Source organism: Oncorhynchus tshawytscha, linkage group LG09 (assembly GCF_018296145.1).
Source record: "Oncorhynchus tshawytscha isolate Ot180627B linkage group LG09, Otsh_v2.0, whole genome shotgun sequence".
NCBI classification, from domain to species: domain Eukaryota; kingdom Metazoa; phylum Chordata; class Actinopteri; order Salmoniformes; family Salmonidae; genus Oncorhynchus; species Oncorhynchus tshawytscha.
The window spans coordinates 30,207,464-30,279,552 of NC_056437.1; the positions used below are offsets into that span (position 1 = coordinate 30,207,464).

The 72,089-nt window shown below is 43.7% G+C and overlaps 2 protein-coding genes across 3 annotated transcripts; both read left to right on the plus strand.

The window, feature by feature from the left end:
- Positions 1-10,169: 10,169 nt before the first annotated feature.
- Positions 10,170-40,052, plus strand: LOC112257769 (neuronal tyrosine-phosphorylated phosphoinositide-3-kinase adapter 1-like). The gene is made up of 7 exons (XM_024431595.2): positions 10,170-10,919; positions 30,745-30,992; positions 34,137-34,516; positions 34,643-36,361; positions 36,559-36,804; positions 37,190-37,296; positions 38,813-40,052. Exons 2-7 carry the CDS (start codon positions 30,805-30,807, stop codon positions 39,236-39,238), a joined length of 3,066 nt encoding a protein of 1,021 aa, XP_024287363.2. The 5' UTR covers positions 10,170-10,919; positions 30,745-30,804; the 3' UTR covers positions 39,239-40,052.
- Positions 40,053-44,146: 4,094 nt separating this feature from the next.
- Positions 44,147-55,165, plus strand: atp1b2b (ATPase Na+/K+ transporting subunit beta 2b). 2 transcript variants are annotated; one of them, XM_024431596.2, is made up of 8 exons: positions 44,147-44,624; positions 48,906-49,034; positions 49,244-49,348; positions 49,461-49,666; positions 49,952-50,011; positions 50,361-50,387; positions 50,717-50,812; positions 51,032-55,165. In XM_024431596.2, exons 1-8 carry the CDS (start codon positions 44,534-44,536, stop codon positions 51,197-51,199), a joined length of 882 nt encoding a protein of 293 aa, XP_024287364.1. In that variant the 5' UTR covers positions 44,147-44,533; the 3' UTR covers positions 51,200-55,165. The 2 variants fall into 2 exon arrangements, with proteins under 2 accessions (XP_024287364.1, XP_024287365.1); XM_024431597.2 differs by lacking the exon at positions 50,361-50,387.
- The last annotated feature ends 16,924 nt before the right edge of the window (positions 55,166-72,089 follow it).

The window sequence follows — 72,089 nt, forward strand, 5'->3', positions numbered from 1 at the left end:
TGGATTTTATTAACAAGGCACTTTTGACGCCTCAGTGCAATTTTTTGATTTATCAACAACAACAAAAAATACCTTGTATGAGTGATATTTGTCTAAAAGCAAAAAAAGGACACTAATTATTAAAACCTTAAACCAGCACTTGGGCCATGAATATTTTTTAATAGAAAGACGATATATTTACAAACACTTTAGACGGGCTACTTTTAAGCAGTAGCCAAAAAAATAATTTCTGATCTCGTGGCAATATCCTGTGGTCTAAGTGGACCCTGACCACAAACCATATTTATTGAAATGGATATCAGCAGTAAGTCATACTTTCAATATATTACTCTATTACAGATAGTCAGTACTCGGCAGCTCTACTGCGGAAGTTGTTTTTTTTAAAAAGGTAGAGTTATTATATTTGAAAGAATGTTATGATCACAGATAAACTGCTCAGATGCTGCAGGTAACTACAAAGTCTGATTGATTGTACTCAACATGTATGCACAATATTTATTTTATTTTATAAATCCTTAGTCACACAATCAATCTCTGTTTGTTAGATAATGGAGAGTGCATCTTAGAGTTATTCAGATTCATGGCTAAGTTATTGCTGCATATTAAGCACATGCACTGTTAACTTGTAGTCATTCTTACAGTAAATTCAGTCAAAAACAAATTGCCTGGCAGCTTTGTATATTCAGGAATCGATGATTGGGACATCACTGGATCAGATCTTGAGTTGGAATGCGTTCCTTTCATTCAAGTAGTCTCACTGTGGAGATTAGTAGGCTACAGTATCTGACTGATAGGGACAGAAGGGCATCATGACAAAGTACGTAATTCACATAGTCCTTGTGGGAGCAGTCTTAATGATTGGCCTTCATGCTCTGCAGCTCGTGGCTGTCTGAGAGTCCACAGCTGGCCTTGTGTCCATCCAAGAGCTTGGCTAGGGCCTCCATGTAGAGGTCATGATAGAGGTCCACTTCCTCCTGAGTGGGGGAAGGCCATTTTGGCACTGGGATAGGACCACCCACTGAAGAGGAATACACAATGAAAAAATGGGTGAAGCAGAGTGAGATACTTAACCCAATGTTGCTGTACATACTGTATACCATAGAGAATGAGAGCATTTGTTCAAATGTACACAATCTACTGCGTTCTACAATCAGATTACTCAGAGCGTTTTTCTGTGAATATGTGAATTGCAAAGGTTTCTATCAACTTACTAAATTACTTCTGAAGCCACTACTTCTGCACACTACTGTGTAACAGAAAAAAACAAACCTCAGTTACCGAAGGCGACTCTGTGGAAGAGATTGTGCATCATAAGATATTTTCAACATTACAAACAGTGGTGACAGGGCAGTGGTAAGAAATCCAGAACCAGTGTTCACCCATGAACAGACACTGGGCAAAGCCCATTATCTTCTTAAAGAGTTGCTGTCACCTCCAGCCCACATTGCCATCTGAGAAGATCACCTTGTGGAAGATATTGTTCTCCCCATACGAGTAGACGAGCATCAGATCAGCACTGATGAACAACGAGAGAGATTAGAACTGACCCGCTGAGTTATTATGGGTCTCTATCTAATAAATGTACAAATAAGTCATTCATAAACCCAGCCTAAAGCAGTAAGCCAGGCAGCTTGGTGGACCAAGGGATCAATGATGTAGCTATGTGATGTATGGTTGTATTATTTTATAACTACAACACTGTGCTTTCTTGTGAATTTGTGGCCTTTCACTACAGGTCCATTCATAAAATAGATAACTCACCCAAACTCCAGAGCCACCCGGACAAAGCCTTTCCTCTGCTTCATAACCACAGTGTTGACCCCAAGCAGACTCAGAAGAGACTCAGCAGCGCCCCCTATCACAATCACTACCACATTGCCTTTCTCACTTTTAGCACCAACTGAGCAGAGGCAAAGAGAGATACAGATTGAGGAATATAAACTGGGACATTAATGTGTAGAAACAGTGTTCAATGCTGTAAAATTAATAGAGGGGTGTTTAAAATGATTAAGACCAAAAATAATCCTGTCAGTTTAGAAAGTTTGGCATATTCACCATACATACACTATACATACAAAAGTATGTGGACACCCCTTCAAATTCGAGGATTCGGCTATTTCAGCCACACCCGTTGCTGACAGGTGTATAAAATCGAGCACACAGCCATGCAATCTCCATAGACAAACATTGGCAGTTGAATTGCCCTGCTGAAGAGCTCAGTGACTTTCTGTCATAGGATGCCACCTTTCCAACAATTCAGTTCGTCAAATTTCTGCCCTGCTAGAGCTGTCCCGGTCAACTGTAAGTGCTATTTTTGTGAAGTGGAAACTTCTAGGAGCAACAACGGCTCAGTCGTTGGTCGACCACACAAGGTAATCTATAGGTGAAAGAAACGCAGGTGAGGTGCTGGCTAGCGGAGTGGACACTTTTACAAAATAAAGGAGAGCTGCACACTCTAGGAGCTCAGATGCAAAAAAATATATATATATTTTTATGTCCAACGTTTCGACAGACAAGCTATTTTCATCATACCCTGATAAAGACAGCTTGTCTGTCGAAACGTTGGAACATTATTTTATTTTTTTGCATCTGAGCACCTAGTGTGTGCGGCTCTCCTTTATTTTTTTAAGTAGACCATACAAGGTCACAGACTGACGAGTAAATATCATCTGTCCTCAGTTGCAACACACTACAGAGATCCAAACTGCCTCTGGAAACAACAAGCACAAGAACTGTTCGTCAGGAGCTTCATGAAAGGGGTTTCCATGGCCATGCAGCCGCACACAAGCCTAAATTCACCATCTGCAATGCCAAGCGTCGGCTGGAGTGGTGTAAAGCTCGATGCCACTGGACTTCGGAGCAATGGAAACGCGTTCTCTGCAGTGACGTATCACGTTTCACCATCTAGCAGTCCGACGGACACATCTGGGTTTGGCGTCTGCCAGGAGAACGCTACCTGTCTGAATGCATAGTGCCAACTGTACAGTTTAGTGGAGGAGAAATAATGGTCTGGGGCTGTTTTTCATAGTTTGTGCTAGGCCCCTTAGTTCTAGTGAAGGGAAATCTTAATGCTACAGCATACAATGGCATTGTAGACGATTCTGTGCTTCCAACTTTGTGGCAACAGTTTGGGGAAGGCCCTTTGCTGTTTCAGCATGGCAATGCCCCAGTGCACAAAGCAAGGTCCATACAGAAATGATTTGTCGAGATCGGCGTGGAAGAACTTGATTGGCCTGCACAGAGCCCTGACCTCAACCACATCAAACACCTTTGGAATGCCGACTGGGAGCCTAATCGCCCAACATCAGTGCCCGACCTCACTAAAGCTCTTGTGGCTGAAGAGAAGCAAGTCCCTGCAGCAATGTTCCAAAATCTAGTGGAAAGCCTTCCCAGATGAGTAGAGGCTATTATAGCAGCAAAGGGGGTACAAACTCCATATTAATGCCAATGTTTTTAGAATGAAATGTTCGACGAGGATGTTTCCACATACTTTTGGTCATGTAGTGTACCTTCATTGGGAAGTAGTCCCTAACTTGCTTTGCTCTTTCCAGTTTCTCACAAATGCAGTTCTCCTCCCCCTGGTGGTGACAGTGCAGTACTGTCACAGAATCAAATAAAGTTACACACAATCAGGTATGAGATTTTTGTTTACTGTTTACTTGAGAGTTAAAGATGCACAGCAAATTCGTAACATATTGTACGATTGGATTTATAACATACAAATTGCCATACGAAATGGCCGACGTAGTACATAATTGGATTACGTGGTACACAATTGGATGATGTGGTACACAAAAAATGGGGACCCGTTTTGGCTTTTGTGCCATATGAAGTAGAGAGTAGACAGCGGGCACAGAGAGGTTAACATAAGGCACACCGTCAACCCAATACAATCCAGACCTGAGGAATAGGGGACAGGAAGGGATGCAAAATATGAGTCACTTAGAAATGTCATTTTTTGAAAGAAAAGCAAATTTTTTGTTCATTAAAATAACATCAAATTGATCAGAAATACATTGTACACATTTTTAATGTTGTAAATTACTATTGTAGCTGGAAATGGCTGGTTTTTAATGGAATATTTACATAGGCGTATCTAAGCCCATTATTAGCAACCATCAATGGCATGTTGTGTTAGCTAATCCAAGTTTATAATTTTAAAAGGCTAATTGATTATTAGAAAACCATTTTGCAAGTATATTAGCACAGCTGAAAACTGTTGTTCTGTTTAAAGAAGCAATAAAACTGGCCTTCATTAGACTAGTTGAGTATCTGAAGCATCAGCATTTGTGGGTTCGATTACAGGCTCAAAATGGCTAGAAACGAAGACCTTTCTTCTGAAACCTGTCAGTCTATTCTTGTTCTGAGAAATTAAGGCTATTCCATGCGAGAAATTGCCAAGAAACTGAAGATCTCGTACAACGCTGTGTACGGTAGTGTATGTAAGTGTTCAGAAACATATTCTATAGAGTTGGACTTCGGAAAACAGACTGTAGATCATAAACTGCACGTGTTTGAAATTAATATCAGCCACCTTCATAGGTTCCGTCGCTGGTCCTGTGTTAGTGATCTGCTGTTCAAACAATAAAGCCGGCTGTGTACTACTCCCTTCACAGAACAGCGCAAACTGGCCCTAACCAGAATAGAAAGAGGAGTGGGAGGCCCCGGTGCACAACTAAGCAAGAGGATAAGTACATTAGAGTGTCTAGTTTGAGAAACAGACGCCTCACAAATTCTCAACTGGCAGCTTCATTAAATAGTACCCAGTCTCAATGTCAACAGTGAAGAGGTGACTCTGGGATGCTGGCCTTCTAGCCAGAGTTGCAAAGAAAAATACATATCTCAGACGAGCCAATAAAAACAAAAGATCAGAAAGAACACAGATACTGGACAGAGGAAATCTGCCTAGAAGGCCAGCATCCCGGAGTCGCTCTTCACTGTTGACGTTGAGACTGGCGTTTTGCTGGTACTATTTAATGAAGCTGCCAGTTGAGGACTTGTGAGGCGTCTTTTTCTCAAACTAGACACTCGGAATTGTAGTTCACATGGAGCCAACCATGGTTAAATGTAACCGCTGAAAACCCCTATTTACCGAGAATGGTTTTTGAGAGCTAGGTATGTGTTTGCACCATTGAAGTCGAAAAACAGTATGAGAATGATAAGTTGTAGTTATATAGATGAAAGGAAAAGTGTGAGCATTCTTCATATTTACTTAATAGGACTAGGACTGTATATAGGCCTTCCTAAATGATCTAACTTTTATCATATCAGCACCACCATATAATTAGTTCTAGCCTACGGAATATCAATAAAAAGATCAGGGAAATGTTTTAGGTCTATCTGTCATAACACAATGTCAAATTGATATTCTACCAAAAATTCTACTTGACAAACTAGAATGCACTTGGCCAAGCTGGTTAAATGACATTTAATTGGAGTTGGTTTTTGTTCATGGCCGGACTAACATATTTGGGGCCGCAGGGCACCGACCTTCAGCTGGAGTGCTTGGCAAGTGTCATGTCAGTCACAATGTTTAAAGTATGTTCCAGTGTCAACGTGCATTGAAATCTGACATGAATGGGTGCATTCCAGATACACATATCATTATATTATATTGATGTGGTTCATGAGACGTCAAATGCTTATCCTGACACTGAAATGATCTGATGCATGTCAGCTACACAAATTCCATACATGCCCTATATGTCTTCTGACTTTCTAGACCATGGGAGGATCCCTGTAGACCAGGGGTATTCAACCAGGGGTCCATGGAACCCGAGTACTGCAGGGGGTCTGCGAAAATCTCTATATACAGTGGGGAGAACAAGTATTTGATACACTGACGATTTTGCAGGTTTTCCTACTTACAACGCATGTAGAGGTCTGTAATTTTTATCATAGGTACACTTCAACTGTGAGAGACGGAATCAAAAACAAAAATCCAGAAAATCACATTGTATGATTTTTAAGTAATTAATTTGCATTTTATTGCAAATTAAAATTTAGAAAATGACACTTGTTGGAGCCAATTACGCTCACTGGACGGTCTGACATAGGCTTTGAAAAAGCACCCACGAATAAGCTACCAGTGCAGCAGGTGCCGCTGGCAAGCTTTCTTAACTAGGATATGCATTTTTGCCAACATGTGGCTAACCTTTGTTTAACCTGCTAAACAACTGCTCTTAGTGTACCATAGAAAGCCCTTGTTTCTCTATGGTGTAGTAGGTCAGGGCATAACGAGGGGGTGTTCTAGTTTTACATTTCTATGTTGGTGTTTTGGTTTGGTTCCCAATTAGAGGCAGCTGGTAATCGTTACCTCTAATTGGGGATCATATTTAGGCAGCATTTGTCACACATGTGTTTGTGGGATATTGATTGTTTGTTAGTGTGTTTGGGCACTACGTCCTCACGGTCTTTGTAAGTTTGTTATTTTGTTTTGTTAGTTTCACTTAAATAAATATGTGGAACTATACTCACACTGCGCCTTGGTCCGCTTATTTCCAAGATCGTGACAGAATATCCCACCAACAAAGGACCAAGCAGCGTGAAAGTGAGAAGGAAGTTTTGGACTTGGGAGGACATGAGAGAACATGAGACCCTTCCATGGCGGGAGTTGCCAAGGAGCATGGAAGGACAGCGTCGACACCGGGGACCACGGCCACAGAAACCCCATGGAGCTGGTGGTCGAGCAGCAGAGAGTGCCAGAACCTGTTTGGGAGTTGGAGGAGGAATTTGATGAAAGATTCCGGAGGGAGGTGGTAGCGATGAGAATGCTGCCGTACAGGTGTGCTGAAGAGCGTGACACCAGTCCGGTGCCATCTACACCGGTTTTACGCATCAGGCCTCCAGTGCGTCCTGTGCCTGCTCCTCGCACCCTCTCTGAAGTGCGTGTCACCAGTCCGGTGCCACCTGTACTGGCTCCACGCACTAGACCTCCATTGCGCAGTCCCAGTCCAGAGCTTCCGGCGACGGTCCCCAGTCCAGAGCTTCCGGCGACGGTCCCCGGTCCTGAACCTCCTGGCGACGGTCCCCGGTCCTGAACCTCCTGGCGACAGTCCACGGTCCGAAGAGTCCAGGCACGGCTTCCAGTCCCGCTCCAAGGCCGGAGCCTTCCTCTGCGCCGGTGTCCAGTCCAAACACGGCGTCCAGTCCAACTCCATGGTAGGAGCCCTCTGCGCCGGTGTCCAGTCCCGCTCCTAGGCCGGAACCTTCCTCAGCGCCGGTGCCCAGTCCAGGCACGGCGACCAGCCCAGCTCCAAGGCCGGAGCCTTCCGCTGCGCCGGTGCCCAGTCCAGGCACGGCGACCAGCCCAGCTCCAAGGCCGGAGCCTTCCGCTGCGCCGATGTCCAGGCACGTCGTACAGCCCGGTGCCATGGTCGGATCCGGGGTCTGGGGGGGGCTTCGACCCGCACCAGAGCCGCGACCAACACTAGTCACCCCCTAACCCTCCCATTTGGTTTCAGGTTTTGCGGCCAGAGTCCGCACCTCTGGGCCGGGGCATGACGAGGGGGTGTTCTAGTTTTAAATTTCTATGTTGGTGTTTTGGTTTGGTTCCCAATTAGAGGTAGCTGGTAATCGTTGCCTCTAATTGGGGATCATATTTAGGTAGCATTTGTCGCAGCTGTGGGATATTGATTGATTGTTTGTGTTAGTGTGTTTGGGCACTACGTCCTCACGGTCTTTGTAAGTTTGTTATTTTGTTTTGTTTGTTTCACTTAAATAAATATGTGGAACTATACTCACGTTGCGCCTTGGTCCGCTCATTTCCAAGATCGTGACATAGTGAAAATGTGTTTGGAGTTCCCTTTCTAGCTAATAGGCGATGTTAGAGTTTCTACTTTCTCTTCCAAATATAATTTGGAGGTCAAAATAATTAACTGTCTACCAAATCTATTCATTTTAAAATGTTTATTACTTCTCCTTGCCATTATTATTCACCTGATGATAAAGACAAGATGTGAAGCACTTTTTTTATTTATTTTTTGCTAGGGTCTGGGTTGCCGGTTTGCCTGGGAGGGGGTCCCTGGGCAAGAAAAGGTTGAAGACCCCTGCTGTAGGCCTACACCCTGTAGAGACAGAAGGGCGCTTCCACATCTGGCTTTCAGGGGTTGTGAAATATGAAAAACAAGGTGTAGACTTATCACCAAATATGAAAACATTTTAAAAGGGACTCACTATATGCTACATTATCTTGGACAGGATTCTCATTAATTTGACTGCCTTGTTAAGAAGGTAGAAACCAGGGCCCGTAGGACCTGTGTTGTTAAGAAGGTAGAAACCAGGGCCCGTAGGACCTGCCTTGTTGATACTGTTAAGAAGGCAGAGCAGCACTTTATTATGCACAGACTTCTCCCCATCTTAGCTAATGTTGTTTCAATATGTGTTGACCATGACAGTTTACAGTCCAGCGTTACTCCAAAGCAGTTTAGTCACCTCAACTTGCTTCATTTCCAAATGATTCAGTATGATATGTAGTTGAGGTATAGGGTTTTTATTTTATTTTTATTTTTATTTTATTTTTATTTTACCTTTATTTTACTAGGCAAGTCAGTTAAGAACAAATTCTTATTTTCAATGACGGCCTAGGAACAGTAGGTTAACTGCCTGTTCAGGGGCAGAACGACAGATTTGTACCTTGTCGGCTCGGGGATTCGAACTTGCAACCTTCCGGTTACTAGTCCAACGTGAATGATTTGTCCCAAATACAATGCTTTTATTTTTGGAAATATTTAGGACTAACCTATTCCTTGCTGACCATTCCGAAACCAACTGCAGCTCTTTGTTAAGTGTTGCAGTCATTTCAGTCACTGTAGTAGCTGACGTGTATAGTAAGCCTTACTAGTAAGGCTTGAAAAAGGGCAATACCCTGGGGGAATTCCTGCTTCTACCTGGATTATGTTTGAGAGTCTTCCATTAAAGAACATCCTCTGTGTTCTGTTAGCCTAGTAGCTCTTTATCCACATTATAAGTGTGGGTGCAAAGCCATGACACAAGTTTTTCCAGCAGCAGACTATGATCGATAGTCAGCGCCTAGGCCCACAAACATTCAGCAATATGGACAGTACCGCGACCAGCGTGAAATAAGATAGCCTAAACAGGAGACTGCCAGTTTATTCAGCACCACGGTCACTGAACAGCGCCTTGCCCTGACAGCTCATATAGCCAGAGAGGAAGAGTCGAAACAAGAGTGTTTACTCTGCCCCAAATCTGTCCACGAAAAGACGACCACGAGGTGAGAAATGTCTGTATGGTCAATGAGAATGTTAAATTTGGTCAACAACAGAAAATAATTTCTAACGTGCTACGTGAGGCTTATTTGATCAAATATAAATTTAGCAATGGTTAGGTTGTTATGAGTGCACTTATATGAGTGGAAGCGCATGGCATTTCGGCAACTTTGAAAAAAAAAAAACTTTATATTGGAAATGTGCCTGTTATTCACACGCCTATATGCCCTCTCATTGGCTAGAATGGTCCCACCTGATCTCTCCTCCTCCTGGTCACTCAACTATGTTGTCAATATAATAGATACTTTTTGACAGCCTAATGAGTGAACCTCTTATTGCAGGCAGAAGGCAAGGAGAAACATGAATGGATTAAAATAATACCACCACGACAGACAGCCTAGAACTTGTAGCATAATAGGCAACTGTTATAAAGTGGTAATTGAATAGACATGATATCTGTTTTTCAAAATGATCGTAGAATGTAAAACAGTTTTTGGACAGTTCCACCGCGAATAAAATCCCAATTTAACTCACTCTGCTCACTATTTAGTTTGCAGTTCTCAATATGAAAACAGACCTAAAGGGGCGCAATAGGAAGAACCCAATGAAGTGATAGGGTGAATAACTATGTTTAACATAACTGTTCATAACATAACTGCCTATTCAGATAAATTGATGAATTGCTTAAGTCTTGAAGTGGTTGAATGTATCTCTGAATATTTTTTTTGAATCTGTCTGTTAGAGTTCAACGAGTTTCATGTAAATATGTGTCATGTCAACCGGTAAACATTGTGCTTTTTCCAAGCCGTGTGTGATTGTATGTGTGAATTAATATATGTTGTAGCCTCTCTGTAATTTTCTAAGGTAAAAAGATGTGCTGCTGTGAACCTCGGATATAAAAAGCACACGCTGCCAGACTGCTTACGTCTGCAATGAGACCGCAGACGAAATTGTAAATACTACTCAACCTGAGTCGATAGAGAGAGGCGGGGAAAAGGGCAGACATAGAAATGTAGAAAACAAATACTTAGAAAATGTATACTCGGTAAGGCGGTCAGATATGTCGACTCGACAATTTAAAAAAACAGAGCGTAACATCGGTTGAGCGAGACGCGCATTATGGAATCTTCATAAACCTGCCTCGTTGCATCCGCTATTTGATCAACCAATGGCCTCCTCTGGAGAACAATTATTAATATTAATATGAATGCAAATATCTGGTAGCGCACCGCTTGTGTTTATTTGTGCAGTTGTTCATTTTTTAAATTTAAGCCATCCATGTTTTATCGGATGGTTCAGATAACGTGCAGAATCTAGGAGCGTTCCATTATTTTATTTGTGAATGGGTTTTTTGGGGGGGAGAATAGCATTTTTAACGTCGCAATGAACTGCACCATGGATTTCAATCAGAATTCTTAAAGGGTAGCCCATAGTGGCAATTTAATCGGTGAACAAATAGAAACGCTGTGCATGTAAACAAGAGCCAGCAATCTTCTAAGATCCGCCCATTTCGATATTCTATCTTTCAGTATTTCTCGACACATCTGGAAAAAGTGTATTAATTTTACCGTTCTTCCAGGAAGACGGCAATGTCATCATCAACATCCCGGCGTGGTTTTGTTGTTGTCTGATTTTACTACTGGATATTGGCACTTACCCCTGCGCCAAGCCATACCTCCGTTGTTTTACAAGGTAATGCCTTTACATTTATTTCCCTTAACATGTTATAGGAACAGCAAATGTTGCCTCTTATTTGAATAACCAAACGCCATCGATGAAATCATATTCCCTTGATATGCATTTGCATGTGATATACCCTACGGTTTAATTGCATGAGAAGTCAATGTTTATAGGAGCGAGAGGTGTAAGTGTTTTTCCACAACAATTTACGCACTTTCTGCTGTAGCACAAGTAGCCTAGTCTACTAGAGGCCATATCGTGTGTTTGTAGGCGATGCAATTTTCCACAAAAACTGTAGTCAGCATGTCTGCTTTATTTGCCACAGAAGTATAAAGATAACGTAGCCCAGGTCTTAAATTCAGTAGTGGCTAGTGCTCGTAAATATTTCACACGATAACAAGAAGTCGATCAGCTGACTCGTGATGATGGAGCCCATGCATGGCATCGTTTTAATCATATGAGCGGACCACTGTGTCATAAAACCACTCGTCAGACGTTGTCGTCACGTAAAACATACAGATAGTTTCATTGGAATTCATAATAATTACATGGTTGATTTGTTTATGTGGATAAATATTCTGGTGTAGACATTACGCACGCCTGTCAGGTAAATTGGTTTGCCATTTGGGCTGTTGGGTTGGGGATGTGCTCGTCTGGCTGGGATGATAATTTGTTTTCAGGAGTTCGTGAAGCTATTTTATATCATTGCTTAAGATAATATAATTTAATCTCAAATAAATATAATGCCAACGTGAGAATGCATATGCTACATGTCATATCCACGGTCGTTGAATTGGACAAACATAGAGGTGGAGGCGTGCCGGGTTGTGTGTGTAGCATTTCAGTGCTGGATACGGGCTCAAACGTGACTCCCGCTCACTCACACACACATACATTTTAGGCAGATTTTTATGTTGTTGAGACTGACAAATAAGCACCAAATGTAGACCTACTAAATTACAGGAGGGGGGTTGGTGGGGTGGGGGATTTCAAGGCTTTTTGTGTGACTGTGACTGCAGACATGTGTCCCCACCCTTGCAGAGCAATGTGGAGCATTTCTACACACACACATTCTATGCAAATAATTATAAGCTTTTCATAAATAATAATCATAATTACATTTTATTTGGATGGGCGTAATGAGGAGTTTTAGTTAAGAAGCTCAACTCCACATGCGCAATGGTGTCTACACACATCTGTAGGCTAACAATTTATTTGACTGAATCCAATTCCCAACCTGGTCTCAGAACATTTCATATTATTCTTTGTGTAAATCGGAGATACTTCATTTAGTATAGGTTACATTTCGTATGGTATATATTAATTTGTGCATGTCCATCATCCATTTCGTATGATGTATTACGAATTACAATTCGTATGATATGTTATGAATTTACTAAATGTACAATATGTTACGAATTTTCTAAATGTATGATATGTTTATGAATTCCAAATTGTTGTGGCTAATGTTAGCAAGGTGGCTAATACTAATGTTAGCTAGCTGACTAATGTTTGCTTGGCTAGGGGTTAGGGTTATAGGTTAAGGTTAGGAGTTAGGTTTAAGGTTAGGATTAGGGGAAGGGCTAGCTAACATGCTAAGTAGTTGCAAAGTAGCTACAAATAATTAAGTAGTTGAAAAGTTGATAAAATGTTCAAGTTGTCCGTGATGAGATTCGAACAAGCAACCTTTGGGTTGCTAGACATCCGCGTTATTATTATTCATTTTTGCCTTAAGTAGCCTTCTGTCTTATGCACCATACCAAACATTACATATCATACTAATTTGAGTGTGTCCCTTATTGACATTTACTATGTTACGTCTAGTCTATGAGACCAGGCTGCAATTCCATATCCTGTCAAACACACTCAGGTTCACATACACTCAGGTTCACATACACTCAGGTTCACATACACTCAGGTTCACATACACTCAGGTTCACATACACTCAGGTTCAGGAGTGTATGTGTGTAATATGTGTCCATTGAATTTCTGGTCAGTTGAATTTACTGCAACTTCCAGTGCAATACATGAATTGACTGGCATCTAGATGGCACCGCTCCTTACTCGCTTCTATGTTTGTTTTATGATTTGCTTTTATAGTGAAAGCTTACTTACATAGTGGTATTATACTATAGATGTACGTGTATATGTTGGGGTTGGATTATATTTCTGTTTGAAAATCAATCTCCATATAGAGATTTCTGTATGTGTTTGCATCTCTGTTAGTGTCGGTGTGTCTATTAGAGAGTGCTTTAGGAACCAAGGTGTCCTACAATATTGTTTAAAACAGAAGTTAAAAGCATCAAGCATCATCATCCTCACCCAATGTCCCTGAACTCCTTCAAAGTTCAGTGATTATAGCAGACAGAGAATCTCAACTACTAGTGGTGGTGGACAAGAACACAGCGCCAACATCTTTCTCCTACTACAAAGGTGGCCAATGCAGTAGAAACTTACAAATTCCCACCGAACCCTTTCTCCCTGAAGGTCACACAATTCAGTGTTTTCATTGCTAATGCTATCTTCCATCTGAGAAAGGACAGTTGGTGCCAATGAACCCAATGAACCCTCTATATTTTGAGCAGCTTCTCACTCAGGAAACATGAATGAAAAACACACGTTTCAGCAGCATTGTTGGAAACCTCACATATTTCTGGTATCCTTTATTTCAAGATATCAATGAGTAGGATGCAAACAGCAACACCGGCGTGGATAGGTGTGTAAGTGGGGATGATGACTAAAGGAGGGAAACGAGGGTACCATGCAATGAACGAGAGAGGGAAATAGAAAAAGGCAAACACTATCTAGCCATTTTCCTTTGATTGAGGGCTAGTCGTTCCAGACAAAGACGTGGTGGGATTCCAGAGATGACGAGTGATTGGAAGATGGAGGGATACTCAAATGAGCCCGACAGACAGGGGGCAAGAAAAGGCTTACAGAGGGCGAGAGAGACAGAGAGGGAGACGGAGGGAGGAACTGGCGAGTGTCAGACAGACATGGCAGATGCTCACGTTTAAAGCTCCTTTCTCCACTAGAATTCTGGCATTGCCGGGCTCCCGATCTGGCTGATCTGCGATGAATCTTTTACCGCAGCTTTCCTGGAATCTCAAAATTGTATTTGACCGGACCAGAATGTGAGCAGTATGATTATATACAGTATGCTTTGGAGCCCTGTTTGTGGGGAGGGAGGGAGGGAGGGAGCGAGCGAGTGAGTGAGAGAGAGGGAGGGCGAGAGAGAGAGAGAGAGAGAGTGTCTCTGAGTGTGGGTTAAGGAACCAGAGCAGGTGCAGTAATATTAGACTGCAGAGTGACTGTGGAGTCCAGCTGTAGCCCTCTCTAAAGCTGGGGATGGATGAGAGCTGGAGCCTGGTGCTGGGTGCTCACAGGATGAAGACCTATCCCAGATCTGGTAGTAGATTAGTGCAATCTCCACAGTACCATGCATATGAATGTGATGACACTGACAGCTTCTCTGAGCCAGGCAAATTCATGTATCAAGATCATTATAATGGATATATCCAAATGAATGGCAATAGAAACGAAGGTAAAACAAACTAAATTGCTGTCATTTCAGCTGCTTGATGCGTGTTAGATTTAGTTGGCTAGATAGCAAAGGAGAAGTATCTAGCCTGCATAACTACATGGCAATTATTTGTTTACGCAGAAACTCCTCAAAGTTTGTAAGGTTCTGGAAGTATAGATCAATCATAATAACTACCATTATACAACTAATAAACACGACAGAGATGAGTGTTTCAATAAGAGACTGTGCTGTGTGTGTGTCTCTCCTAACAGCCCTCTCATCTCCTCATAGTACTCAGCTTGTGTTGATGAGCTCTTCTCCATCTGATCGAAACTCACACATGAATTTACTAAAAACTCAAAAAAGGGGAAAAGGTTAATCGAGGATTTATACTATAGTAAACAAGAGAGGGAGGAAGACAGAAGTAGAGAGTTGGATTTAGAATACAATCCCTGCTCATCAACAGAGGCGGTTGAAAGGAACAGAGGAGGACAGCGATAGGGAAAAACAGATAAGCGACGTAAATGGTTCAAATAGGTGGTTTAACGGAACATGAATAATACACAACAGTGAGGGAGGGAAACAGCAGAGCAGCAGAGCTCCCTCCAGTAGCATCCCTCTCTCCTCTCTTCCACTGGCTGGCCCAGAAACAGCAGAGCAGCAGAGCTCCCTCCAGTAGCATCCCTCTCTCCTCTCATCCACTGTCTGGCCCAGAAACAGCAGAGCAGCAGATCTCCCTCCAGTAGCATCCCTCTCTCCTCTCTTCCACTGGCTGGCCCAGAAACAGCAGAGCAGCAGAGCTCCCTCCAGTAGCATCCCTCTCTCCTCTCTTCCACTGTCTGGCCCAGAAACAGCAGAGCAGCAGAGCTCCCTCCAGTAGCATCCCTCTCTCCTCTCTTCCACTGGCTGGCCCAGAAACAGCAGAGCAGCAGAGCTCCCTCCAGTAGCATCCCTCTCTCCTCTCTTCCACTGGCTGGCCCAGAAACAGCAGAGCTCCCTCCAGTAGCATCCCTCTCTCCTCTCTTCCACTGTCTGGCCCAGAAACAGCAGAGCAGCAGAGCTCCCTCCAGTAGCATCCCTCTCTCCTCTCTTCCACTGGCTGGCCCAGAAACAGCAGAGCTCCCTCTAGTAGCATCCCTCTCTCCTCTCTTCCACTGTCTGGCCCAGAAACAACAGAGCAGCAGAGCTCCCTCCAGTAGCATCCCTCTCTCCTCTCTTCCACTGGCTGGCCCAGAAACAGCAGAGGTAAACATGTCAGACAGGCTGCTCCTTGCTGCTCGCTCCACTTCAGGGGCCTCATTTATCAAAGTGCGTGGGCAGAGAAAAGACTCTAAAACATGCGTGTGCCAGTTTTCCCGCAAAGGTTGTAGGTTGTAGGTTGTTATCAATTTTGAACTTGTCTGGAAAGTGAGCATATCTCCACGCAAAATCTCAGATCATGTGTACGCACAACTTCTAGTGGTTGATCAACTGTAATGCAAGCAAATATAGTTCTTTTGAGGGAAATAGCCTATTTAAATGTAGTATAGTATGGGTAGGATAAAGTATTGCTGTCCGATTGGAGTGCACAACATAGCCTATTTAAAGTAGCTGGCCAGTGTTTCCAGATTTCTATGAAATATAATCTATAATTAATTACAATAAGAGTCAAATAGTTTTGCTTACAAAATATGGTAATAAACTCTTAAATGTAACTAAATGTAATCGAAAATGCAATCTACATAATACCCAAAAGTAATGATTTATTATGAGAGGGCCATAAACAATAACTAGTAATGCTGCATACTCCAAGAAAGGTTAAAATCTCACCTTTCTGGTGGAAATAGTTCAAGCCAATTGCATGCTCCCTCAAAACTTTAGACATCTGTGGCATTGTGTGACAAAACTGCACATTTTTGAGAGGCCTTTTATTGTTCTCAGCACATGGTGCACCTGTGTAATGATCATGCTGTTTAATAAGCAGGTGGATGGCTCTATCTTCTCCTTATACCATGCTAATTGTCATGGATCTCATCTGGGTTTGCAATACAGTATGTAAATATATTCCACTCAGTAATAGACCCCAACTACAGTATTTGTTGTCACTCTTAGACACTGTTGTCTTCTCAGACAAAATATTCATTAGCAATTTGGGGAGATGTTAGACTACCATTATAAAGTTAAAGGGGTTGGTATACTCTCTCTCTCTACCGCACCTGCCGTGTCGACCTCTGAATGCTATGTAAAGCCAACTGACATTTACTCCTGAGGTACGGACCTGTTGCACCCTCTACAACCACTGTGATTATTATTTGACCCTGCTGGTCATCTATGAACGTTTGAATATCTTGAAGAACAATCTAGCCTTAAAGTCCTTGTACTCCTATAATATCCCCCGGCACAGTAAGAAGAGGAGTGGCCACCCCTCGGAGCCTGTTTCCTCTCTAGGTGTCTTCCTAGGTTCCTGCCTTTCTAGGGAGTTTTTGCTAGCCACCGTGCTTCTACATCTGCAATGCTTGCTCTTTGGGGTTTTAGGCTGGGTTTCTGTATAGCACTTTGTGACATCTGCTGACGTAAAAAGGGCTTTATAAATACATTTGATCGATTGATGATTGTATTCATACAGTCCTGGTTCATTGCTTCATAATGCTACTAAATATCTTCAATGATATCAGAGGCATTGTAGGTTTGCCTAAAAATAAATGTGCTTATTTTATTGCCATGCAATTTTGTTTGCATATAAAACAAACCAATGCTCTGCATTATACAATAGAGGAGTTCAGAGCAACAAGGAGGGGGCAGGGCAATGTTGCAGGTTAATTTGCATAAAATACGAAAGGATAGTCAGATCCTGTTTAGAAAAGGATGCTGGCTTCGTGTTCTGGAGTGTGTGCGTCTTTAAGCTTCTGCCCCCTCCTCCCTGAGGAACTGCATTTTTCCCATTGTCATTACTGCTACCCTCCTCTCCTCTCTCTCTCCTCTCTCTCTCTCTCTCTCTCTCTCTCGCTCTCTCGCACACACACACACAAACACACCTTCCCTCTTTCTACACACACATGCCCTCTCTATTCCTCAGCTACCCAGAGGGGAGGGATGAACGCAGCAGCACAGACAGCACATGACAGTAGACAGACATAGCCAGCCAAGATGATCCCCAGAGATTTAGAAGTGGGAGGGATATCAGTGTGTGTGTGTGTGTGTGTGTGTGTGTGTGTGTGTGTGTGTTTGTTTGCATGATGTGTGCTGTTTTGTTTGTTTATTTGTGTGTGTGCATGTGAGTGAGTGATTGAGTTTGGGTGTGTGTCTGTCTGCCTTTCTGTCTATGACATGATGGTGGCTACCAAATTTCCCATGGCAACGCAGGACACCAGCAGCAGGTCATGCTGGCCTTGCCGTTTAGAGTGTGTGTAAATTCAGACTCACAGAGCCAGCCGAGGCAGAGTGTGTCTGTGTCTGTCCCTCGAGGGCAGGCTGTCCTGTTGGATGAGAGACTCAGCAGCAGCCCAATGGTATCACCAAGGAGTGTGGTGTGCTGCTTTGCCGCTCCTCTCATCATGGTGCGTATGCTGCACATACTGTACCACACATGCTGAGCTTCCAGTGCCGGTATATACACTCTCTTTTCCTCTCTCTTTTCCTCTCTCTTCCTCTCTCTTCCTCGCTCTTTTCCTCTCTCTCTTCCTCTCTCTCTTCCTCTCTCTCTTCCTCTCTCTCTTCCTCTCTCTCTTCCTCTCTCTCTTCCTCTCTCTCTTCCTCTCTCTCTTCCTCTCTCTCTTCCTCTCTCTTTTTCTCTTTTCCTCTCTCTCTTCCTCTCTCTCTTCCTCTCTCTCTTCCTCTCTCTCTTCCTCTCTCTCTTCCTCTCTCTCTTCCTCTCTCTCTTCCTCTCTCTCTTCTCTCTCTCTCTTCCTTTCCTCTCTCTCTTTCTCTCTCTTCCTCTCTCTCTTCCTCTCTCTCTTCCTCTCTATTTTCCTCTCTCTCTTCCTCTCTCTCTTTTCCTCTCTCTCTTCCTCTCTCTCTTCCTCTCTCTCTTCCTCTCTCTCTTCCTCTCTCTCTTCCTCTCTCTCTTCCTCTCTCTCTTCCTCTCTCTCTTCCTCTCTCTCTTCCTCTCTCTTTTCCTCTCTCTCTTCCTCTCTCTCTTCTTCTCTCTCTTCCTCTCTCTCTTCCTCTCTCTTTTCCTCTCTCTCTTCCTCTCTCTCTTTTCCTCTCTCTCTTCCTCTCTCTTCTTCTCTCTTCTTCTCTCTCTTCTCTCTCTTCTCTCTCTCTCAAACACACACACACACACACACACACACACACACACACACACACACACACACACACACACACACACACACACACACACGCAAAGCAGAGCTAAGGTATTGTCTGGGACTCCTTGCTGAGGGTGTTTGTCTGAGACAGTAGAGGTGGTTGTGTGTGTTTGGCCTCTCCTCCATTAAAAATGTTCTTGAGCATAAGGTGTGTATGTGTATGTGTGTATGTGTGTGTGTGAATGCGCACATGCTTGTAGGTGTTTGTGTGTTCACGTGTGTGTTGTTAGCCCTTGAATGTTCATGTACTGAGTGCACTGAGTCACCTTGGTTACTGAAGATCCCAACCAGAGATGATGAAGCCAATGGCAGGTTACTGAATATTCCAACCAGAGATGATGAAGCCAAGAGCAGGTTACTGAAGATTACAACCAGAGATGATGAAGCCAAGGGCAGGCTACTACAGATTCCAACCAGAGATGATGAAGCCAAAGGCAGGTTACTGCAAATTCCAACCAGAGATGATGAAGCCAAGGGCAGGTTACAGCAGGAGGGGGCGGGGGAGATGGAGGTCACTGAGTGCCTTCGTATGTTGACTGCACCATAGAGAGAGAGAGAGTTGAGAGAGTATGCACAACTAGTTTACTGTAATTGTCTTATGCTTGCAAAAATAGAAAATAATTGTACGGTAATATACAAAAAAAAGTCATTCAGATTTACTATGCACGCAAGTGTACACACACACATAAACATATATATATAAATGTAAAATATACAGTACAAGTCAAAAGTTTGGACACAGCTATTCATGGGTTTTTCTTTATTTTTACTATTTTCTATATTGTAGAATAATAGTGAAGACATCACAACTATGAAGTAACACTTATGGAATCATGTAGTAACCAAAAACGTAACCAAAAACAAATCAAAATATATTTTATATTTGAGATTCTTCAAAGTAGCCACCCTTTGCCTTGATGACAGCTTTGCACACTCTTGGCATTCTGTCAACCAGCTTCATGATAAATTATTTTCCAACAGTCTTGAAGGAGTTCCCACATATGCTGAGCACTTGTTGACTGCTTTTTCTTCACTCTGCTGTCCAACTCATCCCAATCCATCTCAATTGGGGCTCCCAAGTGGCGCAGCGGTCTAAGGCACTGCATCTCAGTCCTAGAGGCATCACTACAGACACCCTGGTTCAAATCTAGGCTGTATCACAACCAGCTGTGATTGGGCGGTGCACAGTTGGGCCCAGCGTTGTCCGGATTTGGCCGGTGTAGGTCGTCATTGTAAATAAGAATTTCTTCTTAACTGACTTGCCTAGTTAAATAAAAGTTGGGTTGAGGTCAAGTGATTGTGGAGGCCAGGTCATCTGATGCAGCACTCCATCACTCTCCTTCTTGGTCAAATAGCCCTTACACAGCCTGGTGGATGTGTTTTGGATCATTGTCCTGTTGAAAAACAAATGATAGTCCCACTAAGCAAAAACCAGATGGGATGGCTGCATAATGCTGTGGTAGCCATGCTGGTTAAGTGTGTTGAATTCTAAATAAATCACTGACAGTGTCACCAGCAAAGCACCCCCACACCATCACACCTCCTCCTCCATGCTTCATGATGGGAACCACACATGTGGAGATTATCCGTTCATCTACTCTGCGTTTCACAAAGACACGGTGGCTGGAACCAGAAATCTCAAATTTGGACTCATCAGAACTAAGGACAGATTTCCATCAGTCTAATGTCCATTGCTTGTGTTTCTTGGCCCAAGAAAGTACATTCTTCTTATTGGTGTCCTTTAGTAGTGGTTTCTTTGCAGCAATTCTACCATGAAGGCCTGATTCACACAGTCTCCTCTGAACAGTTGATGTTGAGATGTGTCTGTTACGTGAACTCTGTGAAGCATTTACTTTGGCTGAACATTCTGATAAATCTAATGAACGTATACTCTGCAGCAGAGGTAACTCTGGGTCTTCCTTTCCTGTGGTGGCCCTCATGAGATCCAGTTTCCTCATAGCGCTTGATAGTTTTTTGCGACTGCACTTGAAGAAAGTTTCAAAGTTCTTGATATTTTCCGCATTGATTGACCTTCATGTCTTAAAGTAATGATGGGCTGTTGTTTCTCTTTGTTTATTTGAGCTGTTCTTGCTATAATATGGACTTGGTCATTTACCAAATATGTCTATCTTCTGTACACCACCCCTACCTTGTCACAACACAACTGATTGGCTCAAACACACACCTTAACAAGGCACACCTGATAATTGAAATGTATTCCAGGTGACTACCTCATGAAACTGGTTGAGATAATGCGAAGAGTGTGCAAGGCTGTCATCAAGGCAAAGGGTGGCTAATTTGAAGAATCTCAAATATAAAATATATTTTGATTTGTTTAACACTTATATGGTTACTACATTATTCAATATGTGTTATTTCATAGTTTTGATGTCTTCACTACTATTCTACAATGTAGAAAATAGTATAAAAGTCCAAACTTTTGACTGGTACTGTATATGTAGCATATTAATGTGTTATTGGCAGAATACTCATCACATAAATGAAAGTTAGCCATATTATCATCCTCCATTAGCTGCTGCCAATCAGTTACGTGTGCTAGTGGAACAGAAACCCGGTGGTACAGCCGGGTGAGAGGAGGAAGGAGGACGTTTATTTGGAGTATATTTTCTGTTCCAACTCCATGAAAGATTCATTGGTCACTCAGTTTGAACAATGCAGAGGAAGAGGAGCAGCCAATGCAGGGTGGAAGAGGGAATATACCAAACAAGGAGGGTGTACTACATGTGTGCAGTGTGTTTATCTGTATGTGTGCAGTGTGTTTATCTGTATGTGTGCACGTGTGTTTGCGTGTGTATGTGTGTTCACTGTTAACATTTTTAAATATGAGACACCAAACCCATTCACAGGGATGGTTAACTCTCGAGGTTCCACTAGTCCATACCGATCTGGATAAATCCACCTTCAGTTTAGTGCCCCCATTTTTGGATAGAGGACAAATCTCCCTACATTTTGACTCTCTGGTGCCTCTCGGACAGTTTAGGACTTTAATGTTAAATGAATTTAATGAGAATTGCAGCGATTTGGATTGAATATAAATCTTTGTACTTGTGGTGTTTGAAACTGTAGTGTTGTTTCTGTCATTTGGTGAAGATTTTTAATTGTTGTACTGCTGTCCTCGGGGCACCTTTGTAAATGAGACCCTGATCTCAATGGGTTCCACTGAATAAATACAAATGCCTGTCACATGCATTCATTTTTCTTTTGGAGAAACCCAATACCACTCTATTTCCCAAGCGTTGCATGATTGAATGCTTTTTTCTGGGTCTTTGAATTCATTTGTTTTGGTGTAAGCAGCCCAGTGGTTGGCAGTAATTCCATGTGGTATCCCAGTAGGGTTCCTCTCTGACCATACATTACATCACAGTGACTCAACAACACACTGTATTATCTTGCCTTGTTCTGTCATAGGAAAGGTACATTATCTATTCCTATAGCCAAACAACAACAACAAAAACAACAACAACCATACACACCAAATACAGCATGGTAACCATGGTTGCTCCCAATCTAATTTCATAGTAGGCCTATATGGATTTCCATAATGCATGTTTGTGTGATTGGCTGGTAGCCTGAGAGCTGACTGTCTATTATCTGGAGAATATATAAGAATGGCGTCTATTTGTTACAGATATACCATGACAATTAAGACACGATGTAGGTGTACACAGAAATACTAATTAAGCAGGGTAAAATTGGATCCGTAGCATGTTAACTTTCCCATTCAGATAATAATGAACGACAGCGCTAACATCCCCCTTTGTGAATATTTAGTAGATGGAGAGAGACACATGCAGACAGTGTTGCTAGGAGACCACACACTCAGTGACTGGCGTGAGAGACTGGCTGGTTTCACAGGCAGCCCTCCCCCAATTCTTACAGTCCAGCTTCTTCTCCCTTTTCACTGTTTGTCTATCGTCTCCTCTTTTCTCCCTTTTCTCCATTTACGTATCCCCTCTCTCCCTTCCTCCATTTCGATATCTGTCTGTCTATCTATCTATCTATCTATCTATCTATCTATCTATCTATCTATCTATCTATCTATCTATCTATCTATCTATCTATCTATCTATCTATCTATCTATCTATCTATCTATCTATCTATCTATCTATCTATCTATCTATCTATCTATCTATCTATCTATCTATCTATCTATCTATCTATCTATCTATCTATCTATCTATCTATCTATCTATCTATCTATCTATCTATCTATCTATCTATCTATCTATCTATCTATCTATCTATCTATCTATCTATCCGTCTCTTCCCCCTCTCTTTCTCCCTCTTATCCTCCCTCTCCCTCCCTCCTTCCCAGTCCTTCTCTCCCAGACTGATTGGCTGCAGCGTGTCGGACTGCCACGGCGTACAGTCGGGCTTGTTAGAGTGTGGTGAGGGTGACAGTGTGGATGCGTGCGGCGCGGGGTCAAGCCATGATAGCACACAGTGCGGTGCTGTACAGTGTGGCGGTGTGGTGGTGCCCCGTAACAGGCCAGCACTGTGGCGTGACAGACAGCAGCCCCATGGCCCAATAGAGCAGACGGCCTGACAGCCAGGTGCTCTCTCTGCCACCACTGGGAGGCAGGGTAGGAAAGGAGGGAGGGGAGGAGTGGCAGGGGAAGACAGGGAGGGATGAGGCAGGGAACGAGGGGAGAAGGGGGAGACAGGGAGGGATGAGGGAGGAAACGAGGGGAGACAGGGAGGGATCAGGGGAGAAAGGGGAGACAGGGAGGGATGAGGGAAGGAACGAGGGGAGAAGGGGAGACAGGGAGGGATGAGGGAGGAAACGAGGGGAGACAGGGAGGGATGAGGGGAGAAAGGGGAGACAGGGAGGGATGAGGGGAGAAGGGGGAGACAGGGAGGGATGAGGGAAGGAATGAGGGGAGAAAGGGGAGACAGGGAGGGATGAGTGAGGGAACGAGGGGAGAAGGGGAGACAGGGAGGGATGAGGGAGGAAACGAGGGGAGACAGGAAGGGATGAGAGGAAAAAGGGGAGACAGGGAGGGATGAGGGGAGAAGGGGGAGACAGGGAGGGATGAGGGAAGGAATGAGGGGAGAAAGGGGAGACAGGGAGGGATGAGTGAGGGAACGAGGGGAGAAGGGGGAGACAGGGAGAGAGGGAGGGAACGAGGGGAGACAGGAGAGACAGGGAGGGATGAGTGAGGGAACGAGGGGAGAAAGGGGAGACAGGGAGAGAGGGAGGGAACGAGGGGAGACAGGGATCGGGAGATGGGAAGGGGGAGTTTATATAGGGCTCATTGTCTCGGGAGCTCCGTCTCCCACAAACAACCCAGATGGCAGCGAATGCGAAGCGTGGATTCAGAAGTCATCCAAGGTTGAGTTTAAATAGGAGATGTAGAAACAGACACAGTCCTTTGACACCACAGATCCTCAATATACTGTAAGCCTGTAAGGTTAGCCACTCCCTTTTTACAACCAGAGATGATTCTCACAGTAATTATTGTTTGGTTAGTTCAAACTGTGGGCATATCTCATTTTCATATTTTTTCCACATAATTTACTGTTTCAGTTCTCTACCTTATAGTCAGTGAGCATTTGAGGTTATAGCTCGAAGGGTTTTGTGTGTGTCCATGTGTCAGTGTGTGTGTCCATGTGTCAGTGCAGTGTGTGTGTCCATGTGTCATTGTCTATGTCCTTGTGTCAGTGTGTGTCCATGTGTCCATGTGTCAGTGTGTGTGTCCATGTGTCAGTGCAGTGTGTGTGTCCATGTGTCATTGTCTATGTCCTTGTGTCAGTGTGTGTCCATGTGTCAGTGTGTGTGTCCATGTGTCAGTGTGTGTGTCCATGTGTCAGTGCAGTGTGTGTGTCCATGTGTCAGTGTGTGTTTTGTTTGCTCATGTGCCTGAATGGCTAAATTATCTGCAGCCTTGCATGCAGATCCAGTTATGTGAATCACACTTCCATCTGTCTCCATCTGCCTCCATCTGCCTCCACCTGTCTCCATCTGCCTCCATCTGTCTCCATCTGCCTCCATCTGTCTCCATCTGCCTCCATCGGTCTCCAACTGCCTCCATCTGCCTCCTAGTTCCAATGAGGTGGATTTAAATTACTTCTGACCCTGTAAATGCCTCTTAAACTGATTTTAAAATCCCCAAATTGCTGCTTTAATGTGTCAGTGTGTGAGCTTTGGTTGCATATATAAATTGTGGGCTGCATACACAATATAGCCTATATTGTGTGTATGTGTGTGTATGTATGTATGTATGTATGTATGTATGTATGTATGTATGTATGTATGTATGTATGTATGTATGTATGTATGTATGTATGTATGTATGTATGTATGTATGTATGTATGTATGTATGTATGTGTGTGTGTGTGTGTGTGTGTGTGTGTGTGTGTGTGTGTGTGTGTGTGTGTGTGTGTGTGTGTGTGTGTGTGTGTGTGTGTGTGTGTGTGTGTGTGAGTGAGTGAGTGAGTGAGTGAGTGAGTGAGAGCGCGTGCGCACAAGTGAGTGTCCGTACATGTGTGCATGCATGTGTGTGCGTGCCGTGTGCTTATACTGTAGCACGTGTAAGAGCTGAATAAGACTGCATGTGAGTGCTGCCTTTGCCTCCACGTTCATTTAGGCTCTGATAAGAACATGCTCTAGGAGTACATGGTGTGTATGGTGTGCTGCTGTATGGTGGAGTAGTGAACCTGATGAACCATCTCCCATGCAGTGTCCTAATCCTCAGCAGCCTGGGTACTTGCACACTTCTCAACAGCTGTAATGCGACAATTGCAGGGCTGCCTGCTCAGCCACCAAATCCTGGAAGCCCAACTCAGTGGCCCTGTTAACAGAAGGCCGACCTACACTTTCTCAGCTCACTAACCTAATTAACACTGAGTCACACAGCACGCCACACCATACTACGCCACACCACGGAGGGTAGCCAGGCCGCAGCATGCAGCGGGGCATTGTGGGTAGGGAGGCCAGGGCTCTGGACAACAGGAATAACGGGAGCTACGATGACACACAGGGCCATCTCAGAACCATGATGGGATGACACCGCTCTCTGTATGATCTCTCCAAAAGAAATGTAGTTGTTTCAACTTATTACTATTAAGTAACTGGTTCCACAGCCTTTTTTTGTTTACTCAACTTTTCATTCAAATGTTACCTAAACTTAAAATTTGTAGTTGGCCCAAATTTATCACGGCTCAGGAGACGACCCTGATGCAGACAGTTCGAAGTAACAAAGGTTTATTACAAAAACAGGGGGCAGGCAAACGACAGGTCAAGGGCAGGCAGAGGTCAGTGATCCAGAGCAGAGTCCGAAAGGTACAGAACAACAGGCTCAGGGTCAGGGCAGCTCAAAATTGAGAAAACGTAGGCAAAAATTGAGTCAACTTAAAATGATTTGTTTGCGCAACTTATCTCATATGTTCATTCAACTAGAAATTATTATTATTATTACTTTTTTAGTAACTAAAAAAGTCTGTGCAACTGGTTACACACACAAACAGTGCTTTTAACATACACTGTTTTCAACATACATAATTACATTGTGCATGTTCATTATTAGTAGTCATTATTCAACATGCAATCTACTTGGGATTTGAACTCACAACCTTGTGGTTCATGGCATTCCGATCTTCTAATAATCTGACTATTCTCTAATTCTTACAGTCCAGCTTTTCCTTTTTCACGGTTTATCTATTGCCTCCTTTTTCTCCAGTTACTTATCCCCACTCCTTTTCTCTCTATCAATCTGTCCCCACTTCGTTTTTTGTCTATTCATGTTTTTCTCTACCCTGCTCTCTTTATCGGCTTCCCTCATCTTTCCCTTTCCCTCCTCTCCTCTCTCCCTCGAGCTCCTGCCTGAGCTGTCTTCCTCCCTCCCTTTCCCTCCTCTCCTCTCTCCCTCGAGCTCCTGCCTGAGCTGTCTTCCTCCCTCCCTTTCCCTCCTCTCCTCTCTCCCTCGAGCTCCTGCCTGAGCTGTCTCCCTCCCTCCCTTTCCCTCCTCTCCTCTCTCCCTCGAGCTCCTGCCTGAGCTGTCTCCCTCCCTCCCTTTCCCTCCTCTCCTCTCTCCCTCGAGCTCCTGCCTGAGCTGTCTTCCTCCCTCCCTTTCCCTCCTCTCCTCTCTCCCTCGAGCTCCTGCCTGAGCTGTCTCCCTCCCTCCCTTTCCCTCCTCTCCTCTCTCCCTCGAGCTCCTGCCTGAGCTGTCTTCCTCCCTCCCTTTCCCTCCTCTCCTCTCTCCCTCGAGCTTCTGCCTGAGCTGTCTTCCTCCCTCCCTTTCCCTCCTCTCCTCTCTCCCTCGAGCTCCTGCCTGAGCTGTCGTCCTCCCTCCCTCCCTTTCCCTCCTCTCCTCTCTCCCTCGAGCTCCTGCCTGAGCTGTCTTCCTCCCTCCCTTTCCCTCCCCTTTCTCTCTCCCTCGAGCTCCTGCCTGAGCTGTCTTCCTCCCTCCCTTTCCCTCCTCTCGTCTCTCCCTCGATCTCCTGCCTGAGCTGTCTTCCTCCCTCCCTTTCCCTCCCCTTTCTCTCTCCCTCGAGCTCCTGCCTGAGCTGTCTTCCTCACTCCCTTTCCCTCCTCTCCTCTCTCCCTCGAGCTCCTGCCTGAGCTGTCTTCCTCCCTCCCTTTCCCTCCCCTTTCTCTCTCCCTCGAGCTCCTGCCTGAGCTGTCTTCCTCCCTCCCTTTCCCTCCCCTTTCTCTCTCCCTCGAGCTCCTGCCTGAGCTGTCTTCCTCCCTCCCTTTCCCTCCTCTCCTCTCTCCCTCGAGCTCCTGCCTGAGCTGTCTTCCTCCCTCCCTTTCCCTGCCCTTTCTCTCTCCCTCGAGCTCCTGCCTGAGCTGTCTTCCTCCCTCCCGTTCCCTCCCCTTTCTCTCTCCCTCGAGCTCCTGCCTGAGCTGTCTTCCTCCCTCCCTTTCCCTCCCCTTTCTCTCTCCCTCGAGCTCCTGCCTGAGCTGTCTTCCTCCCTCCCTTTCCCTCCCCTTTCTCTCTCCCTCGAGCTCCTGCCTGAGCTGTCTTCCTCCCTCCCGTTCCCTCCCCTTTCTCTCTCCCTCGAGCTCCTGCCTGAGCTGTCTTCCTCCCTCCCTTTCCCTCCCCTTTCTCTCTCCCTCGAGCTCCTGCCTGAGCTGTCTTCCTCCCTCCCTTTCCCTCCCCTTTCTCTCTCCCTCGAGCTCCTGCCTGAGCTGTCTTCCTCCCTCCCTTTCCCTCCCCTTTCTCTCTCCCTCGAGCTCCTGCCTGAGCTGTCTTCCTCCCTCCCTTTCCCTCCCCTTTCCTCTCTCCCTGTCTTTCTATGCATCTCTATCCATCCTACTCTTGAGGACTGTTTATCTCTCCCCTCCTCCCCACCTGTATCTCTCTCCCTCTCTCCCATGCCCACTCCTCCCTTTCTCACTCTCTATATCTCTTGCTATCTGTGTCAATTATCAGTTAATGTGACTATTCTCTCCTGATTGATTTGATTTACTTATTTCAGCATTTATGGTTTTCTGTATTAGTTGTGTAATGTTGGTGGGCATATTACTTTGTTTTAATTTGACTCCTTAATCACTATAATAAATACAATTGTTTTACTTTAGAGGACTTTTAACAAAGCTGAGATTTACTTTGGATTGCAAGGTGTAAAAGTACATTTGGAATCAGTCGTTGACACAGACATGGTGGCATAGCAGGAAGAATGATATGGTGGCATAGCAGGAAGAATGATATGGTGGCATAGCAGGAAGAATGATATGGTGGCATAGCAGGAAGAATGATATGGTGGCATAGCAGGAAGAATGATATGGTGGCATAGCAGGAAGAATGATATGGTGGCATAGCAGGAAGAATGATATGGTGGCATAGCAGGAAGAATGATATGGTGGCATAGCAGGAAGAATGATATGGTGGCATAGCAGGAAGAATGATATGGTGGCATAGCAGGAAGAATGATATGCCATGAACCAAGAGTTTGCGAGTTCAAATCCCAGGTGGTGACATGTTAAATAATAATTACTGTATAATGAACATGCACAATGTAGTCATGCATGTCAAATATGTATGTTGAAAGTGTTATATGCCAAAAGCAGTGCATGAGTAGCTAGTTCCACAGCCTCTTTTAGTAAAGATACCCAAATAATAATTTATATTTGAATCAACATATGAGACAAGTTGAGCAAACATATCATTTTAAGTTGACTGAATTTTCTCAATAATTATTTTTTTTACAGTGCATACAGTATATGGCTCTACAATCTTCCATTTACTGTAATCGGATTGAGGTTGAGATTTATAAGACATTAAATTGGCTATCCCCACCTGTAAAAAAAAACATGTAAAGTCCAACATGAACAACAACGTACAGAGACAGACGTACAATAAGTTACGTATAATCTAATGCAGTATATTTTGTTTAATTCCCTGTGACGTTGGAAAAGGGTTGATACAGTTATGTGTGGGTGGATTCCTTGAGTGCTATATTAAATGTGTACTAGTCGACCATTATTGATTTTGTCCATATTGGATGTTGGCATACTTCTGATCCAGTGTTTGTGATGCTTCTCAAACCAAAACCAATAGCAAGGAAAGAGTCCCGTGCAGTATAAGTAAAACCACCAAAAGCCCCTGAACTCTCACACTGACAGCTGTGCTTTTCATAGCCAATCGCAACACTGTGCTTGCATACTCCAATGCACACTGTTGGGCATTCAAATATCTGCCTCACAACAAGCCTGACTCCTCATGTCATGTGCACGAAGCCTTGTGTGCGCTACATATGACCAACCACATTACTGCCTGGGTAGCTGACAGCTTTAGTCAGGCAACCCCAAGGCCCCCAGTCAGAGAGCAGTTACCATGCTTACTCAGATAGTCATAATTGGATAATGAACATATACTGTAAATAGTGTTTTCATGTGATCCACTGTAGGTTGGGTATTGGTGTAAACAACACAGTGGCTGTGTAAACATACAGTACCTGTGCCTTACTGTCTGGCTGCCTGGGTGCCTGGCCCAATGCACAGTTTGTTTTAGCCTGGAGGACAGGATATCCACCATGACACAAGGAGCCTTATTAGCAACGTTTCCTGCATTGCAACGTCCGTTTGTCTGGATGTTTTCCCATGTTTTGGTCAGGTATTTTGTCAGACATAGTTTATAATGCTGTGTCTCATCTCTGTTTTAACTTTCCCTCCTGATCATAACTCCTACCCTGAATCCCTCCTGGTCTGTTCACCTGTATGGAAGACCCCAACCTGGTCTCGGAGTATTTCATTTTATTCTATATGTAAATCTGAGATGCTCCATTTAGTATTATATGTATTAATTTGTGGATGACATTTCCTGTGACATGTTACAAATTACAACTCATATTATATGTTATAGATTTGAAAAACGTGCAATATGTTAAGAATTTTCAAAATGTACTATATGTTATGAATTTGCAAAACGTATGATTTATTATGAATACTAGCTAGTTGGCTAGGTGGCTAACGTTAGCTAGGCTAGGGTTAGGGTTATGTTTAAGAGTTAGGTTAAAGGGTTAAGGTTAGGGGACGGGTTAGATAAAAGGGTTAAGGTTAGGGTTAAGGTTAGGTGAAGGGTTAGCTAACATACTAAGTAGTTGCAAAGTAGCTAAAAAGTAGTAAGTAGTTGAAAAGTTGCTAATTAGCTAAAATGCTAAAGTTGTCTATGATGAGATTCGAACTCATTCGAACTGTTGTGGTTGCTAGACGTTCGCGTTATACTCCTACCCATCCACCACGACCAACCATCCTACTTTAATTTTAAGTAGCCATCTGTCTTAAGTAACCATACCAAATGTAACATATCATACTAATTTGAGTGTCCCGGATTTACATTTACTATGTTACGTCTAGTCTATGAGACAAGGCTGAGGAGCCAGGTACTATAATCGTGCTGTGACTGCTACTGCCCTACATACAGCATGTCGACATGAGAGCTGTGTAACTGTGTAGGGGAGCTGTGTAAAAGGAGAACTGGAAGTGACTGTCATGTCAGCTCAACATGCAGTAGATGACTATTAACAATGCCACTGTCTCCATCTCCTCTGTGTCTAGGTGATTGAAGTGTGGCCTGCAGTGACATCCATCCCCTTCTCCCTATTGGCCTTCTATACCATGAGCTCTGGCTCCGCCCAGGATGTGGCGGTGGAGCATTTCTTGCGTGACATAGAGAGGCGGGGCAAGCGGCTACATTGTGCTGTGATTGGTTGTGAGGAGCAGCGTCCCCGCGGCGACATGAACCTGCTGTATCGTAAGAGCCGGCTGGACTGGAGGCACAAGGACCAGGATGGCAATAAGAAGAGGTGAGGAGAGGTGAACTGATCTCAACTCACAGCAGCATGCTGGACTGGAGTGATGGAATGCGATTATTCAGTTGAGTTGAGTTGTAAATCTCTGAGCTGAAGTGGAAGAGTTTTCTCGTTCATATTTTATGTGTAACCATGTCGAAAGGAAGTAGAGAAACAAGAGAAGAGAGGATCAGAAGGGAGGAGCTTTATTGCCTTCATTATAGGGACAATGTGGCCCATTGGTGCCTATGTAGATTATGGCAAGCGTACACACACTTACACAACCGCAGGCTCACACACACACACACACACACACACACACACACACACACACACACACACACACACACACACACACACACACACACACACACACACAGAGCTCTGCTCTTGGCTTTTCTTCACATAATGGAATGAGACAGAAAACAGTTGTATCTCTGTTCTCCATGATGAACAGGCTCAGTGCTGTTTTCGCTGCCTGCACTAGCTTCCCCCCCCTCTCAATAGGAAGGTGTACAATGACATTGTCTCCCTGCTGGTTCACTGCTTCATAAGGGAGGATGGCAGAGTTAAGGCACATCAGTAGGACAAGACTACTCATTGTGACCTATAAACAAGGCATGCATTTAGATGTGTGTAGTTTGTTACGTTTTATTGCTCTTGCTTCCTCTACCTCAAACAAACATGGCAACCTGCACTCAGGGATCATTCACAGGCAATAACCTCCTAAATGAGGCCTTTGATTGCATGCTCGGAAGCAAAACATTTCTTCCTCCTCTCCTCACACACGAAGAGACCCAGTTTACCGCTCCCTCTCTTTCTCTCTCTCTCTCCCTCTCTTTCTCTCTCTCTCTCCCTCTCTTTCTCTCTCTCTCTCTCTCTTTTTCTCTCTCTTTTTCTCTCTTTCTCTCTCTCCCTGTCTTTCTTTCTCTCTCTCTCTCTCTCTCTCTCTTTTTCTCTCTCTCTTTTTCTCTCTCTTTCTCTCTCTTTCTCTCTCTCTCTCTTTCTCTCTCTCTCTCCCTCTCTTTCTCTCTCTCTCTCTCTCTCTCTCTCTCTCTCTCTCTCTTTTTCTCTCTCTTTCTCTCTCTCTCTTTTTCTCTCTCTCTCTCTCTCTCTCTCTCTCTCTCTCTCATTCTAATACACGCACACACACATCAGACACACACATATGTGTGCACCCACGCACTCAGTTCCCAGTCTTTCCCAGCAGGGAAACAAAGGTGGTCGGAGCCTCCAGCTCCATTCCTCCGGTCCTGCTAGGAAAGTCAGATCTGACCCATTCATCCCCTTGTTCCTTCCTCACCATGGCTAACTCTCCCCTCCTTTCCTCACCATGGCTACCTCTCCCCTCCTTTCCTCACCATGGCTACCTCTCCCCTCCTTTCCTCACCATGGCTACCTCTCCCATCCTTTCCTCACCATGGCTACCTCTCCCATCCTTTCCTCACCATGGCTACCTCTCCCCTCCTTTCCTCACCATGGCTACCTCTCCCCTCCTTTCCTCACCATGGCTACCTCTCCCCTCCTTTCCTCACCATGGCTACCTCCCCTCCTTTCCCACCCTCCTTTCCTCACCATGGCTACCTCTCCCCTCCTTTCCTCACCATGGCTACCTCTCCCCTCCTTTCCTCACCATGGCTACCTCTCCCCTCCTTTCCTCACCATGGCTACCTCTCCCCTCCTTTCCTCACCATGGCTACCTCTCCCCTCCTTTCCTCTCAGAATGGTCTTGGAATCGGAGAGACAGGTTGAAATGGTGATGATCCATAGCTGACACACTAAGTAGAGGCTTTTTATATACTGTGCTATACAGCCAATATATCCCTTCTAGGCGGTTGTAGTGAAGAACGGTTTCATTTGAGGTCTTTTCATGGTAATTGCTGCGCAGTGTTTTTCTACTGACTTCAGCCACTGTTGTTGTGGCTGAGTCACCTCTATAAAGGTTCATTTACAGAGCTATACCGTATATTCTATATGTAATAACTCCAGATTTGGACCATGTCAGCTGCAACTCTCCATCCCGTTTAATTGTCCGTTAAGATACACCGTTGTATGTGTATTCTGCTCAAATGTAATCCATCATTAGCTTGATTGGTGAGATATTGATTTTGGTTTCTCCTATTAGGAAACCAAAGATGTTCTGAATCTGTGGCATTCCTGCATGATGGTAGTTTGGATGAGGTCATGATGACCTTCAAAAGATCTTCAGGGATTATCCATTTGACGTTTTTGGCTTTAGAAAGCAATTAAGAATTGAGTTGTCTGTTTAATCAAAGGAACAGTACAGTAGTTCATACATTCAATTCCGATGTATTTACTTTTCATCAAGGAAACTCCAGTTGAGATTTTTATGCTGCACTGCCACACCTTTCTTCAGGCACTAAACGCCCCTCACACATGATATGTTTTAAGGGTGCTCTTTCCTTTGTGCTCTTGTTTGTAGTGTGTTTAGTACTTTGGCAAGCAATACCATGTGCATTTTCTCAGGTTTCAGACAAACCACTAAACAAATAAACAGGCAAACCAGTTGCCATGGAAACAGATACAATACTTGGCAGAGGTCATGGTGAGTGTAGTAAAGGGACAATGAAATAAAACAGATAAAGAATTAGTTAGAGCAACCCAGTAACACGGTGACGTTACACACAGGAGGATTATAGTCAGAAAGGAGCAGCTAGATTTGGGAGGGTTTTAGGGGAAGCAATTTCCTAATTGAATGTGTTTGTGATCTAAGGGAGCAGATGTGGAGGGATAGAAATGGAAGGATAGAAGAGTTCTGAAGAGGGAGGGCCCCCCCCCCCCATGCAGATACCGGCATGCACAGCTGCTGCACTGCCTCGCCCAATCTCTCATCACTCACTCTCTAACGGGAAACTACGCTCCCCGTGCCATCCATGCACGAGGAGCTGTGTGTGTGTGTTAGTGAGAGAGAGAGAGAGAGAGAGAAAGAGAGAGAGAGAGGCAGAGGAGTAAGGGGAGCCGTAGGACTGCAGATTCAATTGAATGTAAGCTATGTAGAGACCATTTTTGAACAGAAAAAGAAAAAAGGAGAGAGGCAGAAAAGGGGAAGGCAACACAATGGGAAAAGAAATGAACGTCCTTCAATAGGACGTGATTAACTGCTGAATGAGGGAATGTTGTTCTTCCTGTGTTGTTCAGCTCCAGCCAGAAGGACCCCTCCTCAGCCACGGTGGGCAAGGTCCGTGACTTGGCATCCTTCCGGCGCCACTTCCGCATGGGCTTCATGACCATGCCTGCCTCCCAGGACCTGTCCCCTCACTCCTGTGCCTCTGCCATGGCTCCCCGCTCCCAGTCCTGCCACGCCGTGGGCGCTGGAGACACAGGTCTGGAGAATGGGGAAGATTACTCTGACACCCAGTCACAGCACGGCGGGCGCTGCCCCCCTGCTAAACCCAAACGCCATCCCAGCACCCGTCTCAGCTCCTCCTCGGATCCCAGAGCACCTCACGCCCCACCGGACGCCCCTCCGCCACCCCCGCCCACTCACCCGCAGGCCAAACACTCAGAGAAGAAGAACGGTAGGCTATGGAAACAGTAATGAGGGCAGTGAAGTGGGGAAGTGTGAAAATGTGTGTTAATATTATTTTCCCTGTTGTAATTATTGAATTATCTCTCATTCATTGCTCTCTCCCTTTCCCCTGCAGCCATGAAGAAGTCTGACTCAGGGGACATGTCCAAAAAGGTGCCGCCTTTGAAACCCAAACGAAGCCCCAGTACTCAGCTCTCGTTTGAGCCCCCAACTCCCTGTGTGCCCCCTCTTACCACGCCCATCCAGGGGGGTGAGGGTCAGCCTCAGGGGGACGATGAGCCCGTCTACATAGAGATGGTGGGCCAAGTGTTCACCAGGGAGACCCAGACTGCCACCCCTCACCCTGTCACGCCCGTAGCCACCACGCCTGATTCAGACTCAGACCAGAGTGAGGCCATCTATGAGGAGATGAAGTACCCACTGCCAGAGGACAGAGAGGGACACAAACGCCTCCCTCTCAAACACGAGAGACTCAAATCCTCCAAACACCACCACTCCTCCTCTGGCACGTCCGCCCATCTACCTCGCCCCTCCTCCTCCCCCTCCTGCTCCAAACATAAAGCCACAGTGTCCATCTCCCACTCCTCGCCCCTCCCCTCCTCCACCTCCTCCACCCCTGTCCCCCAGCCCCTCTCCTCCAGCCCGCACCCCCCACGAGCCCCTACGCCCTACCTCCTCCAGGGAAACAAATCAGAGACAGAGTCCACCAGTAAGATCCCAGCCCCCTTCCCCAACCTGCTGCAGCACCGACCCCCGCTGCTCGCCTTCCCCCAGCCTGCTGCTGCCTCCAGTGGGGTCGGGGTCCAACACAAGGCTGCTTCTGCCAAACTGGGGACCATCAGCATTCAGACCTCCTCCAGTATGACAGCTCCGTCTAGCACCTCCTCCTCCTCCACCACCCTCTCCTCTAACCTCCCTGTGCCCCTGTCAGGCTCTAAGGAGTCTAAGGACAGAGACAGAGACAGCCAGCTCGGCCCTGCACCAGGGCTAAGGGCCAGGAGCCACTCCACACCCCTGCCCCCTTCCTCTAAGTCCACCTCCCCCTATTCCCACCACCACCACCACCATCCCCACCCTCACCACCGCCCCTCACACTACCACCACTACCGCAAGCCAGAAAGAGGAGACTCGCCCAACCCCAACACCAACAACAAGAATGGTTCGGAGACCTTCTCCAAGTCCATTGCCCAGACCCAGACCCAGGGCTCGGGCAAGGAGGGAAAGTCTGTGAGCTTCTGCTTGAAGTTAGACAAAGCAGAGAGGGACAGGGACAGAGAGAGGGATAAGGACAGAGAGAGGGACAGAGATGGTCACAGGGACAGTCACAGAGACAGAGACAGGGACAGTGACAGAGAGCGACACAGGGAGAGAGACAGAGAAGCAGGGTTCCACTTTACCTCCTCTCAGGCTGAGAACACCACAAACAACCTTTCATCCCAGATCAGTGCCAGTTCAGCCACAACCTCGTCCTCCTCCTCTTCCTCCCACTCTCGCCCTCACTCTCGCTCCCAACTCCACCGCTACCACACCCCCCACGGCCTACCCGCCTACAAGCCCCCCTCCTCAGACAGCCCCCTGCTCTGGACCTACCCCTCGGTGGGCTTCCGGAGACCCCCGGCGTACGACAGCCTGCGAGGAGGGTCTCATCTGCCCTCCTTGCACCACCAGGGTCACGGTGATGTGGCCTCTAAAAGCAGCACGGTGCCTGGGCCCGTCCAGGGGAAGGCTGGGTTCATGCCCTGGGACAACAGTGGCTTTGGAGACGACGGGTCTTACTTGCCCATGCAGAGGAAACTGTCCTTCAGCCAAGGCAGCAGAGAGACAGAGAGAGAGAGTAAGTTAACATGTGCTGGATGGCATCATGGGTTTGAATTGAGTATTGAAATGTATCAGACGTTCCTCAGATCCCTGGGGAAGGGATAATCAGACTATTAGACTGTAGCTAAGTGACATCTGTCACTACACTATTCTTTGTCAATAGACGATTATTCCATGTTTACTCAACAATTCCCTCTGACATTCCCCTCTCAGAGGATGAAGGGCGGGCGTGGAATGGCAGTGCCGATGCCCTCCTGAGGATAGACAAGGAGGACCTGGGCCCTGGACGTCGAGGAGGAGGAGGCCACTCTGGGATCCCAGTACGCTTCACTGGAGGGAGGGGGCTGGGCCACAGTGAGTCCCTGGCTGGGATGGAGGGGGGGTCCTTGGGGTTCCGAGCCCTGCCTAGAGGGGGTCTCCCCCTCCCGTGCCAAACCTTTCCAGCCTGCCGCAATGGAGGTAAGCACTAAGACACCCAGCACAGACTCCTGGGGTATGTCTAGGATTTCACTAGCACACAAACATCGCTTTAGAAAAGAGACGACATCAGCAGATTTATCTGAAGATCCTATTACGTGCATTTCTTAAATCCACAGTCGCATCATCATGGTGTTATGGGTTAAGATCATCAGTGGCAGCATATGTAGTACCAGAGCTATATATACACACACACAGTCAGGCACATCATACCTCCCCCCACATGTAAGCATAGTTGCACATAGATACATGAAATAATGCAATCCATTTTATACGCACAGCCATTCTCCCTGATAACATGAACAGCACAGTTGATTTGTGGTCATAGACAGCTATATATGAACAGTGCTTGTTTTTTCTGTTCCAGAACTGGGTCGATTGAGCCGCTCATCATCCACCTCTGGGGTGAGACAGGTGGGTGGAAGTGACGTTCAGCGGCAGAGCAGCCTGCCCCACCGAGAGGTACTGAATCAGGTGAATAATACCTATTATTATAATGACGATGATTATTATAATGACGATGATCTTCGGTATTACTGTGATTACTGTCATCTGTACAAGTAGTAGTATTGGAATTATTCTGAAGAATATGGCCATTCTTATTATTCCCTGTGCTGATAGCAACAACACTCCTCCTGAGCTATTTATAGTGTGGAGATATGTTCAGTGAGCAGAATAAGGTTGCGCCTTAAAGAATAAGTCCAGGGGAGAGCGATGCTCTAATTGACGCATGCAGAGACGCGTGGATGTAAGAAGTATGCTTCTCTACAGTGTTTTGGGGCAGTGAGACACTGTCCAATAGCGTTGCATTTTGCCCAGTCACTTGGCTGCATCTCAAATGCTGACGCAGTTCGAGTGTGCTGTGCTGTGCTGCAGAGACTGTTGGCGTGTTGCTGCGTAACCCTCCCTTGCACGCCACGGGAGCTACAGGCTCTAATATGGTGTCACGTTGCCGCCTGGTGGCAGGCTTGGGTGCAACACGTTCTTATGGCTGTTGTGGTTGCTGGGCTAGGTCTTCAGTGCTACACCAGAGATTCAGTGTTTACAGCAGGGATGGGCAACTTTGATGGGGTTGGAGGCCACAAAAAAATCTGAACTCATCATGAGCCGCAGTGGCTCACGGGTCTACGTACCCACATCCATACCCACATATGCAGTCTACTGATTTGTGCTGTTAAACTACTTAACTCTCTTAACTAAATGCTTTATACCATTAGCCAAGGTCAGCCCTAGCGTTTTGGGGCCCCTAAAAGAGATTTGGTTGGGGGTCCCCTCCCCCTTGAGGGCAACATTTTTTACTGGCTCCGTCGTGACGTCGGAGAGAAAACATTTGATTTGCAATTCTACACATTTTCCTATGGGTCGGAGACAGCAATTCTACTCATTCTGACATAACTTATGCCATGTTATTATGATATCTGAGTGAGAGTGACTAACAAAATCAACGGGGCACATGCCCTGCATGCCAGATTGCTATTTGGCCATGATTACTACAAGTTTAGATAGCTGGCTAGACTTAACCTTTTACTGCAGTGGGCTTAATCAGGGTCACACAGAGTCTTTCTTGGTAAGTCTTAAACAAATCTACTTTGAAACAAAAGTATACACCTCACACACATTGTTATAGGCTTAAACAAATACATGTCAGATATAGAGTTGAAAGTATAACATTTTGAGTTTGCATCCCAGACATCACAGAAGACTGAAATATAACAAAACCGTTTGACATAGAAACACCAGATTTTCAGTGTTTTATTTGTTTTAATTAACATTCCACCCATGATGCCACTAGAGGGAGATTTGGTTAATTGACCTCACCAATCAAAAAATTGTTAGCTCACATGGCTAATTGAGTGACTGTCAGTGACTGACATAACATGTAACACACTGTGACAAACTGTATTCATGCATACCCCACATTAGATTTGAGGTAAAAAAATATTTATTTTACTCCTCTCCTTCCACCCTCCCTGCCCCTCTCTCTGTCCAGTTGCATGGGCTGTCCCAATCCTCCCAAACGCCCTGCAGTCCTATCCTGTCCAGACAGCAGCAGCAGCTCCAGCTCCATCAGCAGCAGCTGCAGTTACAGCAACAGCTCCAGCAGCTGCAGCAGCAGCACCACCTCCAGCTGCAGTTCCAACACCTGGCCCAGCTGGCCCAGGGACAGCCTCCCACCACCGGGTGCGCTGCCACGTCCGCAGCCCAAACCCAGAGGGATGGCAAGCTGCTGGAGGTCATTGAGAGGAAGCGCTGCCTATGCAAAGAGATCAAGGCCCACCGCCGCCCAGAAAAGAACCTGTGTAAGCAAGACAGCATGCCCATCCTGCCCAGCTGGAGACGGACCCCTGAGCCCCGGAAGACGGGCACGCCCCCCTGTCAGAGGCCCCAGGCCGTGGTGTGGGACACAGCCATCTGAGTGGAGGGTTGTTGGGGCAGCGGAGGTACAGTAGAAAAACAGGGGCAAGTAAATAAGTACTATTGGGTACGATTGTGGTGAGAATCAAGAAGTTTACACATGGAGAGAGATGGTGACAATCCCTCTCTACAAAGGGAAAGAGGATGGAGGACTATTTCCTCTCTTAGGAGTGACAGTGTGATTACCACCGACCTCCACAGAAGGGTGAAAATATACATGAGAGTAAGATGAGAGTTTTGTGCTCTCACATAGTAAAATAAACTTTATTTGGAGCTGATACAAGGTGTACCACGTTAATGAGATTTTTTGAGGTGTGTGGGCCAGAGAGATAATGAACTGAAACATAAATCGTTATTTTGCCAAGAGTGATCAACTCTACTTTGTAGAGATATACAAAGATTGGGAAGATTCAGTTGAGGGATATACCAATCCAATTTGAAACCAAGAAGAGATATATGTACAATCTTTCAGTACAGTGTGATTTCTTCCACTTTAGTTTTAGTATTGTACAAGCCCTTCCTTGACTCTTTATTCATTTCTTAAACGCCAGTCAACTCAGACTTTGTTGAATCAAAAAAAGGGGAGAATTTAACCTATAAGAGCAATGCTGGTTTAAATAATTAGGCCTAATTTCCCCTAACTTAACTGCAGTTTACATGAATTTTCTCTCCCTCCACTGTCACAAATGGCTGTTGGTAGGGAGAGTTTGAATGAGACTTCAGGTTGATCCTCAGCAAGACACATCTTATACAAACTTATGTTCAAGCACACGGACACAGACACTTTAAACACACACACACACCAACACACACACACACACACACACACACACACACACACACACACACACACACACACACACACACACACACACACACACACACACACACACACACACACAGTATTGTACAGCTAACCTTGTGGGGACACACAATTTAGTCACATTCAAAATCCTATTTTTCCTAACTCCTAACCCTAATCTTACCCTTACCCTAACTCTAACCCCAACCCTAACTCCTAACCAAAACCCTCAAATTAACCCAAGCTCCTAACCTTAACCCTTAACATAATTTTACCCTAACACTAATTCTAACCTTAACCCTAAACCCCCTAGAAATAGCATTTGACCTCATGGGGACTAACAGAATGTCCCCAGTTGGTCAAATGTCTGTTTTTCTACTATTCTTGTGGGGACTTCTGGTCCCATTTTATACGCACACACACACACACACACACACACACACACACACACACACACACACACACACACACACACACACACACACACACACACACACACACACACACACACACACACACACTTACAGTTGAAGTTGGAAGTTTACATACACTTAGGTTGGAATCATTAAAACTTGTTTTTCAACCACTCTGAAACGTTTCACTCAAATTAAACAATTTAAAGGCAATGCTACCAAATATGAATTGAGTGTATGTAAACTTCTGACCCACTGGGAATGTGATGAAAGAAATAAAAGCTGAAATAAATCATTCTCTCTACTATTATTCTGACATTTCACATTCTTAAAATAAAGTGGTGATCCTAACTGACCTAAGACAGGGAATTTTTACTAGGATTAACAGAGTTTAAATGTATTTGATAAGGTGTATGTAAACTTCCGACTTCAACTGTATACTCTCTAGCCTTTGATTAAAAAGGAGAAAGGATTCTTATTATTAAAGAAACATTGAAACATGTTGAATGCATATGAGATGGTTTGGTTTGCCTTGTGGTCTGGGTATCAGTAGATTGTTATTGTGGAGATGAAGTGGGGGAAAATACTACCTAACGGTTTGCATTTTTGTAATGTAAATATACAGACTTTCTCAGCATTCCTGCAATTTTACAGCAATATGTTCCCAATGTGAGCGTAACATTAATATTAAAACATGTCAGCCGGCCAAAACATATCTCGGACATGAACTCTAAGTCATAGTTAACATGTCATATCATGCATGTCATTGAACAGACATAAAGTACTGTATAAAACCATATCAATGAATCGACTACAAGTTATCGTGTGGAGATGGTCATGTGAGATTGTCCGATTTTCACATAGATCTCGAAAATGCCATTATATCACTACATACACCATGAAAAGTCCTTCTGAAATGTTATGTTGTGGTTGTGTAAAGAAGATGAATGTGTTGCCGGGGAAATCTTTTGAACAAGTTAATATAATGGCAGATGGCACTTACTGTACACTCAAACATAGTAGGCATGCTGAGGGTTTCATATTTTGTTATTAGTAACAAAAGTAGTGCACTGGGAATTTACTAGACTTGTATTAGTCGACTGATAAAGCCGTCTGTAGCGCGGGCTAAGGAATCTGCACTCAACTCATACTGTACACTCAAATCATACTGTACACTCAAATCATACTGTACACTCAAATGAAATACAAACGGAAAATTGTACAAAAAAACATTGGCGGTCAAAAAAAACACCACCGGTCCTGCGGACTCACAGTAACTTATTGATGAGTGTCCCATCCCACAAAACAATAATATCAACACAGGTAGTAGGAGATGCTGCAGTTGATAAGGCAGTGCAACATCATCACACACACACACCTCAAACAGAATGCTGGAAGATCCTGCCCAAAAACACAGAATACCCCTATATAATATGTAAATAGATATGTACAGCTGTATTGAAAATGTAGCAATTATTTCCACTTTCATACTTGTAATCAATAAATATAATGTAGCATATAATGTATAAATGTATTTGTTCATATATTTTTTTTAAACCTTTTTTTTAATTGGGTACTTAATCTGTTGCAACTGGTCCACACAGACATTACTGTACGCTTTTACCAATACATGACAAGCCCTCAAGACAAAGGCAGTCTCACAATTGTTGTATCATATTTATGCAAGATTCCCTTTAAGCAGTACATACAGTTGTTGTATTTATGCCCTTTTCTACATACATTGAATTTATGTACAGGTTTGAACAACTCAGTTTGACCATTTGTTTGGACATTTTCTGAAATACTTTGCTGCTATCTCAAACTACTACTAGCTACTGTTGTTGTTTATTGAATTACAATGGCATTTGTGACCATATCTAACATTACTACTCTTGTGCTTATTGTGACATACTTTTAATTGATTTACTGAAAACCATGTGAGATGAAGTTTGTACTGTGAAGAGTCAATCTCTCTGTACTTGTATTCTGGCACTTGAATGTCTCCTGGTTGATGTTGTTGTTTTACTAGTTAGCACCAACCTGTACAGTTCCAGTGCCACCCTGTGAAAAAGTATCCAAAATGTTCAAGTGACATTGCACCAATGTTACCAAGATACTGCTTCACTTTTTGCTACTCAAGGTTATTATCACCCATTGGACTATAATTTCAACTAAACAAACAGAGATGAGGACCATGTTGAGGGGAAGTGCAATGCATTCCTTACATTGAAAACGTCAGAGTTTGGATTCTATCCCAAACCCATTGATAAGTGTGCCCAATTGTATTTCAGATATACCAAGTAGTCATCTTTTTAAACATTTATTACAACAATTGAAAACTTAGGCATCATTTACAAACTAGTTTACAGAAGCTGTCAGCTTTGCGTGTCGCCTAAAACAGTGGCCATTATATGAGTGCCATACTATATTGATATGGTAAGATACGGTGTACCTTGGAAATCACTGTAGTGCTATATTCACATTGATATTGTCATTAAATCAGTTTTATATAATGAACAGGATTTTTTGCATGTCTTAATGTTTCATTTCATGACAAACAGAAGCATACAAATATGATCTATTTGCTTTATCTCTTCACATCTCTTATGTATCACGTTCAATAGCATTGGTACGATAAGTGGTGGTGAATGTAGAACATTGTCTCTGGTTAAAACATTGCAGACAGACAGAATGCACTCTAACAGGATTCTGCTGCAAGGCTTTGAACCCGGTGACACCGCCCAGACACAGACGTGTTGTAATGTCTTAGATCTCCAAGTGAGGGCACCATTCACATCCACTGTACCAGTTACTATTCTCTCTCTGAGATTCATGTACCTATCATTTCAGTATATTTACACACACGCACACAGACACACACACACACGCTCACAGACACACACACACACACACACACACACACACACACACACACACACACACACACACACACACACACACACACACACACACACTGAGATGCGAATGAATGCTGGTGGCACATCCTATGGCACCAGAAGTACAGCAGAGTAATCTAACAGCCTTTAGACTTGACCTCTGCACTGCTATGAGACTGACTGGCAGACCAGACGCCCCTGCCACACAATGCATCAATTTAGCTAAGGCAGTGAGCTACATTCCCTATATTATAGACATCAGTTGCCAGTTGTGTGCAAATAAGCATCATATTGATATTGTGTGAGGCAGCACCATATGGTCCTCCCTCCTTTTCCTCCTTCCCTCATGACAGCCGGGTTTAGAGGACTGCATGGGAATTAACCGCAACATAATGAATAAATCCTCAGAGGAATCTGCATTATTCAACAGTGTGGGTTTCAGGGAGGGGATGCTGAGGGGTAGACATTTTGTTTAGATGGATGTTATTATATGAGCTATGTTCAAGAGCCTAATTTATGAGCAGCACCACTGTCTTCACACACATGTACGAGCTGCATGAGGAATCCCAAGAGCTTATATCATTTGCTGGAATGCTTTTCACTCAAATCCTTGCTCTGCCATTAAGCGAGCAACACAGGTTGTAGCGCATATGATTGGTTAGAGAGGCAAGCTGGTTGGCTGCTGGTGTTCTCTGGTGAGAGGGGAGGATGATGATTGTAGCTTCCTCCTCCGAGGGGTTGGAGTGATGGGTAGGGGAGGGGGTGATGCTTGAGGGGTAAGTGAGGGTGAGCGAGACAGAGGCTGGTAGAGAGAGAGACAGAGAGAGAGAGAGAGAGAGAGAGAGAGAGAGAGAGAACGCTTTACCGCAGTATCACTACATTTCTGCATCACTCATCAAAACTCTGCGGCATGCTAACTAGATCTGGGGGAAGGCTGATACCGGGTTTGTGCTGAGTGTAGTGTCAACACCACCGTCGTTTAGTATAGATTGACTGTAATTAGATACAGTAGCACGGAGCCGCCGGATTGTTCATCCTCTTCTTTCAAACAGCTCGTCATTTGTGCGTTCGCTAACGACTTTCTGCAGCCTATCTGAGTAAAATATTTCACATCTCACCAAAACGCCTATTACATTAGGTTATAACGCCCGGTAACAGTCCGTGGATTAAACACATTTAGCAAAATGGCAAAGGATGCTGAGAAGAGCACTTGGAAGGACTTCATATGGAACTCCAGGACCCGAGAATTTTGTGGCAGGACAGGGAGCAGCTGGGGTGAGTCTTCTACTTAGTAATGGTCGCCTGCAGCAATGCAGTACAGATGGCCCCTCTACATCTAACACAGGGATGGGCAACTCCAGTCCTCAGGGACCGGAGTGGTGTCACACTTTTTCCCCATCCCTAGCAAACACAGCTGATGAAACGAATTGCATTCTAAACTGAATATGATTATGTTTTATTGGAGTCAGGTGTGTTAGCTGGGGCTGGGGCAAAAGTGTGACACCAATCAGGCCCCGGAGGAATGGAGTTGCCCATCCCTGCTCTAACATAATTGCAGGTCCGCAGCACCTTCTAGTTGGCTACAGGTTTCACAATGATGTCATGAGCACCCTTTATTTGTGCTGCTTGAATACTTATGAATGCGTAAAGAGTAAAATAATGTGACCCAGCAGAAATGTAAAATGTGTGCAGCATTCAATGCGCAATTTGAAACCGCTGCCTCACCCGAGCGATCGCTTAATGAGATTGGTCGCTTTCCAGTGCAAGGCGGTACTGAAATTCAAATGCGGCATTATGTGTGGATTGCCCTTGTGGGAGCGGGCAAAATGTTCCCTGCATTATTCTTTTTCATTTATTAATTTATGCCACTGAGTTTTCCTGCGCAATGCGTCTGGACATAAGGGTGGAGGCAGTGCCAATATTTTTAATGAAATGAATATGCCAGTGCACAACATTTAAATACCATTCTCTGTTGTTGCCTACTTTTTAAAGGCTACAGTAGGCCTCTTTAGATTTAATGGTCTTTAATTAAGCTGTCTTCTGGCTCAGAGCACCCCTTCCAGAGATGTGAGGGCCAGTTGTTACTTCAAATAGCTTCAGAAGTTATTAGCCTGACCTGTTATTAAAGTTACTTCAATTGGTTTTACCAAACACAAATGTAGTGGGTTTGTGGTATTCACTTCAACTATAGGCTATTTGCAATCAGTTACAATGTACGTTTTGTTTCAATGAACAATCAAATGTATAAGATTAAAGTTGTATCGTCTGCTTAGTGTCAAGATCAGCACAATAATCTGCACTGACAAGATCTGAAATAAAATAGGTAATGTAGTCTAGCATCCGAGATTTTAAGCGATGACCACAACGTTATAACTTGTGCACTCTTTCAACACCCTTAATAGCCTGCAACTAGTTCAAATCGCTCTTTTCTAATGACATTGAGGCGTTTTAATCTGGGTAAAGCTGAGGGCCACATTCTATTTGTATCACCTCCAACCCCCCAGCCCTCTCCTCTCTTAGTGTGAGTAAATCTGTGCAGGATTTAATCCTAATCTAATGACTTCATTGGCTGGCTAGCGGAGTATCAATTGTAGTTGTCAAATCAAACTGTATCAATTTCAGAACATTCCCTTTAATTGATTGTACAGCTAATCAGAATGGTTTCGGATGTAATCTGTCTTTAATGTAAATGCAATGATTTGAGATGTCACACACACACACACACATACTCACACACATTGCATTTCGCATTTCCACAAGAAACCGTGCCCTTGCTACGATATTGATGAATGGAGAGAAATGTAAGTCATAGGTCTACTGAGTGGTGTGTTCACTGACTGTAGTTTCCTTTGCAGTAATTCTCCCAGAATGCACTCCTTCATCCAGCTCAGTGTGTCCCATATGCTTTGAGGACTGGTGGCCTGGTTAAGCTGCACCTCTCTAAGGCTTGTTAATTAGGCTATTTCTGTAGTGAGCCAAAACGTTTATAGCCTATACATGGTCACTGAACTTAGTACATCCTTATTACCTGTCTGCGCCTAAGTGACCCATGTATCCAGGTGCTAGTCTGCATGTATCTGTCTGTTAATCAGCTCTGACCTCCTCCACAGCCCACAGAACAAAGATGGAGACGTATAGACGAACCACACCAATCTTATGCACACAGTACTCTAGCTAGTGCAATGGCCACTTTTCCCACTAATAGTGCACACTGCTTAGATAAGACGGGGTAGAAAACCAGCCCAATCATGGTGGCACTGCTGTTCCTTGTGGACGTGTGTGTGTGTGTGTGTGTGTGTGTGTGTGTGTGTGTGTGTGTGTGTGTGTGTGTGTGTGTGTGTGTGTGTGTGTGTGTGTGTGTATGTGTGTGGGTGTGTGTGTGTGTGTGTGTGTGTGTGCGCGTGTGTGTGTGTGTTTCACAATTATGAAAATAGTTCTTAGATCCATCGACAATTTCAAAAGTACATGAATATTAAAACAGCCATATCACATGCATATTCTTTTATCCTTACCACATTTTCCATTCAAAGCCTCTAGTTTCATAACACAGCTTCAAAACAGTGTCCACCGGGTTTGAACACTAATCAAACAAACAAAAAGAAAAGAGACACCTTTTAAAAGGCTTCCATGTTGCCATTGTAGGAGGGAAAGCACAGGATGCTACCGGCCTATTCAGCCCCGCCATTTTGTTCTTTGCTTTCAACTCTCCCGGTGATGGGGGGGATGAAAAGAGAGGCGGAGGAAGAGTGAAAGAGAGAGGGCACGGTGTCCATCATCGGCCGGGGCATGGTGATGAGAGGTCAAGCAGGACAGCCAGTGAACTGGACACCCTCCTGGTGTCGTCAGAGGGAAGCTGACCCTCTCTACACTCCTCTTGACCCTCTCTCTGGGTTTGCACACAACACCCAGTCTGTCTCCCCACAGGGATGGGTGGTATCTGTGGTTACCATGATGACCCATAATGTTAGATGAGATAAATAATGTCAGGTTCCCCTCCCTGATGGTAGTCCCTCTCGGCATTGGTTGTACCAGAGCCAGGGCTAGACCCAGGGCCTGTACAGCAGGGTTTGTCCTTCCAACACACTATGTAACACAGCTCCCGCTCCATCCCTATCTCTCTTCACCACATCTCACCCCACCCCACAGGATGCCGCTCTGCTCTCCTCTCTGCTTACGATCCTCTCTATAAGGTTACATATCTACGTAGATCCCCTCACCCTGGGGACTGGCAGACAGACACACTTACACATTCACTCTCACTCACCAAGAAGCTCCAGTGTTCGTAACTTTATCCCATGGAGGAGCTTCCCCTTGCTATTTGGTTATGGATCCCTGTAAGCCTGGCTGTGCTGTGAGGCCCACGGCTCTACACAGCTCTAGGCCTGCTGACAGAGGGAACCCTCATGCTGTTCTTTGACAGGGCCCAGGTGTGGAGCTCCACATTGGGGGCCATCTAGCAGAGACACAGCAGGCCTACACCCCAGGACTGGTCTCAGGTGACAATGCTGAGATGGCAGATGGAAGGGAAGGAGGGCTACTGATAGGCTCAGTCAACTCACCTGTTTTATTCATTATAATTTACACTAATTGTATATCTCACATCCTGTATGACTATATAATATTTAGCAGCTGTGGTGATTTTATCTTATCAACCCAACAGAATGGTTCAATAGCCACCCGTTCCCTTTGGGCCCAATGCTGATATGTTACCGTGTTGGTTTGGTCTCCATACGGTTTGTGTTAGTGGAATACTGTGCATGGCAGCTAATCCCCTGACCCTCTGCCCTAATCTCCAGGGGTCTTCTCTCCTCCTCCCCTTTCTACTTCTGTCACCACTCCTCCCTCTCTTTTACCCTCCCCCTCATCGCGGCTCACTCCCCCATTGTTAGTGTTACTTAATAATTCATTAGGACAAAGACCAGACATTCATCCTGGATTAATCAGCCTGGTTTAAGACTGGGGGAAGGGCGTGTGTCTTTATGTGCAGGTTGTGTTGTCGGCAGTGTGAGTTCAGACATGTATGGAGAAGTGTGCAGGTCTAATTACTGTTTCCATAAATAGATAGATATTCAATATCCATTCATTGAAACATTTTTTGTAGTGTATGTTTGAGAGATATATATATATATATATATATATTTATATACACAATAGAAGGAAGTAAAGGCTTCTGGTTTGAAGTAAAGAGGATTAATCCTTACCTCCTGTGTCTTTTCATGTATTTGAACGTCGGCACGGTATAGTGTGATAAATATAGAGAGAGTGGTATAGTTTGATAAATGACAATGACTTGGATCATAGACAACATAACACCTACTCTTACATGACATTTTCACTTGTCAGCATTTCAGGCTTTGTTATAACACAGGGCAAATAATAAATGGCACCCTATTCCGTATAAGTGCGGAATATGGAATGGCCATCAACTGAAATTGCCCCACTGTATAGGTAGTAGAGTGCCATTTTGGGAATAGCCATATTTTGTTGAATGTTCCCTTTCCTTTGATCTTGTGTGATGTTAATGCTGTATCTGTTTGCTGGTTGTCTCCCTCCCAGGCCTCATCCTGCTCTTCTACCTAGTGTTCTACATCTTCCTAGCAGGCATGTTCTGCCTCACCATGTATGTCATGCTGCAGACCTTGGATGACTACAAACCCACCTGGCAGGACAGGCTTGGCACACCAGGTAGGATGAACTAATACACCAACACACCAATGCCACGTTCTAAGAGGTTTTGATACACTAAAACCTCAGAAATCAAGCTAACATTTTGACAAGTCTCTTTACAACTGCTACTGTATAGTCAGTAACAGCCCGGACAATCACACATAGTGTAGTATACATGTGATGTTGGCTAAAAGCCCTCCTTATCTTCTCTCTTCTCTGTTCTGCAGGCATGATGATCAGACCCAGGGGAAAGGCAATGGAGATCTCCTACAACACCACCAACACTGAGACCTGGGACATGTACATCAAGACACTGGACAACTTCCTCTCCCGTGAGTCTGTCTGTCTGTCTGCCTGTCTCTGCCTCTCTGTGTGTCTGTCCCACGAAATCACATTTCTATTGTGGAAAACAACAGGGCGAAACTGTATTTCTCTCCCATCCAGCCTACAACAACTCTCTGCAGGCTGAGAAGAATGAAGAGTGCACACCGGACCAGTACTTTGTTCAGGCAGACAGTGGTGATGTGAAGAACAACCCCAAGCGCTCCTGCCAGTTCAACCGCACCTTTCTAGAAAAATGCTCTGGCCTTGATGACCATACCTATGGATACCAGGCTGGCAAACCATGCATCATCATCAAACTGAACCGGGTATGGGAGAAGCAGAGATCAGAGAACGGCTGGGGAGGGAAGACCTTGGCATGTTGCTAGGAGACGTAAGGGAGATGGGGATGGAGCAGTCATGTGAATGGTTGGGAGCCTGGAAGAAATCATACTAATTAAATACAAACAATGTTGGCCATTTTTGAAATTGTTATATCGACAATCACAACAATGATCAGTTGACTAGATCCGCTTTAAGGAGGGATGATGTGGGGATGGTGGTGGAACTCTCAGGTTAACGCATGTCTGTCTTTTGGTCTTTCTGTATTCTAGGTCATTGGGATGTTGCCAGGAAAGGATGGCCAGGCTCCATTTGTCACCTGTGGAGCGAAGGTGAGCCTCTCTCTCTTTCAGTTCTCTCTCTCTCGCTCTCTCTCTCCCTCTCTCTCTCTTTCATTTCTCTCTCTCACTTTCAGTTCTCTCTCTCTCTCTCTCTCTCTCTTTCTCTCTCTCTCTCTCGCTCTCTCTCTCCCTCTCTCTCTCTCTCTCTCTCAGAATGAACCCATCATGTCTCTTGTTCTCATCTATGTCTCCCATTACCATCCTTCATGTCTGTGTCTTTCTTTGCTCATCTGTGTTGCATGACACAATGTCATTTCCTCATTTCAAACCCTATGCGTATGTTGTTGTTGTTGTTCTCTTCTTTTATGTTATACCGTCCATTTTGTCCTTGCACTCTCAGAGGTACAAGGTTGGCAAAGATGAATGGGTAAGGGTGCCACTGTAGTGACCTTAGTGACAGATAGAGAAGTAGATATGTGGTGTATAGTTGCTAGCGCTACGCTAGCACCCTCGTCATTTTATATTCCAAGATATAGAGGTTCAACAGCTTTATTGCATAGCATATACAGGTAGACACAATGGCTAAAGTAAATGTAAATAAATAGTATACTCTAATTGTCATGGTGTCCTTTCAAAGCTCATCTAGTCCTTCAGATTGGGCAGTCTTTCCCTGCTTGACCACACACTTCCGACAGATCATGCTCTAACATGCTCTAACATGCTCTAACTAATGGCCTTGATCCTCGGCCCCTGCAGAAAGAAGACTCTGATAAGATTGGAGAGGTGGAGTACTACCCTGAAAATGGCACCTTCAACCTCATGTACTACCCTTACTATGGCAAGAAAGCTCAGGTGAGAACCCCCCAATACCAACCTGGCAACACTCACAAATCATCACTTATGAACCTTTGTTTTATGGTTAGATTAACTCATCTTTTGTTCCAATGTCATTTCTAATGTTATTACACATTATTTTGCCTGTGCTTTCAACATGTTATAGATCAAATGTTGCTGAAAAAGAATGCTTAAAGCCTATGTAACAATATCTTGAAAATGGTTAACTACTCCCAGGTGAACTACTCCCAGCCGCTGGTTGCCATTAAGTTCCTCAACATAACCCTCAATGAAGACATCAACATCGAGTGCAGGATCATCTCCAACAACATTCCTCCTGGGAGTGTAAGAGACAAGTTTGCGGGGAAAGTGTCTTTCAAACTGAGGATCAACACTAAAGGCTAGATGTACATTCTCTCTCACTAACATGTCCACCCACCTCTACATTCTGTACACAGGTACACACAGACACACACACACACACACACACATACAGAGACAGATAACAGAATTAACACCCTCCGTTTGTCGAATAGAATATGTTTACAACTTCAATTTACCCTCGATGTCGGGCATTGTATGTCCAGTGGAGTGATGATGTCAGAATGGTGGAGTTAAACGGGTGGTAATTCTGCCTCTGTTTCTGTGTGTGAGCTTCGATTCCTTTCTGTAAATTAGTTTGAGGTGAAGTCTATTTATACTGCATGACTAACTAGGGGATATAGTGGACATAAACATGAATGATTTCAAAGTTTGCAAGGAGAAGCAACGCCTCTTACCAGTTTACTGTTGCTCCTTCATCTCTGCCTCCCTATAGAGCGCCCCTCTATATACAAATATACACAAAATACAATACAACCGTGTATATCTATTTATATATCATAACCTTATATCAGTATGTCTATTTTGTTGCGCTTGAAAATAATCCAACAGCTAAAACATATGATGAAAAAACATATTTTTGTGGATGAAGGGAGAGATGGAGACATTTTGCATGTGTGTACTGTCTTTAGTGCCCTAAGAAGGCGGGAAGCCCCATGTCTCAGCTCTCTGCTCTGCTATGTGGGATTTATAAACGAGGCTATGTTAAACTGCTGGCCACCAGGAGGGACCACGCTGCACTCTGCAGTGATCATCCAATTTAACCCATAAGAAGATAGCATCTCCAACATGAGGAGCTACAGAGGTCAAGACCTTTGAGTCTGTGTGTGCGTGTGTATGTTTGTATGTGTGTATGTACTGTACATTTCATTTGTATGACCAAATTCCATTTGCAAGACAGAATGCATACTGTAGGTCGGGAAGATGCATATGCAATGTGCAATATTAATTAAGAATGACACATCATGCACATTATACACATTAAACAGGACTCTTTTGTCATTAACACTTGAATTGCACATGGTCATAAATCGGATTAGGCTTCCATAACATGAATATACACTTCATTGTCCTTCCATGGTTTATGTTCACATCGGTGTTCCTATAGCTCAAGGCTTAGGGCTAGTTTGTTTGTTCACAGTTTTTTGCATGTGCATCGCATCTATAAGAAAGAGATGCTGTTCTTCTATTTTGTATTGATTTGCACTGGTTTGTGTTTTTCTTGTGAAGACGAGATGCTTGTGGTTCTGTGGAGAAGGAAAAATAGAGAGTTTGTTTTGTTTCTACGTTTGTTGAAATTTATATTCAAACATGTGGTACCATTTTAATCAGTTGTACATGACTTGTTACTGCTGTTATAGTGCATCTCAGTTTGAAGACTGTCTCCAACATCTGATTACATCGGCCAGAATGTCTGTAAGGCTGGTTTGGTGATAACGGTAATCTGTTTGATTTATTTTTTATTTTGGTTGGAATCTCTACCATTACATTGCTTTAAAAAGGGTGCAACAGACCAACTAACCTTGTAGTTGGAGGGTGTACTATAACTGAAAGCACCTACAGTTGAGCATGTGCAAGAGCGTTTATGAACTTGCTCTAGAATGATGGTCAATGTGCTGGCGCACAGATGCCCTGGATGTGCTGCTGCACTTGGGGCTGGATTCAATCCGTAACGCTAAACTTCGACATACAGATTGAATCCAGCCCTTGATTCTGATTCTGCCCAGCCCTTGATTCTGTACACATAATGAGAAAAACCAGTTGAGGAATCTATGGATCTGAGCGAGTGCTGCTGAACACTGGCTGTGACATTGTGGCAATGTGACTCTGATCCTTCTTCAACGTCATAGCGACACTTTTAGAACCTTAGCATCTGTTCACTCAGCTTAAGGGTTGGGTTGACTTTTAGGACCTTTCTTCGCTCAGTCAGTATAAGGTGTATATCAATCAATTTTCCTTCATTTTGGTTGAAGTTGCACCTCAGTAATATCATCATCATGAAGACTTGACAGTATAACAATAATCAGTATATAAATTATCTGTTTAGTTTGATAGCTGTATAATACACGTTGAGGATTGCCTGAACAAAGTCAATTGACTCCATGCTAAACATCCATGTTTGTTTGGCCTACCAGTAGTCCTTGTTTTTGACATTGTGAGACAATGGAGTGAACAGTGCTACTTCCTCGTTAGCATTCCTGCTCCACTCAGTCTGTTTCGCATGCTGAGATTTCACTGTAATCTCTTAATCTGGTCAGATAATCTAGAGCAGGTACTTTATCCTCTCTTTGTAGTTCCTCCTTCCTATGTCAACCCCCCCCCTCCTTCTCTCTTTTGTCCACACACACACACACACACACACACACACACACACACACACACACACACACACACACACACACACACACACACACACACACACAGAGAGAGAATCATCCACCCTTTCTGTTAAAAGATGTCAGGTGAGGAATGACTACGGTATGTGCTTGGTTCCACAGTTCCTTTAAGATCTATATTATTATTATCATGGTTTTATCCATGTGACCCATGTATTGCCATGTTGTATCACAAGATGTTTTGTCCCATGAGCCCATTCCATTCACAATTCAATCTACAAGTAAATGTGTATACATGGTGTGTATCCATGGTGTGTGTAGCCACACAAATACATATATGTGGATATATTCCAATTGTAAAATGAATGCTTTCCTTTTCTGCCTACAAAAAAGTAGTCCTGCCACATTCCCTCCAACCAAAGATATTCATGATCATTTTAACAGTATGAAATAATCGTGCTGCAACTACAGACCACAGATCTCTAAGAGAAAGGGTTTAATTTATGAAGGATGAAGGAAGTCCTATTCTTATATAATGCTACGCACAGAAGGAGCAGGTGTCACTAAATAACAACAGTGCCTCCTGGTGGGTGGACAGATGTGTTGTTCCCCAATATCGCCGAATGTTATTTAATGTTATCTCCATATATCCGTTTTTCTATGATAATTTGGAGATGTCTTCAAAAAGCAATATATTCATTTCCTGTGTTGCTGATGATGTTTGTTTTTCTTGGAATGGCTGTAACAAGTTTATAGTTGCATTAATCATCATGAGAGTGAGGAAGAAGACAGAAAGAACATGTAAATATTATGTTCACAAATAGATATACAGTTATATGTCTGCCAATGCACATCTTCAAGATTGAACAATAGAAACACTTAACAGTTTTGTTTTCAAAAGAGATAAAGTATTTTTATTGTTATTTTGTTGTAAAGAGGAGATTACGTATTAGCTTTGGATTGTAAGAAGACAGGGGTGCTACCTGGTAGGTGTTTGACCTGTAACCTCTTGACTCTGGTTGAACACATATCAAGTATGGTTGAATGTAGAACACGTTTCTTTTTTGGTTACCATCTTTCTCTATTTTGTTTTCAACCTTGCAGTATTGAATGTTTGCAATGATGAGCGCTCCACTCTTTCTCAGTCATTGTCTACTGGATACTCTTTCAGATGAACAGTGCATGTCTTTATATGGGCCACAGTATGATGAGATGAAGGAGGGTGTCATCTTGGTTTGATCAGTTACACTGATTCAACAGAAAGCTGCATATTTACAGTAACTGCAATGGATTTATCCTCAAACAGCACAATACTCGCCTGTGACCACTGCATGTGGCAAACTAGTGTGAACTACCTATTTGTTTCAAACTCACTTCTGAAGCAGCAAGACACAGCTTTTCACAAAGGTCCACCCTGAAAAGAATAGCAAACGTATCCCTGATTTAAGACTATCTTGAATCAGACAGATAATTCAAAATGATCTAAGGCAGAAATCCTTTGAAACACATTTGGATAGTCTCACCAAAAAATGAAAATGGCTGATAATTCTATTTTCTTTGGATCTTTTTTTGCTGTTATTGTATTTATATATATTTTTTGCTCATGTTCGTTGTAAAAAATGATAGAGAAATCAATAAACGTGATTGAAAGAAACACAACCGGACTGTCTGTTTTGTTACCTTTCTCCATTTTATATACGTTTATTATCTCAGTTCAGTGTGTCTGTCTAACCTCATCCCTCCTTCAGTCACAGTCAGTCAGTCAGACATAGAATACCCAGGATAATATAACACGGACATAAAAATAAACTCTATTCTAAGACTTGACAGAGTAAAAGCAGACATCTCCCACATTACATTTTTTTTTTTTACAGTTTACTATAAAATACTACAGTACTTACTATAGAATTCTGTAGTAAAGTGTTAATGTGTAGTACTCACTATAGAATGGTGGAGAATACTGTAGAATACTACAGTAAATACTACAGTAAAGTCTGTAAAACCCTACAGTCCGCAAAAACACAACACTTTTTTAACTATAGTAAATACTACAGTATTTAATTAGCATACAGTGGCTTGCGAAAGTATTCACCTCCTTGGCATTTTTACTATTTTGCTGCCTTACAACCTGGAATTGAAATATTTTTTGGGGGGGGTTGTATCATTTGATTTACACAACAGGCCTACCATTTTGAAGATGCAAAATATTTTTTCTTGAGAAGACAAAAAAACAGAAAACTCATGCATAACTATTCACATAACTATAACTATAACATAACTATTCACATAACTATACCTCCCCCCCCCCACCTTTTGCAGCAATTACAGCTGCAAGTCTCTTGGGGTATGTCTCTATAAGCTTGGCACATCTAGCCACTGGGATTTTTTTAAATTCTTCAAGGCAAAACTGCTCCAGCTCCTTCAAGTTGGATGGGTTCCACTGGTGTACAGCAATCTTTAAGTCATACCACAGATTCTCAATTGGATTGAGGTCTGGGCTTTGACTTGGCCATTCCAAGACATGTAAATGTTTCCCATTAAACCACTCAAGTGTTTTTAGCAGTATGCTTAGGGTCATTGTCCTGCTGCAAGGTGAACCTCCGTCCCAGTCTCAAATCTCTGGAAGACTGAAACAGGTTTCCCTCAATAATTTCCCTGTATTTATCACCATTCACCATTCCATCTATTCTGACCAGTTTTCCAGTCCCTGCCAATGAAAAACACCCCCACAGCATGATGCCTCCACCACCATGCTTCACTGTGGGGATGGTATTCTCGGGGTAATGAGAGGTGTTGGGTTTGCACCAGACATAGCATTTTCCTTGATGGTCAAGAAACTCAATTTTAGTCTCATCTGACCAGAGTAACTTCTTTCATATGTTTTGGGAATCTCCCACATACCTTTTGGCGAACACCAAACATGTTTGCTTATTTATTTCTTTAAGCATTGGCTTTTTTTCTGGCCTCTCTTCCGTAAAGCCCAGCTCTGTGGAGTGTATGGCTTAGAGTGGTCCTATGGACAGATACTCCAATCTCCGCTGTGGAGCTTTGCAGCTCATTCAGGGTTGTCTTTGGTTTCTTTGTTGCCTCTCTGAATAATGCCCTCCTTACCTGGTCCGTGTGTTTTGGAGGGCGGCCCTCGCTTGGCAGGTTTGTTGTTGTGCCATATTCTTTCCATTTAAAAAAATAATTGATTTAATGGTGCTCCGTGCCACTTTCTTGGTGGTGCCCCTTGCTTAGTGGTGTTGCAGACTCTGGGGCCTTTCAGAACAGATGTATATATACTGAGATCATGTGACCAATCATGCAACACTTAGATTGCACACAGGTGGACTTTATTTAACTAATTATATGACTTCTGAAGGTAATTGGTTGCACCAGATCTTATTTAGGGGCTTCATAGCAAAGGGGATGGATACATATGTACGCACCACTTTTTCTTTTTTAATTATTTTTTTAAACAAGTTATTTTTTTCATTTCACTTCACCAATTTGGACTATTTTGTGTTTGGTCATTACATGAAATCCAAATAAAAAATGTTTAAATTACAGGCTGTAATGCAACAAAATAGGAAAAGCATTAAGGGGGATGAATACTTTTGCCAGGCCCTGTATACCCTGCCCATTCCTCTTACCCAATTCGCAATTTGTGCCACTCATAAGTGAGAAACCTGCATGCCAAGTACAGACCATATTGTGTTATCTACAGGTTATAGAATAGAGCAGAAGCGCTGTACTATCCATTCAGACCGCAGTATTTCTCTAGTTGGTTTTCTGAAGGAGGAAGCCTCCACTTCTATGACAAAGATAATAAGACAAAACACTATAGTAAATACTACTGTAAAGTCTGCAAAAATATCTACAGTCATTTCTACAGTCTGCAAAAACACTACAGTAAATACTACAGCTTGGTACAGTCCTAAAAAACACTACAGTAAATACAATAGTATACTACAATCAGCAAAAACACTATGTTAATTATTATAGTATATACAACAGTTTTCTTTTACTAACTGTTAATACTTCAATAAACTACAGTATACTACATTAAATACTACAGTAAAGTCTGCAAAATAGTGTTTATACCATGGTATGTTATAGTATTTGTTATTGTGGGCTGTAACAGAATCATTCACAAGTCAATTGTCAAATATTTCAACAATGAGTTCTGCAAAGTCAACAGCAATTTAACAAAACTATTTGATGATCCAAACTGATTTTGTATAAAGTCGAAGCTACCCAATACTGAGGCTCTGGGGGAACTAGGTTTTCAACCTAGTGGGGAAAGGGGAAGTAAGGTACCGGGGGAGTCAAGAGGTAGCGTCAGGCAGATGGATGTAATCTAATGTAATCTCATTCACCATGATAATCCCTATGCAGCTCCTCCAACACTCATGTATCCTAGTCTCTGCTCTCCTCTGGCAGATGATGGCCACTTACCTAGCCTGACATCAGGACAAGGCATCTAGCCAAGTACCCAGAGCATAGATTCCTGTCATCCAGGCCTTGTCAGAGGAAGGCCCTAAAAATGGCCAAAAACTCAAGCCATCCTAGTCATAGACTGTTCTCTCTGCTACCGCACGGCAAGCGGTACCGGAGCGCCAACTCTAGGTCCAAAAGGCTTTTGAACAGCTTCTACCCACATGCCATATGACTGCTGAACATCTAATCAAATGGCTACCCGGACTTTTTGCATTGACACCCCTCCCCACCTGTTTTTATACTGCTGCTACTCACTGTTTATTATCTATTATCTATGCATATTCACTTTACCCCTACCTACATGTACATATTACCTGAATTACCTTGTCTAACCGGTGCCCCTGCACATGGACTTGGTACCGGTACCACCTGTTTATAGCCTCATTATTGCTATTTTATTGTTGCTCTTTTATTTTTTACTTTAGTTGATTTAGTAAATATTTTAACTCTTATTTTTCTTAAAACATCATTGTTGGTTAAGGGCTTGTAAGCAAGCATTTCACAGTAAGGTTTACACACCTGTTGTACTTGGCGCATGTGACAAATAACATTTTATTTAAATACCTTTCATGGGAGACATTGGCTTGTACTGCAGATAACCTAAATTACAATGTATAATTTGAACCTCGAAACAATTGAACAAAAACCACTACATTTTAGCACTTTCTTCATAAAAGGTGCAAGATAAGTAAATGTGTTAGAGTCTGACTGTCAGACTCGGACTCTGTTCTCAGATTGGACAGTGCTTCATGATGTTAAAATGTCATAGTGATTCTGACTTGTCTACCCTGCTCTGACCACTTTACAAGTTTATAACAGAACTTGACACCCAGTCTTTGTCCTTCACCTCAACTCTCACCACCCTTCACATTCTCTCTCTCTCTGTCTCTCTGTCTCTCTGGCTCTCTCTCTCTCGCTCACTCTCTCTACCTTACTTCCTCCTCTGCGCTATGCCCTTTGGCTCTCTCCTTGCCTCTCTCTTTCCGATCATCCTTTCCGGGAATGAGATCCAGTGCAGGACGACAGGGAGAGAGAGCAAGGATTACATAGCATTAGAGGTATTTGTGGGTTTAAAATAGTGTGATCAAGTGTAACGCAGGTGGCTGATATACTGTGCATGCAACGCACACACACATACTGACACACACACACACACACACACACACACACACACACACACACACACACTGAATTATGTCGACTCTTTCCATTAACAACCTAAAGCAATATTTCTGTCTCCATTATCAATCTCAAGAGCATTTTTCGTTTTTTCTAACCATCACAGTACTGTCAGACACTTGGTGTTTATTAATAGTTTTTTTTAATTACAGTTAATTCCCCCAAATATATTCTGAGGTCAAAAAGTAATTGTAGCTTACATTCAGAAATCTCTTCAATGGTGGTATTATGCCATTTACAGCATGTGTCCAAGTGAGTGGTGAGTACTTGTGAGGTAGAAGGGATTATGTCACAAATGCTCATTTAAATGACTTAGTCACTCACTTCAGGGTTGAGTGAGAGTGATGTGCTTCTGCAGTATAGCACTGTGACCTCTAGTGGAGATAGTCCAGTACTGCAACAGGAGATCAAAAAGTAACTAATTGTCATATTTGAGTAAAAGAAAAGATACCTTAATAGAAAATGACTCATGTAAAAGTTAAAGTCAGACAGTACTTTAACTACTTGAGTAAAAGTCTAGAAGTATTGGGTTTTAAATATACTTAAGTGTCAAGAGTAAAAGAATAGTCAAAGTATAAATCATTTCAAATTCCTTACATTAAACAAACCAGAAGGCATGTTTTTTTAAAGGATAGCCAGGGGCACACTCCAACACTAAACAATAATTTACAAACAAAGCATTTGTGTTTAGTGAGTCTGGCAGATTGGAGGCAGTAGAGATGACTGGAGATTTTCTCTTGGTAAGTGTGTGAATTGGACCATTTTCCTGTCCTGTTAAGCATTCAAAATGTAACAACATCTTTTGGGTGTCAGGGAAAATGTATGGAGGAAAAAGTACATTATTTTCTTAAGTGATGTAGTGAAGTAAAAGTAAAAGTAGACAAACATATAAATAGTGGAGTACACTACAGATACCCCCAAAACTACCTAAGTAGTACTTTAAAGTATTTTTACCTAAGTACATTATACCACTGCATATCATTGTGTGATTGCTTCATTTTTTCAAGTCAGAGATTCATTTAGATAATGTAAACATATAAAAAATATTATTTGTACAGTGTAAAATGTGTAGGAATGCTTAAACCATGACAATAACAGTAGCAAAGATCCTAGTGAATCACTGCATTGTAAATGTGGTTTTGATTACCATGAATAATGTTCATCTGATGCTTACAGCAGCCCTAGAAAAGAATTACAAATGACATAATGACAGTGTGGGGCATGGATAAAGCCCTTTGCCTTGGGATTGGCCTTTGATTCAACAACGGCAATGCTGAATTACACATAAACATATCAGTCACTCACAACAATCACTGAGCTATGGAAATAAATTGGCAGCATCCTCCTAATTTACAACAATACCTAATAAATTGGACTTGTTTTTCAACCAGACAGAATTCATATGGTCTCCGGTCTTCCAACAGTAGAAAAAGTCCATTACATGATCTCACACAAACAGTGACATGACAATGACTTATCAGTTGTACAACGAAGATGAAGTTTGGATTCAGTTGATTTCTTTCACCTGCACATTAATACAATTTGGTTAACTCTGTTGGGAGCACTCACTCATGACTACTTGAGCAGCTCATTGTTCTTGCTAGTGAACTTTAGCCTGATAGTAGATGGTGTGTTGATAGTACAGCATATGAAACAAGGCACCAGGGGATAGACTGTAAGACCTAGTGTCCACTATTGTGCTGACCCGAGCCATACTGTGCTGGTTCTAGATTATTTTCACATGGTCCATTACAGCATGATTCCCAACCTCTTGTGGCGGATGTGTAACCAGGCCAGCGCAGTACAGCTCAGCTCAGCTTGGTACAGTTCCACTCAGTAGTGTGAAAAGAGTATTACTGTAATATCCAGATGTGGCTGCTCTTTCAGGAACAGAACCCCCCCCCCTTCTCCTACGGCAGGTCCAGCATGCCATGCTCCTCCAGGGCCCCCTGAGTTCTGTCATACACCTCTCCAATGACCCGGACCACCCTGTTCAGCCCCATTCTGGTGGCCATCTCCTGGTTCATCACACACACCAGGCTGTTGGTGGAGAGGGAGGGGGAAAGGGAGAAAAAAAGAGTAATAGATTAATTTGAGTAAATATGGTTATCCATATTGAGTCCATTCATATAAAACCCAGCTGTACAAATAAGTTTAGGATTGTTTTAATTGTATTTGACCATACATCTCTCTCTCTCTTTTGTTGATTTACCCTGTTTATCTCATTTTAACATGTACGACACAAATCCCATTGGTAATCCAAATATCTGTAAAGAGAAAGATTTCAATATTTCAATATTGTTATCACTATGCTTTCACCCATCTAATATCACAACCAAATGGAAAAACAATGTCTGATTTTTGGTTTAGTTGTCATCTAAATGTGTTATCACTGCACATTAAACCATTTGAAAGCACAATGTTCAAATGGTAATACAGTATCTGATATTTTGTATGTATACAACAACTTAAAACCTTTTACTACAGTGGGCTAAATCACGGTCACACAGAGTGTTTCTTGGCAGTCTTAAACAAATCTACTTTGAAACGAAGGTATACACCTCACACACATTGTTATGGGCCTAAAAAAAGAAGACACCTGTACCATGTCAGATGTAGAGTTGAGATGTATAAAATGTTGAGTATGCTTCCCAATTTTACACTTTGTACACATCGCAAATGACTGAAATGTAACAAAACCATGTCTTTGGCGTTTAAAAAAAAGTTGATTAATTAGGAAATGATGACAAATATGAATAACATTCCACCCATTTGACTGCAGACAAGGGCTACTGCGTTATCACTGTGCTTCATCTAATAGCACAATCAAATGGCCTGGATTGCAGTTGAGATTACATTAAAAGTACATGGTGCAAGTGATCAATGCTGTTCAAGATTCTGTGCAGATTGTTACAGCAATTGTGAAGATCTCCACAGACCTGTGACCTGTGCATGCTATCTTGAACATGCATGCTGTCTATGAATACATAAGAATTCATAGTTACTCTAGACTAACTCAAAATGTGACCTTGGATGTGGTACTCATTTTAAGGTTGAATGCTGTTACATTAGTTTGTAAGATAGACCTAACTTCAGGCTATTTGACAACCCAACCAAATAACAACATTCCAATATCTAATGACTGTGTATACTCTTAGAAAAAAAGGTGCTATCTAGAACCTTTAAAGGGTTCTTCGGCTGTGCCAATAGGAGAACCCTTTGAATAACCCTTTTTGGTTGCAGGTAGAAACCTTTTGATTCAAAGTAGGACCCTTTAGGGTTCCATGTAGAACCCTTTCTACAGAGGGTTCTACGTGGAACCCAAAAGGGTTTTACCTGGAAGTTCAACCTGGAACCAATAAGGGTTCTCCTATGGGGACAGCCAAAAAAAGGGAATACATTTTTACTGTTAAAAGCGCGCGAACAAATAGGCAATCCAGTGGAAAAAAATGAGCCCGCCGGAATGTCACGAACTGTAAAACATAGTGCAACCAATACATCTAACCCTTCAGAATAGTGACAACACCTCACTCTGTTAGACAGACAGAAGTGATTTATAATCACAAAGTTATTAGATTATGTCCTTCTTCCTGACCATTCTACCAAGCTGTCACACACTTTGACCTCATGACAACGTGTACTTGACGGGGGGGAATAAAGGCTTATTAGATCACTCATATGTTCCGTCTCATATCATGAGACCGACATCTGTGATAGTGGGAGACGCATGACAACAGGCCAGCCACCCTACTGATCTAAATAAGATTCAAGATCAAACTGATAATTGCAAACTTGTGTATAGCACACATCCTTGCATCATGAACTGAAGTTAACTGCTTGGAAATTGAATATTTATTTGTGCTTCACTCCTATCTCCTTCTCTATTCTAATACCTTTGTTAAGTGTATGTTTTCCTCACTGCAACGAACGTTACGGTGCTGGATGAAGTTAGAATAGAGGAAAAGCTTGCCCTGATTATTGTGTAGAGTAGCAACATGTGGTGGTGTGTGGTGTTAACCCAGCCTAACCAGCAACCTAACCACCACAGGAGGAAATCCAAACTTCTAGAGATTCCTAGGTTAGCAGGTATCACGGATCCCTCTGGAACATTCATTACAGACACCTGTCCCCTATTCCCACTGATTAGTACTTGTGTAAGTGTGCCCTTTGGTTTCCATTGGGCTGTCGATTATTGTTACAATGTCCGTTAGTGCGTGTGAGTACCTGTGCTGTGTGTTTTGACTTTCGTGCACATGTTGATTGCACAGATGATAATCATTGTGCGCCAGTGTTATTTATTTGAGGTACTCCTCGCTCTTTTGTTTGAGTTTCAACCCTGTGTTTTTGTTCCGTGTTTGTTTGGTCTTCGTCTCCGTGCCTTTACACGGCGCGCCATAATTTGGGGCTTAATTTAAAAAACTATTACGCATTCCTGCGTCTGTCTCCCGAATCTCTTCATACCAACGTGACAGCAGGCACCATGTAATATTATTATATACATTGCAAACAAGTGAGGCATGTGTAAATCAATAAAGCTACATTACATGGAATGTTTATTATACCGGACACATGCTCAGCCACACATACAGCCTCCCCTCAGTGTTGGATTGAGACAAATACGTTACTTTTGGCTTTCGTGCCCTTTTGGCTTTCGTGCCTTTTGGCTTTCGTGCCCTTTTGGCTTTCGTGCCCTTTTGGCTTTCGTGCCTTTTGGCTTTCGTGCCTTTTGGCTTTCGTGCCCTTTTGGCTTCCGTGCCTTTTGGCTTTCGTGCACTTGCCACATGGAGCTGAGGAAGAGCATTAGAACCGCGGTGGCCACAGCTGCCTTGCCCTTTACTCCCATGCTCCCATGCTCACAGTCAGCCTGGCCCTCTCTCTCACCCCTCTCTCCCTGAATATGCTACTACGCCTGCCAGCCTCTATCTATCCATACCGCTGCCTCTTCTTCATGTGAGTGAGTTCTTTGATCTCCCAGCCCAGATTCTGTTTCTGTCTCTATTGGCCCCTTTATCTCTGACCCCCACTGTCTTCCTAAATCTGTAACCCTAACTTCTCCCTTTTCTCTGTTTCAAAAACCATCCTGGTCCTGATCTCTTTCTCTATGCTCTGTCCTTCTCATTTCCTGGCTCCCTCTTTATTTGCGAAACTGTTGACCTCTCTGTGTCAGTCTTCAGCTTTGTTGACCAATGGAAGAGTCAATCAGCCACTAGCTGATTAAGCATGTGTGGTCTGTCCCATCAAAGCAAAACCCATTCTCCATTCTCCAGCCCATTCCCCATTCTCCAGTATGTTTATATATCAGAGGGGAGGTAGTGTAAGAGAACAAATTGACCACAGAAGTCACAGTTCAGTAAATAAAGGACAGGTTATGCTCTAAGTAAATACGTTGTTTGTTGTTCCTGTCTGTTGCTTGTTTATCATCCAATGTGGACTCTATACTCTGACAATGTTATCATGCCCTCTATACTATTAAAATTCCACTATTGATCCAATGGCAGGTCGACACAGTCCACACTCAATGTTTTGGGTTTCCAAATATATGCGCCAAGACCAATCAATTGCAGATACTGTAAATGAAAGCAGCGGTTTCACTTAGATGTTTTTTGCTGCCATGGTGATGTTAACCATGTTAAAACCCACACACAACAAAGGAGGTTTGTCATAGGATATTTTCCTGCAATTGATTAAATTGCAGAATTTGCCAATGAGTTTGTCAATCAATAACTCCACAAAGTCTGCCCTGCCCTTTTATTGGTTTTATTCAATCAATCCCTATCCCAGTCTGCTGTCCCCACATGCTTCAAGATGGCCACCTTTGTTCCTGTTCCCAAGAAAGCTAAGGTAACTGAACTAAATGACTATCGCCCTGTAGCACTCACTTCTGTCATAATGTAGTGCTTTAACTCTAGTGACTCCCCATCCCGCATGAGGGAGCGTAATCATCGACTGACACTAATTAGCATAACGCAAAGGACATAAATATTCCTAGAAAATATTCCTATTCATGAAAATCACAAGGGAAATATATTGATCACCCTGTCATCTCAGATTTTCAAAATGTGCTTTACAGCCAAAGCTAGACAAGCATTTGTGTAAGTTTATCGATAGCCTAGCATAGCATTTTGTCCAGCTAGCAGCAGGTAACTCGGTCACGGATATCAGAAAAGCAATCAAATTAAATCGTTTACCTTTGATGAGCTTCGGATGTTTTCACTCACGAGATTAGATAGCCAATGTTCCTTTTTTCCAAAAAGATTATTTTTGTAGGCGAAATAGCTCCGTTTGTTCTTCACGTTTGGCTGAGAAATCGCCCGGAAATTGCAGTCACGAAAACTCCGAAAAATATTCCAAATTAGCTCCATAATATCGACAGAAACATGGCAAACGTTGTTTATAATCAACCCTCAAGGTGTTTTTCAAATATCTATTTGATAATATATCCACCGGGACAATTGGTTTTTCAGTAGGACCGATTGGAATAATGGCTACCTCTGTATTTTACGCGAGAATCACTCTGGGAGCATCAGGTGACCAGTTGCGCAATGTAGCCGCTTACGGGTATTCTTCAACATAAATGCGTAAAACTACGTCACAATGCTGTAGACACCTTGGGGAATATGGAGAAAAAGTAATCTGGTTGATAGCCCATTCACTGCTCAATAGGGACGCATTGGAACGCAGCGCTTTCAAAACATGAGGCACTTCTGGATTGGATTTTTCTCAGGCTTTCGCCTGCAATATCAGTTCTGTTATACTCACAGACAATATCTTTACAGTTTTGGAAACTTTAGAGTGTTTTCTATCCTAAGCTGTCAATTATATGCATATTCTAGCATCTTGTCCTGACAAAATATCCCGTTTACTACGGGAACGTTATTTTTCCAAAAATGAAAATACTGCCCCCTAGTCACAAAAGGTTATGCCCTGCCTAGTCAAGGATCAAATCACCTCCACCCTTCCTGTCACCCTAGACCTACTTCAATTTGTTTACCGCCCAAGATCCACAGACGATGCAATCACCATCGCACTGCACACTGCCCAATCCCATCTGGACAAGAGGAATTGTTACCTATTGTAAGAATGCTGTTCATTGACTAAAGCTCAGCATTCAACACCATGGTACCCTCCAAACTCATCATTAAGCTTGAGACCCTGGGTCTGAACCCCGCCCTGTGCAACTGGGTCCTGGACTTCCTGAAGGGCCGCCCCCAGGTGGTGAAGGTAGGAAACAACATCTCCACTCCGCTGATCCTCAACACTGGGGCCCCACAAGGGTGCGTTCTCAGCCCCCTCCTGTACTCCCTGTTCACCCACGACTACGTGGCCATGCACGTCTCCAACTCAATCATCAAGTTTGCAGACGACACAACAGTGGTAGGCTTGATTACCAACAACGACAAGACAGCCTACAGGGAGGAGGTGAGGGCCCTCGTAGTGTGGTGTCAGGAAAATAACCTCTCACTCAATGTCAGCAAAACAAAAGAGATGATCGTGGACTTCAGGAAACAGCAAAGGGAGCACCCCCCTATCCACATCGAAGGGACAGCAGTGGAGAAGGTGGAAGGTTTTAAGTTCCTCTGTGTTCATATCACCGACAAACTGAAATGGTTCACGAACACAGACAGTGTGGTGAAGAAGGCGCAACAGCGCATCTTCAACCTAAGGAGGCTGAAAGAATGTGGCTTGTCACCGAAAACCCTCACTAACTTTTACAGGTGCACAACTGAGAGCATCCTGTTGGGCTGTATCACCGCCTGGTATGGCAACTGCACCGCCCACAACTGCAAGGCTCTCCGGAGGGGGGTGCGGTCTGCAGGCTGATTGAGGTAGTATGTACATGTAGATATGGTTAAAGTGACTATGCCTATATGATGAACAGAGAGTAGCTGTAGAGTTAAAGAGGGGTTGGCGGGTGGTGGGTGGTGGGACACAATGCAGATAGCCCGGATAGCCAATGTGCGGGAGCACTGGTTGGTCGGCCCAATTGAGGTAGTATGTACATGAATGTATAGTTAAAGTGACTATGCATATATGATAAACAGAGAGTAGCAGCAGCGTAAAAGGGGTGGTTGAGGGGGAGGCACACAATGCAAATAGTCCAGGTAGCCATTTGATTACCTGTATGAGAGTCATATGGCTTGGGGGTAATAACTGCTGTGAAGCCTTTTTGTCCTAGACTTGGCACTCCGGTACCGCTTGCAATGCGGTAGTAGAGAGTAAAGACTATGACTGGGGTGGCTGGGGTCTTTGACAATTTTTAGGGCCTTCCTCTGACACCACCTGGTGTAGAGTTCCTGGATGGCAGGCAGCTTAGCCCCAGTGATGTACTGGGCCTTACACTACCCTCTGTAGTGCCTTGCGGTCAGAGGCAGAGCAATTGCCATACCAGGCAGTGATGCAACCAGTCAGGATGCTCTCGATGTTGCAGATGTAAAACCTTTTGAGGATCTCAGGACCCATGCCAAATCTTTCTAGTTTCCTGAGGGGGAATAGGCTTTGTCGTGCCCTCTTCACGGCTGTCTTGGTGTGTTTGGACCATTCTAATTTGTTGTTGATGTGGACACCAAAGAACTTGATGCTCTCAACCTGTTCCACTACAGCCCTGTCGATGAGAATGGGGGCGTGCTCGGTCCTCCTTTTCCTGTAGTCCACAATCATCTCATTAGTCTTGGTTACGTTAAGGGATAGGTTGATATTCTGGCCCTTCTTTGGACACTGTGTTAACTAACCTCTAGACGAGTTTTAAGGCCATACATCTCTCCTTCAGTGGCGTCCAACTGCTCTTAAATGTAAGTGAAACTAATTGCATGCTCTTCAACCGATCGCTGCCCGCACCTGCCCACCTGTCCAGCATCACTACTCCGGATGGTTCTGACATAGAATATGTGGACAACTACAAATACCTAGGTGTCTGGTTAGACTGTAAACTCTCCTTCCAGACTCACATCAAGCATCTCCAATCCAAAATGAAATCTAGAATCGGCTTACTATTTCGCAACAAAGCATCCTTCACTCATACTGCCAAACATACCCTCGTAAATCTCACCATCCTACCGATCCTCGATTTCGGCATTGTCAATTACAAAATAGCCTCCAACACTCTACTCAACAAACTGGATGCAGTCTATCACAGTGCCATCTGTTTTGTCACCAAAGCCCCATATACTACCCACCACTGCAACCTGTATGCTCTCGTTGGCTGGCCCTTGCTTAATACTCATTGCCAAACCCACGGGCTCCAAGTCATCTACAAGTCTTTGCTAGGTAAAGCCCAGCCTTTTCTCAGCTCACTGGTCAACATAGCAGCACCCACCCGTAGCACCCGCTCCAACAGGTATTTTTCACTGGTCACCCCCAAAGCCAATTCCTCCTTTGGTCGCCTTTCCTTACAGTTCTCTGCTGCCAATGACTGGAACAAACTGCAAAAATCACTGAAGCTGGAGACTCATATCTCCCTCACTAACTTTAAGCACCAGCTGTCAGAGCAGCTCACAGATCACTGCACCTGTACATAGCCCATCTGTAAATAGCCCATCCAACTACCTCATCCCATACTGTATTTATTTATTTATCTTGCTCCTTTGCACCCCAGTTTCTCTACTTGCACATTCATCTTTTGGACATCTATCATTCCAATGTTTAATTGCTATATTGCAATTACTTCGCCACCATGGCCTATTTATTGCCTTACCTCCCTTATCTTACCTCATTTGCACACACTGTATATATACTTTTTCTACTGTATTGTTGACTGTATGTTTGTTTATTCCATGTGTAACTCTGTGTTGTTGTATGTGTACGGCTTTGCTTTATCTTTTGCCAGGTCACAGTTGTTAATGAGAACTTGTTCTCAACGAGCCTACCTGGTTAAATAAAGATGAAATAATAAATTTTAAAAAATGGAGGTAATTATGTACATGCAGGCAGGGTTATTAAAGTGGCTATACATAGATAATATCAGAGAGTAGCAGCAGCGTGGGGGGCGGCAAATAGTCTGGGTAGCCATTTGATTAGCTATTCAGGAGTCTTATGGCTTGGGGGTAGAAGCCTCTTGGACTGAGACTTGGCGCTCCGGTACCGCTTGCCGTGTGGTAGCAGAGAGAACAGTCTGTAACTAGGGTGGCTGGAGTCTTTGACAACTTTTAGGGCCTTCCTCTGACACCGGCTGGTATAGAGGTCCTGGATGGCAGGAAGCTTGGCCACGGTGATGTACTGGGCCGTACGCACTACACTCTGTAGTGCCTTGCGGTCAGAGTTGCACTCTGACAATTTTACTCACCCTAGCAGAGCTGGTTAGGCAGTTTTCATGAGACCATTGGTGACTGTAACTGTGCTTCTGGCAACAATTGAATTACGCTTTTTTTGCCGACGTTTACTGACGGGTGTAGAGCGTTCATAAATTCATCAGTTATTCTGCACTCTGGCAAGTTCGATGTATTAGTAGCCAACTAACGTTACAGTAGGTAGCTAACATACCCGGTACATTACTGCTGTAATGATATGCAATGCAGTTCGTAAGGATAGCATAGCTAACAAATTGTCAGCCAACATAACATGCAACGTAACTTATTTGAAAAGTCATTACTTTATTACATTGCTGAACCTTTTCTTAACATTTGTCATAATTAGTTAAAGCAACAGATTTGTGTCCGCTCTCGTCAGACTTCGGCTGCATATTTTCCACCATTCTCTTCAAATCTGAAAATCAAATCAAAATTATTTATATAGCCCTTCGTACATCAGCTGATATCTCAAAGTGCTGTACAGAAACCCAGCCTAAAACCCCAAACAGCAAGCAATGCAGGTGTAGAAGCACGGTGGCTAGGAAAAACTCCCTAGAAAGGCCAAAACCTAGGAAGAAACCTAGACAGGAACCAGGCTATGTGGGGTGGCCAGTCCTCTTCTGGCTGTGCCGGATGGAGATTATAACAGAACATGGCCAAGATGTTCAAATGTTCATAAATGACCAGCATGTTCGAATAATAAGAAGGCAGAACAGTTGAAACTGGAGCAGCAGCACGGCCAGGTGGACTGGGGACAGCAAGGAGTCATCATGTCAGGTAATCCTGGGGCATGGTCCTAGGGCTCAGGTCCTCCGAGAGAGAGAAAGAAAGAGAGAAGGAGAGAATTAGAGAACGCACACTTAGATTCACACAGGACACCGAATAGGACAGGAGAAGTACTCCAGATATAACAAACTGACCCTAGCCCCCCGACACAAACTACTGCAGCATAAATACTGGAGGCTGAGACAGGAGGGGTCAGGAGACACTGTGGACCCATCCGAGGACACCCCCGGACAGGGCCAAACAGGAAGGATATAACCCCACCCACTTTGCCAAAGCACAGCCCCCACACCACTAGAGGGATATCTTCAACCACCAACTTACCATCCTGAGACAGGGCCGAGTATAGCCCACAAAGATCTCCGCCATGGCACAACCCAAGGGAGGGCGCCAACCCAGACAGGATGACCACATCAGTGAATCAACCCACTCAGGTGACGCACCCCTTCCAGGGACGGCATGAGAGAGCCCCAGTAAGCCAGTGACTCAGCCCCTGTAACAGGGTTAGAGGCAGAGAATCCCAGTGGAAAGAGGGGAACCGGCCAGGCAGAGACAGCAAGGGCGGTTCGTTGCTCCAGAGCCTTTCCGTTCACCTTCCCGCTCCTGGGCCAGACTACACTCAATCATATGACCCACTGAAGAGATAAGTCTTCAGTAAAGACTTAAAGGTTGAGACCGATCAAAGTTTGCGTCTCTGACATGGGTAGGCAGACCGTTCCATAAAAATGGAGCTGATTTTTCTATATGGAAAAAAGCTGTCCTTGAAAAAGCCAGAGGGTAACGCCGAGGTCCTTCACAGTTTTATTTGAGACGACTGTACAACCATTAAGATTAATTGTCAGATTCAACAGAAGATCTCTTTGTTTCTTGGGACCTAGAACAAGCATCTCTGTTTTTTCTGAGTTTAAAAGTAGAAAGTTTGCAGCCATCCACTTCCTTATGTCTGAAACACATGCTTCTAGCAAGGGCAATTTTGGGGCTTCACCAGGTTTCATTGAAATGTACAGCTGTGTGTCATCCGCATAGCAGTGAAAGTTAACATTATGTTTTCGAATAACATCCCCAAGAGGTAAAATATATAGTGAAAACAATAGTGGTCCTAAAACGGAACCTTGAGGAACACCGAAATTTACAGTTGATTTGTCAGAGGACAAACCATGTGAAGCCATACCAATTTTCTGAAACATTGCATTATGGGCCCTAAAAGCACGGAAATAGTGTCCATTGCTTTTATACTTCAAACTTCGGGGAATGTTCCCAACATCTGGGAACCTTTGGCATACTAACTATATCCATATTGTGACTAATAAGCATACTACATACTCAATTTACGTTAGTGTGGTTAGTATGAGTATTCGAACACAACTGTGTGTGTGTATGAGCGCACGCGAGAGAGAGAGATGGGGTGTGTGAGAGAGGGTGTGGGGTCAATCAAAGTATAAATATAATTTAGACAATTGCAACATTGAAGGTAGGTGTGCATGATAATAGTTTATGTTATGTGGGACATGTGGGACATGTTTCCTGCTCTGTGGCTTGAATTTGTCTCCCAGATACAGAGGTCCCGGTTACCTCAAAGGAGCGCATCTCCGTTTCACTCATGTATTTTTAGAGGCACTTCGCAGACGGCGGAATTCACACGGAACACATTATACAAGGCATAATTGTCTTGTTGTTTATCATAGACAACTTCATCAACATTGTATTAACATCCAGCCAGCTGCATGATCAAATTTGAGGGAAAAAATCGAATTGATCAAAAGCTGCAACAAATTTCGGTTTATACCTCCCGGTATCGACAATACATGTTCATTAGACCTTCATTTTATTTATTCAATGGACATGTTAATT

Bases quoted from the DNA above. Each gene is read 5' to 3' on its own strand.
- LOC112257769 (XM_024431595.2), top strand. From the start codon at position 30,805: ATGAGCTCTGGCTCCGCCCAGGATGTGGCGGTGGAGCATTTCTTGCGT. The intron at 30,993-34,136 runs GTGAGGAGAGGT...TGTGTTGTTCAG, and splicing joins CAGGATGGCAATAAGAAGAG to CTCCAGCCAGAAGGACCCCT. The intron at 37,297-38,812 runs GTGAATAATACC...CTCTCTGTCCAG, and splicing joins ACCGAGAGGTACTGAATCAG to TTGCATGGGCTGTCCCAATC.
- atp1b2b (XM_024431596.2), top strand. From the start codon at position 44,534: ATGGCAAAGGATGCTGAGAAGAGCACTTGGAAGGACTTCATATGGAAC. The intron at 49,035-49,243 runs GTAGGATGAACT...TCTGTTCTGCAG, and splicing joins GGACAGGCTTGGCACACCAG to GCATGATGATCAGACCCAGG. The intron at 49,349-49,460 runs GTGAGTCTGTCT...TCTCCCATCCAG, and splicing joins ACTGGACAACTTCCTCTCCC to CCTACAACAACTCTCTGCAG.